The sequence below is a fragment of the Littorina saxatilis genome, linkage group LG9 (assembly GCF_037325665.1).
Source record: "Littorina saxatilis isolate snail1 linkage group LG9, US_GU_Lsax_2.0, whole genome shotgun sequence".
Taxonomy (NCBI): domain Eukaryota; kingdom Metazoa; phylum Mollusca; class Gastropoda; order Littorinimorpha; family Littorinidae; genus Littorina; species Littorina saxatilis.
Window position 1 is genome coordinate 23,748,468 of NC_090253.1, and position 71,175 is coordinate 23,819,642.

A 71,175-nucleotide genomic window follows, 5' to 3' on the forward strand; every position below is an offset into this window, starting at 1 on the left:
TTTTATTGTAATAACAATTTTTATATTTATTAATTTTCAGAGCTTGTTTTTAATCCGAATATAACATATTTATATGTTTTTGGAATCAGAAAATGATGAAGAATAAGATAAACGTAAATTTGGATCGTTTAAAAAACAATTTGTTTTTTTTACAATTTTCAGAGTTTTAATGACCAAAGTCATTAATTATTTTCTAAGCCACCAAGCTGAAATGCAATACCGAAGTCCGGCCTTCGTCGAAAATTGCTGGGCCAAAATTTCCTTGTTTTTTAACTTTGAAAAATGAGGGTGAGACAGTGCCGCCTCAACTTTTACAAAAAGTCGGATATGACGTCATCAAAGGTATTTATCAAAAAAAAGAAAAATATATCCGGGGATATCATTCCCAGGAACTCTCATGTCAAATTTCATAAAGATCGGTCCAGTAGTTTGGTCTGAATCGCTCTACACACACACACAGGCACACACACAGGCACACACACACACACACACACACACACACACATACACATACACCACAACCCTCGTCTCGATTCCCCCCTCTACGTTAAAACATTTAGTCAAAACTTGACTAAATGTAAAAACAAAGGAATAAAATAGCACGCAAGCAAAAATGCTAAATAAGCAACCTATACCACCATCCGGCACATGTGCAAGGCATAATACAGTCTCTCATTGTGTGCTTGCGACCAGTAATAGACGATTTTCGGAAATAACTCCGTCGGGTTTGTAATGGTTGTGAAGGAGTGAATACCCTTGCTTTTCCTCTGACAAATAACTTCACATGTGCTCCTGTCCACGTGTTTCCGACACACCCCTCGCTAGTGATTGGCCCCTCCAATGTTTGTCAGAGGAAAAAGCCAGGGCATTCATTCTTTCATAACCTACTCAAATCCGACAGAGTTATTTTTTGGAATGTGTCTATTAGGCCTAAAAAAAAAATAGGTGTGGTTACGGTAACCCGACCTACCCTATTTTTAGGGGCCGATCCTATAACTTTTTATTACATTTGTCAAAAAAAAAAACAAAAAAAAACCGAGTGCAAAAAACGCAATGAAAGCGAAAGCGCCCGTGTCGCACACTTATTTCCCTGTCAAGTAGGTTTAATTTGTACACATTAGAAAAAAAAGTTAAAAAAAAAAAAGTGATTGCCTACCTACCTACCCTATTTTTTTTGGCTATGTTACCGTAACCACACCTATTTTTTTTTTTTGGCCTTATCATAGTAACTTTATCCTTTCTGTTTGATGTTCCTCCTCCTGCCAACGTTATTCACGTTAAACAGTCGGCTAAATGTCTAAGTGTTTGGCTATCTAGTGTCAAACAGTGGCATAAAATATCTCGACAATGAATGACAGTACAGAGGGAAGGCTGTGCTGGACAGAAAAAATTACAAGATAGAGAGATTCAATTTAGTAACATAACGCTTTCTCGTATTTCTTCGCCTCTATCGGGCGGCAGAAAAACACACAACAGATCCCACCAACAAGAAAGAGAGAAGGATAAATGGCGCTATTCATAACAGTACTAGCTGTGTACACAACGCTATGCTTGGCAAATTCCGTTCTCAACGGCCACCGAGAAGAAAACCGTGCGATGGTATTGTCTCTGCAATCGTCCTTCCAAACAATATATCTTTTGTTCTAATAAGGGTGGTGTTATTTCAGTACTGCTTTTCACCTCCCCCCCCCCCCCCCCCCCTTCCCCCCCTCTGTCGTTCTCTCACTCTATCTTCTCCCCCTCTCTCTCTGTTTTTTCCTCTCTCTCCCCTTTGCACGGTCCCTCTCTCTCCGAGTTGTTACATTACGCTGAGACCTCTTTTTACATTTAGTCAAGTTTTGACTAAATGTTTTAACGTAGAGGGGGGAATCGAAACGAGGGTTGTGGTGTATGTGCGTGTGTGTGTGTGTGTGTGTGTGTGTGTGTGTCTGTGTGTGTGTGTGTGTGTGTAGAGCGATTCAGACTAAACTACTGGACCGATCTTTATGAAATTTGACATGAGAGTTCCTGGGTATGAAATCCCCGAATGTTTTTTTCATTTTTTTGATAAATGTCTTTGATGACGTCATATCCGGCTTTTCGTGAAAGTTGAGGCGGCACTGTCACGCCCTCATTTTTCAACCAAATTGGTTGAAATTTTGGTCAAGTAATCTTCGACGAAGCCCGGGGTTCGGTATTGCATTTCAGCTTGGTGGCTTAAAAATTAATTAATGACTTTGGTCATTAAAAATCGGAAAATTGTAAAAAAAAATAAAAATTTATAAAACGATCCAAATTTACGTTTATCTTATTCTCCATCATTTGCTGATTCCAAAAACATATAAATATGTTATATTCGGATTAAAAACAAGCTCTGAAAATTAAATATATAAAAATTATTATCAAAATTAAATTGTCCAAATCAATTTAAAAACACTTTCATCTTATTCCTTGTCGGTTCCTGATTCCAAAAACATATAGATATGATATGTTTGGATTAAAAACACGCTCAGAAAGTTAAAACAAGTCGCGTAAGGCGAAAATACAATATTTAGTCATTTTTCAGCAAGACCGTATGCTCGTAGCATCGTCAGTCCACCGCTCATGGCAAAGGCAGTGAAATTGACAAGAAGAGCGGGGTAGTAGTTGCGCTAAGAAGGATAGCACGCTTTTCTGTACCTCTCTTTGTTTTAACTTTCTGAGCGTGTTTTTAATCCAAACATATCATATCTATATGTTTTTGGAATCAGGAACCGACAAGGAATAAGATGAAAGTGTTTTTAAATTGATTTGGACAATTTAATTTTGATAATAATTTTTATATATTTAATTTTCAGAGCTTGTTTTTAATCCGAATATAACATATTTATATGTTTTTGGAATCAGCAAATGATGGAGAATAAGATAAACGTAAATTTGGATCGTTTTATAAATTTTTATTTTTTATTTACAATTTTCCGATTTTTAATGACCAAAGTCATTAATTAATTTTTAAGCCACCAAGCTGAAATGCAATACCGAACCCCGGGCTTCGTCGAAGATTACTTGACCAAAATTTCAACCAATTTGGTTGAAAATGAGGGCGTGACAGTGCCGCCTCAACTTTCACGAAAAGCCGGATATGACGTCATCAAAGACATTTATCAAAAAAATGAAAAAAACGTATGGGGATTTCATACCCAGGAACTCTCATGTCAAATTTCATAAAGATCGGTCCAGTAGTTTAGTCTGAATCGCTCTACACACACACACACACGCACACACACACACACACGCACATACACCACGACCCTCGTTTCGATTCCCCCTCGATGTTAAAATATTTAGTCAAAACTTGACTAAATATAAACAAGTCGCGTAAGGCGAAAATACAATATTTAGTCAAGTAGCTGTCGAACTCACAGAATGAAACTGAACGCAACGCAACGCAGCAAGACCGTATACTCGTAGCATCGTCACTCCACCGCCCGTGGCAAATAGCAGTGCCCGTGGAATTGACAAGAAGAGCGGGGTATTCGTTGCGCTAAGAAGGATAGCACGCTTTTCTGTACCTCTCTTCGTTTTAACTTTCTGAGCGTGTTTTTAATCCAAACATATCATATCTATATATTTTTGGAATCAGGAACCGACAAGGAATAAGATGAAAGTATTTTTGAATTGATTTCGAAAAAAAAATTTTGATAATAATTTTTATATATTTAATTTTCAGAGCTTGTTTTTAATCCGAATATAACATATTTATATGTTTTTGGAATCAGCAAATGATGGAGAATAAGATAAACGTAAATTTGGATCGTTTTATAAATTTTTATTTTTTTTTACAATTTTCCGATTTTTAATGACCAAAGTCATTAATTAATTTTTAAGCCACCAAGCTGAAATGCAATACCGAACCCCGGGCTTCGTCGAAGATTACTTGACCAAAATTTCAACCAATTTGGTTGAAAAATGAGGGCGTGACAGTGCCGCCTCAACTTTCACGAAAAGCCGGATATGACGTCATCAAAGACATTTATCAAAAAAATGAAAAAAACATTCGGGGATTTCATACCCAGGAACTCTCATGTCAAATTTCATAAAGATCGGTCCAGTAGTTTAGTCTGAATCGCTCTACACACACACACACACACAGACAGACACACGCACATACACCACGACCCTCGTTTCGATTCCCCCTCGATGTTAAAATATTTAGTCAAAACTTGACTAAATATAAAAAGAGAGGTACAGAAAAGCGTGCTATCCTTCTTAGCGCAACTACTACCCCGCTCTTCTTGTCAATTTCACTGCCTTTGCCGTGAGCGGTGGACTGACGATGCTACGAGTATACGGTCTTGCTGAAAAATGGCAGCTACTTGACTAAATATTGTATTTTCGCCTTTCGCGACTGGTTATATTTAGTCAAGTTTTGTCTAAATATTTTAACATCGAGGGGGAATCGAAACGAGGGTCGTGGTGTATGTGCGTGTGTGTGTGTGTGCGTGTGTGCGTGTGTGCGTGTGTGTGTGTGTGTAGAGCGATTCAGACTAAACTACTGGACCGATCTTTATGAAATTTGACATGAGAGTTCCTGGGTATGAAATCCCCGAATGTTTTTTTCATTTTTTTGATAAATGTCTTTGATGACGTCATATCCGGCTTTTCGTGAAAGTTGAGGCGGCACTGTCACGCCCTCATTTTTCAACCAAATTGGTTGAAATTTTGGTCAAGTAATCTTCGACGAAGCCCGGGGTTCGGTATTGCATTTCAGCTTGGTGGCTTAAAAATTAATTAATGACTTTGGTCATTAAAAATCGGAAAATTGTAAAAAAAAATAAAAATTTATAAAACGATCCAAATTTACGTTTATCCTATTCTCCATCATTTGCTGATTCCAAAAACATATAAATATGTTATATTCGGATTAAAAACAAGCTCTGAAAATTAAATATATAAAAATTATTATCAAAATTAAATTGTCCAAATCAATTTAAAAACACTTTCATCTTATTCCTTGTCGGTTCCTGATTCCAAAAACATATACATATGATATGTTTGGATTAAAAACACGCTCAGAAAGTTAAAACAAAGAGAGGTACAGAAAAGCGTGCTATCCTTCTTAGCGCAACTACTACCCCGCTCTTCTTGTCAATTTCACTGCCTTTGCCATGAGCGGTGGACTGACGATGCTACGAGTATACGGTCTTGCTGAAAAATGGCAGCTACTTGACTAAATATTGTATTTTCGCCTTACGCGACTTGTTACATTTAGTCAAGTTTTGACTAAATGTTTTAACGTAGAGGGGGGAATCGAGACGAGGGTTGTGGTGTATGTGTGTGTGTGTGTGTGTGTGTCTGTCTGTGTGTGTCTGTGTGTGTCTGTCTGTCTGTATGTGTGTGTGTGTAGAGCGATTCAGACCAAACTACTGGATCGATCTTTATGAAATTTGACATGAGAGTCAGTTCCTGGGAATGATATCCCCGGACATTTTTTTATTTTTTTCGATAAATACCTTTGATGACGTCATATCCGGCTTTTTGTAAAAGTTGAGGCGGCACTGTCACACCCTCATTTTTCAATCAAATTGATTGAAATTTTGGCCCAGCAATCTTCGACGAAGGCCGCACTTCAGTATTGCATTTCAGCTTGGTGGCTTAAACATTAATTAATGACTTTGGTCATTAAAAATCTGAAAATTGTTAAAAAAAAATGTGTTTTTAAAACGATCCAAATTTACGTTTATCTTATTCTTCATCATTTTCTGATTCCAAAAACATATAAATATGTTATATTCGGATTAAAAACAAGCTCTGAAAATTAAAAATATAAAAAATTATTATTAAAATAAAATTTCCGAAATCGATTTAAAAACAATTTCATCTTATTCCTTGTGAGTTCCTGATTCCAAAAACATATATATGTGATATGTTTGGATTAAAAACACGCTCAGAAAGTTAAAAACAAGTCGCGTAAGGCAAAAATACAATATTTAGTCAAGTAGCTGCCATTTTTCAGCAAGACCGTATACTCGTAGCATCGTCAGTCCACCGCTCACGGCAAAGGCAGTGAAATTGACAAGAAGAGCGGGGTAGTAGTTGCGCTAAGAAGGATAGCACGCTTTTCTGTACCTCTCTTTTTTTTAACTTTCTGAGCGTGTTTTTAATCCAAACATATCATATCTATATGTTTTTGGAATCAGGAACCGACAAGGAATAAGATGAAAGTGTTTTTAAATTGATTTGGACAATTTAATTTTGATAATAATTTTTATATATTTAATTTTCAGAGCTTGTTTTTAATCCGAATATAACATATTTATATGTTTTTGGAATCAGCAAATGATGGAGAATAAGATAAACGTAAATTTGGATCGTTTTATAAATTTTTATTTTTTTTTACAATTTTCCGATTTTTAATGACCAAAGTCATTAATTAATTTTTAAGCCACCAAGCTGAAATGCAATACCGAACCCCGGGCTTCGTCGAAGATTACTTGACCAAAATTTCAACCAATTTGGTTGAAAAATGAGGGCGTGACAGTGCCGCCTCAACTTTCACGAAAAGCCGGATATGACGTCATCAAAGACATTTATCAAAAAAATGAAAAAAACATTCGGGGATTTCATACCCAGGAACTCTCATGTCAAATTTCATAAAGATCGGTCCAGACACACACAGACAGACACACACACACACACACACACACACACACACACGCACACACACACGCACGCACATACACCACGACCCTCGTCTCGATTCCCCCCTCTACGTTAAAACATTTAGTCAAAACTTGACTAAATGTAAAAAAGGTGGTTTTTTGGGGTATTAATCAGTGACAAAATCTGCTGCCTGAAACTGGTAATGATCATCCTCAGAATGCACCAGATTGCACCATTTTGCATCCTTTTTTTCAAAATTTTCCGGGGGGGGTGGGCATGCCCCCAGACCCCCCTAGCAAGCTAGGCGCTTTGCGCCGTCGACTCGGCGCTTTGCGCCTTCACACCCATATCTTCACAATATACTTTTGGAAACTCCCCCCCCCCCCCCATAAAATGAACTGATCCGCCCCTGATGCCTATCAAAGCTAATTAACTCTAAGTAGGCCTAACAGTTAACCTAAGAGAGAAGGAATACCAAACACAATATGAAACTTCTTCGAAAGGAAACAAACTAGTTATCAGCAAAAAACAAAAAGTGGTCCATATTAGGAGCCCTTCCCCTAACTCACGTCTGGAAGGTCGTCAGGGTTCGTTGACCACGAATGCCTTGGTATTTCATATGGGTCAATGCCATCGATGTCAACTAATTTCTGTGCATATCGCCCTTTAGCCACTGGCATTAATTTTTCCGCGTATTTTTTCGGCTCGCCCACTCCGCTTTGTTTCTCCATGATGTAACGCGCTCTATGGCATACCCACTGCACTGTCACTGATCAGTGTGGCTACCGCTAGTAGGGGAGATCACTCGCGCAGCCTTTCGATCGCGTCGGAGACCATTGACATTGTGTTTCACCACGAACTTACGTTGCGATTGGTGTAATCAGATAGACGGCTTTAGTCTCGGCTAACCCCCACTTGCGCTTTAGTCATCGCATGCTTCTCTTCATCCCAGGGAGACCAAGCCAAATCCAGGCAATGCATACGTCACCTACGTAAAAGAACAGCATGACGTCAGGCTCGACTGGTGGTGATCAGAAAGAAAGATCGCTGCACTGGGTACGAAAAGAGGAGTTGGACATCATTCTCATTCTGTCGGTGTGTTATGTTGTAACGAGTAACTGCAAGCAAAGGCGACACTTACGACGAAGAGAGAGCAAGCGTTTCGTTCCTCAGATCCATCGGCAGTTTCGAGAAAATTCTAAACGTTTGTTTTCGTCTTCACGATGGACACAACGATGGACAATTCGAGTCAATTGAACTTCCCAATGCCTTCATCGTATCTGACAAAACCACCCAACATCAAAGACGTTGCAACGCACGTCCACGATGATTTGTTTAGGTGGAGACTCCGAGCTTACACATTTGTTGCCATGGAGTTTGTAGTCGGTTTGCTAGTCATCATAATCAATGTCTTGATATTATTGGTGATGATTCGCTACCGAAGCTTTCGCACTCACACGAACGCTTACATCGCTAGTCTAGTAGTGGCGGACTTACTCGTGGGTCTATTGGTCCCACCTTTTTCTACCCTTACCCACATTCACTTTCGCGTCGACTTCGTGCCTTGCGTGATCATGGTCAATTTGCCATGCATTTTCATCGACATATCCGTCTTCAACCTCGTCGCCTTGGCCTGCGACAGGTATTTTGCTGTGCAGTATCCCCTTTTCCACAGAAGAATGGTCACCACGAAGCGAACCATGGTCTGTATTGCGGTCAGCTGGCTAATCGGCACTATTCCCAGTCTTACCGGTCTCTTCTTCCTCAAAGACATCGAAGACTACAAAGTGCGCGGGTATTGTTCTTTCGGGAAAGTGAACAAGTTGAACTACAACGTGTACATTTATTTTTTTGGTTTCTTCATCCCGGTCTTCGTGGCCATGTTTATCCTCCATATGCGAATCTTCTTCGCTTTTCGTGCCGCCAACAAACGCCGCGTGCAAGGCATGGAAGGCACACCAATGGCCAACAGTCCCCATATTGTGTCGCGAGCAAGACGCAAGGAGGTTAAGCTATTCAAGAGTCTAGCTCTGATGTTCGCTGTCTTTCTTCTCTGCTTCATGCCCATTCAGATCACCAACGCTGTCACGCACTACCGGCCAGACATCAAACGTTCAAAAGAGATGACGTTGTCTTTTGTAATCCTGCAACACTCCAACTCCTTCATCCACCCGCTAGTGTACGCTATGGGCCAGGTGTCCATCCGTCGTATGATCGGCGTGGGGGTGCCTCCCTGCTTCTTCAGGTTGTGCGAGCTTAAAACCAGTGACAGCATCACCTATTTGGAGCATGGGAAGACCACAGTAACGCATCATCGTGACGAAACAGCCCCTTACAACCATGGAACGATGATGGAGTCATCTTCCCCAGCCAAACACCGTTTTCATCCCAGGCGCCACACTATCCTGTGGAATGACTCGAATTTGGACTCGTCCATGACCGCTGAGTCGGATAGAACCAGTGATGAGGAGCACGGTTCTCAATCTCTTCCAGAGCCCCACGCTTAAACAAGCACAACAGCCATACAGAAGAGGAGGGCCGTTCGACCATTTCTTCGCAATTTCCGCCAAAAATTCAGCAGGCCATGGAAGAGTCATGGTTTTGGAAGAGCAGCGAGAAAAGTCGAGCCAGCGAAAGGGGGACTTTCTCTATGGAGGTCCACCATGCCCGCGGCTGTGAACACAGGTACTTCTTTCGAACACCAGGTTATATGTGTGTTGACAACTGACAGAACCCGTTTAGGTAGGATCAGTTCCAACAGTTTGAGAGCAGACCACTCTGCGGACGGCGAGGGTGCTACTGAGGAGAGGAAAGACAATTCATCATAGTACCGAGTACGGCGAGGGTGTTACTGAGGAGAGGAAAGACAATTCATCATAGTACCGAGTACGGCGAGGGTGTTACTGAGGAGAGGAAAGACAATTCATCATAGTACCGAGTACGGCGAGGGTGTTACTGAGGAGAGGAAAGACAATTCATCATAGTACCGAGTACGGCGAGGGTGTTACTGAGGAGAGGAAAGACAATTCATCATAGTACTGAGTACGGCGAGGGTGTTACTGAGGAGAGGAAAGACAATTCATCATAGTACCGAGTACGGCGAGGGTGTTACTGAGGAGAGGAAAGACAATTCATCATAGTACCGAGTACGGCGAGGGTGTTACTGAGGAGAGGAAAGACAATTCATCATAGTACCGAGTACGGCGAGGGTGTTACTGAGGAGAGGAAAGACAATTCATCATAGTACCGAGTACGGCGAGGGTGTTACTGAGGAGAGGAAAGACAATTCATCATAGTACCGAGTACGGCGAGGGTGTTACTGAGGAGAGGAAAGACAATTCATCATAGTACCGAGTACGGCGATGGTGTTACTGAGGAGAGGAAAGACAATTCATCATAGTACCGAGTACGGCGATGGTGTTACTGAGGAGAGGAAAGACAATTCATCATAGTACCGAGTACGGCGAGGGTGTTACTGAGGAGAGGAAAGACAATTCATCATAGTACCGAGTACGGCGAGGGTGTTACTGAGGAGAGGAAAGACAATTCATCATAGTACCGAGTACGGCGCTGACCAGCCAGCATAGTGCAAAGGATTGTTCCTTGAGAAGTTGCAGCACGCGTTCTTTTCAAGTCGAGTTCGATCATCATGTGCGAACATCTCACCGTGAACTTTGACATGTCATCGGATCATCTGTAACTGTAAGGTTCATCAGCACTTACTGAACGTATTCTGGTTATCTTCGCTGCGTTCCTCGCCGACAGATGCTCCGATATTGGTTGTTGTTTATAAAATGTTAACTATTATAGTATTAATTTGTATGATGATTTGAATTCGATGTTTTAATGTGTATTGGGTTTAAAAGTCCTAATGTAGTATTATAATACAGTATGCCTGTTGTTAGTTGTTTAATTTGTTGCCCCACAGTCTATGTTACATCTTCGTTCTGTTTTAGATTTTTACGCTTTTATGTATATAAGTTCTGTTTTAATCAAATTAATGTCAGACTTTTTATGTGTAACTATGTGTCTATTACTTATCTTACGTGGTTTTTTTCATCTTTTTAAAAACAGTTTTTCTAGATTATCTTATATAACTATAAGTGGTCGTTGTCCATGAATTGTTTTTAATGATTGTATGTTATTTCTTACGAGAAAACTTTTTATATGTAAAATGTTAAATTTTAATGTCTAATGTAAAGCGCCATGAGACTGCCATTTGGCGGTGAACAGCGCTATAAAAGAATGTTTTATTATTAGAAAGATTATTATATTGATCTATATCCGACGTTTTGACTCTTTGAGCCTTTCGCGAAAGCGTTTTGATCTTATCGGCTAGCACTTGAAGATGATTATTCAAAACTAAAACGGTAAGGACCACAGAAACTAAGTGAATCACTGGACCAGATCTTTTACAGGTTTAGTGAGGCGTGGGACCCCGCCATGAGAGGTTTTTTTCTCACTTCTTCTTCCCCCTTTTGTTTTTGCCTAGTACGCAGGGACAAACAGTTTTGGGAGCCAGGAACACTACGACAATGTATCTCCCCAAGTGTTGGGATTCGCGCAAGTTTTAAGCATTGACCGCGCGTGTATATCCTAGGCCCAAAAAACAATAGGTCTGTTTACGGTAACCCGACCGACTCTATTTTTTTCGCGCGACCCTAGACTTTTTGGGGGCATTTGGGGAAAAAAAAAGAAAAAATAAAAATATGGTTTTTTGGACAAAAAAAATAAATAAAAAAAATAAAAATCCCGACCTACCGACCCTATTTTTTTGGCCTATGTTACCGTAAACAGACCTTTTTTTTTTGGCCCTACCAGTCTCATAAACGATAAGGACCCCCCGCAAAAAAATATGTTGGTTTAGACGAAGACCCTTTTTTTTCCCGCCGACCCTAACTTTTTTTTTTTCTCTCAAAATAAAATAACATAAAAATAAAATAAACTGTTGGCACATTTTGCGACGCTCAATACAGTTCAAGAGCTTGAGACAAAATGGTGTTTTCATATTATTGTGAGGTCAACTAAATTTGACAAAATTAAGAGATAAAAAAAATAAAGAACAAAGCCTACCTACCTACCGACCCTATTTCTTTTGGTCACGTGAGCCTAAACCAACATTTTTGGGGGGCCTAACTGCGCTCCGTCGTAGTTCAGCAGATAATGGTGCAGACTCTGTGAGATATGACTGGCGTGCAACACTCTTTGCAAATAGTACTTTTTTGCCTGTCATACCTTGCCAGCACCAATGACAGATTCTGTTGTGTTTTTGACTGACCCGAGTAATCGGTGGGTCTTGTATGGACGGCCGACCGCATGCCCGTCCGTGGACCAAAAAACCTGAACGTTGAGGTTATCTGGGATGTCCTCCAAGATAGACCTTTGAAACTGTGCACACTTTTAGGGTTTGATGATCTTCCGACCTGACCACAGTTTGGTTGACCCTCGTCAAAGTTTGGGGTCACAGTGGGGTCATGTTCTATTCATTGAAACTAAACGTTGAGGTTATCTCGGATTTATTTTTTTCAAAGCTAAAGCTTTGAAGCTTTACAAACTTCTAGGGTTTGATGATCTCCCTACTTGACCCAAATTTGATTGACCGTCGTCAAATGTTGGGGTTACAGCGGGGTCATGTTCTTAAAGACATTCAGTTGAGGTTTTCTTAGATATTTTTTGAGAAAATACATGGGGTTTCTGCCCGATCAGTTCCAACCTCAGGACATACTTTGGAAGTGGTATCAATCTCTGGTTTACGCGTGTTGTAATCATCTTTATCCCATGACCTGCCTCTTTGTCTCTGTTAGCTGAGGAGGTGAATAGGCTCCGTATTAATGGGTTCCAGGAGCATACTACAGTGGAACCCCTCACAACGACCCCCCTCTCTAAGGACTACCCCGCCACAACGACCCCCCTCTCTAAGGACTACCCCGCCACAACGACCCTTTTTTTTTAACCGATGTTTTTCCTTATATGACTAAGTGCCAAAAGGTGCTCACAGAACAGAAGACGACTTTGTTTTACAATAAAAATGTTTCTAAAAACGTGTGTCTGCTGAAAATTGGTGTGTGTGTGTGGATGAATGTGCGAAGAGATAGTGGACATAATTTCGTGTGTCTGACTTGAACGGTTTTGAAGTTATCTTTGTTTAAAGTCAAAAATAACGCCAAAACCGGCCATCTGAAAACGGACATCGTGATACCTCGTGTTTTGAATATGCCACAGAAAAATAACAAGAAGCACAAATGAATTGCATTTAGTTTGATTGAATGCCTGAAACATCGCTTTACAGACGAGACCAAACGTCAAATCTAAATCTCGAGATAATTTTTTTTTTCGATAACCGAATTTTAAGGTGTCGCACGCAAGATGTGTCGTCATCACGGCATACATTTTTCAATCGCAGATATTTACTAAATTTCTTTTTCAAAAACTCTGGAATTGATGTCGACACGTCAAGCGATAACGGTGTATCAAACTGCTGTCTTTGAAGTAATCCAGCAAAGACTGCAGAACTTTTGAACAGCATTTTTGAAAACGATTTGAAAATTTCGTCATATCTTGCGTGCGACAAAATGTTCGGCAATTAACGGTTATTTTCTTTTAAAAACAAAATTTACATGTACAAAGATCTACTTCATCTACGGAACCACGTGACACATTCTGTGTTCAAAATTTGTGAAGAAATCACGAACCACGAATGCGCTATCAAGTGTTGAAATTATGTCGTCAACATCTTTTCAGATCTTGCGTGCGACACCATCTTGCGTTCAACATAAAATGTCACTACCTTATCGAGTTTAATGGGTAAAACTAACTATTTGTTGTCTTAGTTTAATCTTCTTAATTAAAAGCGTAATAAAACCGAACTTCCAAGATGAATTTTAATTGAGATTAGCGAAAGAGCGGGCACGCAAGTCGACCTTAAAGTAAAAGAATGATAACACGAGCGTTTGTCGTGTTGTCTTGCGTGCAACACATTGTCCAAAAAGGAAAATGTATATTTTTCTCAGACGTTTTTTAAGTTGAAACCTTGAAACTTCACACACATTTGGGGTTTAATCGTCCCCATGCATGGTAAAAGTCTTGTTGACCCTTGTCAGATTTCAAGGTCACGGCTGGGTCACATGTGGTTCAGAAAACGGATGAAACATATTTTTTCAGAGATTTTTGAAGCTAGAACCTTCAAACTTCAAACAACGCTTTTGCTTAATGATTGTTCAACATGGAGAATTCAAGGTTGATCCTTGAGAAATGTGAAGGTCATAGCAGGGTCTCGTGTGGGTAAAAAAAAAAGGAAATTGTATTGAACTTCAATTTATATAAAACCAAAGTCTGGTTGATCTGTTTTAAGATTTAAGGTCAAATCTGTTATTAAAGATCAAATCAAATAGAAATTTGTTGATGCTTAAATCTTTGAAACTTCCAAGAGGTTTGAGGTTTGACAACTTCTGGACTTTGAAATCTGGTATGGTTGATCCTGGTAATATTAATTGGTCAAAACATCAAGATCAACAATTATAAAATAAGCACTTTCACCAATGTCAAGTGAGCAATAGCAGCAAACGTGAGTCTTATAAAGATTATCACTTTTTGTGTGACCTCAACTTGACCCCTCTGAATGCTCTCAATCATGGAAATTGACCACACTTTGATTATAACCAAACAACATCAAAACTTTGGAATGTGTGAAGTTTCAAAGGTGTTGCTTAAAAGGCGTTCGTGAAAATGACAATTGTATGTGTCTGACTTCAATGCGACCCCGCTGCGACCTTGACGTTTGATTTTATCAACCAGACTTTCATCATGTGTTAATGACTTCAAACACTATAAAACTAGTTGAAGAAATTGACAATTTTTCAAAAGTTTAAGCCAGATGGCACTGCTGTGACCTTGAAATTTGACAAACATTAACCAGGCGGTCACCTTTTTTAGAAAATATCCTTAAAGGATCTTTAACCTTACTGTGACCTTGGAATTTGATGAGGTTTAATTTAACTTGCGCAGTGTGCCAAGTTTCAAGGCCCTAGCTTCAAAAACATATGAGAAAACCTCACTGAAAAATGTATATGTTTGACCTCAACGCGACCCTGCTGTGACCTTGACTTTTTCAACCAGACTTTAATCGTGTGTGAACATTATACACTAGAACTGTGTGTATTTTCAAAGCTCGTGCTATAAACGCGCTGAATAAATTGAAAATATTCCACATTTGGACCAGATGTGACCCCGCTGTGACCTTGAACTTTGACAAAGATTAACCAGCAGGTCACTTTTAATGAGGTTTTATAAAAATGCTGAAAGTATGTGAAGTATGTAAAGTCTAACTGATCTAATATTAAAACATGTAAGACGTGACAACGACAATTTTCCAGTTTGCAAAGGAAATTTAACCTCGCTGTGACCTTGAAATTCAATGTTGTTTAATGTGATGTGCACCATACATGGAGGTCATTATACTTTGGTTGTGTGCCAAGTTTCAAAGCCCTAGCTTTAAAAACGTGCGAGATAACCTTAATGCTATGACTCAGTGCCGTTTTGAATGATATAACGAACAAAATTATCGTTATTTGTAAAATCATTTGGGTAAATTTATCTTTTCTTTTCGTAATTGGGTTCCAGCATCTGTTGTCTTAACAAAAATCACAATATCAGTCGTGTTTGTCAACTTTTATTTTTTAGCCCCTTTGTCCGCTTTTCGTGCGCACCTTTTGGCACTTAGTCATATAGCTGTCACCAGTGTAGCGACCACCCCGCTCTAACGTCTAAGGACCGACCTAACAGCTTGTGTAACGACTTTGTCAGACAAAGCCAAGACTCAGTCAGCGTAACGCATCACTGACAAACCGGTTATAACCAGTTATAACCGTCCTGCGTAAGCAAAGGCACTAATTAACCGCTGAGAGGTGTGATGGTTGGGTGGGCTGAGTAAACATCACAAACCAATCATCGAGAAAACAAACTCACGTGACCAACACACACCGTTCAATTCAGTCAGAATAGACAGTCTTTGGACAGAAGAGCAGTGGAGATCGACATGACGTCTACAAAGAAAAGAAAATATTTAACTCTCGAAAGTGAATGTTGTGAACAGACACAAAAAGGGAGAAACTGCCATCGCAATTGCAAAAAGTCTTGATGTTGGAAAATCGCAAATTCAAAGAATTATCCAACTCCAAGAAAACATTCTGAAAAAGGTGGGGAAGTGGTGACAAGGCAGTGAACGCACTCACCATGCACTGTCATCATACGAAAGCAACCACTTAAACACAGCACAGAGGCAGGTGTGCAGATGCTTTGTGAGAATAAGCGTTGAAAACCAGTTTGAATAAAAAACCAGCAGATAGAGCCGCATGTCATAATCATTCTTCTTGTCTGGCTTTATTGACTGCATGCCGATCTTGTGGCAGTGACTTTTCACTCTTCAGTCGGACTGTACACAAACCGTGCCCTGATCCTTGGAAATTGTTTGGAAGAGTACACCTCTCTATTTCTCTCCAATGCTCTTCCTGCTGACTTCAGTGACACCGGACACCCCACTGAGTTTAGCCAGCTACCCCCCCCCCCTCTCTCTCTCTCTCTCTCCCCCCAGCCATGTACTGTTTGGTGCTATGGCCAGAGAGGTGTCACCGGCTAACTGTTCACTCAGAGCAAAACTATACTGTTCAAAAAAAGAAACGCATAGCTTGTAATATTTGGTTAATTTAGTTATATGGCTACAAGGATATCCACCAAACTGCAGAAAATGTTTATCTGGTCGTCGACCTTTCGTCCATTGCCACAAGTGAGCTCTGCACGTGACGCATGCGTTATCAGTGGCTACAATGTCAAAATTGCTCATTTGGCATGACCACTCGTCATGCTTCAGTGTAATCTCGTGAAACTCGGGGAATATTGAGCTCTCACCATGTCTTCCAAAACCCATAAAAGCGGATTGTTCGCCACAAAGAAATCAGACGACAATTCAGCGACGAAAGATGGCCCGATTGAGCAGAGAAGACCGCCAAATTGCATTGGGTCGTTTACAAGCAGGCCAAAGTCAAAGTGCAATCGCCAGGCACTTCCACGTGTCCCAGAGCACCATCAGTAGACTGTGGGTCAGGTTTCAAGCCACTGGCTCCGTTGCTGACTTGCCACGAGCGGGAAGACCAAGGGCGACAACTGCTGCTCACGACCGCTTCATACGGCTCCGCCACCTCCGGAATCGTTTCCTGTCGGCCTCATCTTCTGTCCAGGCTCTCCCCGGGCCACACCGATTATCGGACCAGACCGTGCGGAACCGCCTGCATGAAGCTGGTTTGAGAGCTCGCAGACCTCACAGAGGAGCTGTCCTCACCCGCCGCCATCGCCAGAACCGAGTGCAGTGGGGCAACCAGCACCTTCGCTGGACCGTCCGGAATCACTGGAGACACGTGTGGTTCAGCGACGAGTCCTACTTCCTGCTCCAGCGACATGATGGTCGGAGGAGGGTCTACCGGAGAGTAAACGAACGTTACGCGCCCAACTGCGTGGATGAGGCACCCGTTCATGGTGGTGGAGGCGTCATGGTGTGGGGGGCGATCAATACCGCTGGAAGGAGCACCCTGGTGCACGTCCAAGGGCGCATAACTGCCCAGCGATACGTGGAGGAAATTCTGCGCCCACACGCCCTTCCTCTTCTGGCTGACCAGGATGCCATATTCCAGCAGGACAACGCTCGCCCGCACACAGCACGACTCACCACCCAGTTCCTCACCGACCACCATGTCCAGGTGCTTCCCTGGCCATCCATGTCGCCAGACATGAACCCGATAGAACACCTCTGGGATGAATTGGACAGACGTGTGCGCAGGCGAGAAGAAGCGCCGGCAAATCACCGCGATCTATTGCAGGCACTTCAGGAGGAGTGGGACACCATCCCACAGCAAGATATCCGGCATCTGATCCAGTCCATGCCCAGAAGGTGCCGGGCAGTTGTTGCTGCTCAAGGCAGTCACACCCCCTACTGACTTGACAGCCTCGGCACCCAATCGTATTGATTGACTGATTGATTTGAAGATGCAAATGAACTGTGTGTGCATTCAACTGTGTCCATACCAAATTTCAAACAAATAATCTAAATATTGGATTTTCTGTTAATTTTTTCGAAAAATAAAACAAATTTGGCAAGTAGCAACTATGCGTTTCTTTTTTTGAACAGTATAGTTGACTGTGTCTAACTTTTGACAAAGCAACACAACTGAAGGGTTCACAGATTAGGTAACCGACTCACTGGTCAAGGCTGCAGGGAAACAAGAGTATCTTGTCAATGAAAGAGGTTACACACAGATACGCGATGCTGAGAACGGTGGCCGATTTTTCACTCTCTTTCTCGGAGGGCCTTCATCATTGCAGGGACTGCTGTAAAGAAATGCTTGCTCAGAAACTAACTCTTTTTGCATTGAAACATGCACCAGAACTGGTGGACACCATCGACAATGTCAAACATGACATCGAAGCAGTTTGCTTGAAGAAACGGTCGTCAGCAACTCAAACTTCTCTGTTTTCTTTTTTTAAGAAAATCTGAGGTGACTTTCTTTGTGGCCCCGCCCCCTCCCTCTGTAAGGACCCCCCTCCATAAGGACCGATTTTTGTCAACATTTTCAAGGTCGCTAGAGAGGGGTTCCACTGTATTTAATGGTAAACGAGGCACTACGTTTGTCGTTTACCAACTTCGGTTGCAAAAGAAATATTCATATGAGGCTTTGCCAAAACGTGCTGGGGGGGTGCTTGGACATTTGTGACAAACTAAACCCTTTCGGTTGATTATTTTTTTGTGTTTTAAGTGATACATCAGTCTTTGATAAACACATTTGTGTAATAAAAGAATGGTTTGTGCATTTGGGAAATGTGTACTGTTTGATAATATGCCATGATACACCAATTTTGAGAAAAGCCACATGTGCAACAAAACTGACCACAGAAGCCATTAATATCATTTCATACAACTGGTGTTGATTTATTTCTAGTGAACAGACCCTGCAGACGCATTATCAGTCTTTAAAAGTACATTTGGAGCCAAATCTTGAATGCAGTGTCACGTAATGTCGCAAGACACTCAAACATCATAAAAGTCAAAACTGATACTTTCTGCTAAGTAACCACAAGAAGTATAAACCCAAAAATAAAATATAACTCTTCAACAGAAACACTGACACATGTTAAAAATATCCCTAAAAGTTGTTAAAGTTTGCTAAAACTAGTTAAACATGTTGTTGTAGGTGTCACGTGTTACAAAAATGTTGATGGACATGAAAATATTCATAATATTTGAAATAACAACCAGAATGTTATACATACACTAACTTTTCATATACAATCTAAAGATTAGGTTATTTCTGGAATATGAAAACAGAAACAATAGCAAAACATGTTAAAAGCAAGTCATAACAGCATTCTACCTGTCACGTGTTACACTGTGTCAGTGGACATGAAATTATTCAAAATGTTATAAATGACAACTATAATATTAAATAGACCTTTAGGATACATTTATATTTTGAAGATAAGGTAATTATGGAACATCAAAACACCATAAAAAAAAAGTAACATCATGTTCAAAACAGGTCAAATCTGCGTTCTACCTGTCACGTGTTACACGGAGTCAATGGACCTGAAATCAATCAAAATGTCAAAAATAACTACAATATTCAAACAGACATTTAGAATACAGTTTTAACCTAATGACTAGGTACATCTGGAATAAGGTTCTCAATTAAATCGAAAATTTTTAATTAGTTGTACGTAAAATCCTAGCAAAATCCCAATTAAAAAAATGATAATCTTCGATTCTTTTTTTTATGTTGGGAAGGGGGGGGGGGGTGTTAAAACAATCTCATGAAAATATTCCTTACCCCTGCTAACCCAAATGCATTTTTTTGTTTTTGGAATAGCGCCTATTGCACTGATTACGGTTGGTTTTTCGCTTGCAACGAAATAGTGCCCTTTATCTATCTGGTCCACGAGGTCAGCTTCTATCAAGTCACTATCCTCTAAAGCCGAGCGATGATTTCTTTGTTCTGCATCAATAGGTTTGCTATCAGGATCAGAAAGTTTAAACCCATGTTGTATTCCATCTAATATGAATTCTTTATCCCAGTCATGTTTTAACTCAGCTTCCCACTGTTCAGCTTTGCTACTGATGGAATTGACCTGCCCTAGAAATGTACCAGCGAAGGGGTCTTTTGATTCAAATAGTTGGATGGGGCCTACCTGTGTGGTCTGCCTGTCCTAATGTTGTTTGGGCGCTGCTGGAGCCTGAGTTACCTGCGATGGTGGGGCGGACCCCCCCCCCCCCCCTGGTGATGGTCCTTGCTGGGGTGATTCTGTCCGCAGGAAGCGCAGGAGTGCTCAAAATTGCACCGGCTACCAAACGTACAGAATCAGAATCAGAATCAGAATTTATTGTCATTAAAGCACATAGCCTATTGACACATTCAAGATACATAAGTACAGGAAAAAATAGCAATATAAACATAACATACATGTAATACAAAACCAAGTGGAACAGGGTGAACAAAGAGGACCTGAAGATGAGCATAGGTTATTGAGGACAGTCGGAAGACGCATTGCATCTGCGTAGTTGAAAACAATCGTACACATATTTTGCCAATTGCCTTTGGATGTTGCTGTCAGTAAACAGAGAACTGACTCTTATTTCATCACTGCCGGTGGAAGTATTCGGTAATAGCTGTTGCCTGAGATGAGCATACATTGTACATGAATCAAGGAAGTGAAGTTCATCCTCCACCACTCCACAGTTTCTGCATAGTCTTTCCTCCCTTGGTGTTCCCGTGTATCTGCCCTTTTCGATTTCTAAGTCATGGGCACTTATACGTAGTTTGCTCATAGCCTGTCTGTGTTCTTGTGTTAGCAAAAGATAGGGTTGTAGAGAGTAGTCGTGTGACACTCCCTTGTAAAACTGTAGTTTAGAGGAGTTTCCTTCTTTTTTTGTCCTCCAGAGCCTGACAAATTGAGTTTCTACATGTTTTGTTAGCGCGTGTTTCAGTCTTGCCGGGTGTATTGTGCTTTGGTTTTGCCACACGTGTTTGAAGCCTGAGGAAGTCAGGAACTCGCGTACAAATAAGAGCCATTTATTTTCCTCTTTATGTTCTTGTGAGAGAAGGCTTGAGTAAGTTTGCCTAAGAAGCCCATGTTGGTCAGATTCCATGATGTGTAACCAAAATGATATGATCTGTCCCAATATTTTTGTGCTGATCGGAAATCTGCCTAATTCAGCCAGTACTGGGAAATTCATTGATTTTCTGTGTACTCCTAAAAGTTGCTTGCAGAATTTCATGTGTACGTTTTCATGCGGAAGGACAGTCGTTATACATTTTTCAAGGAGATTATTCTCAAGGTTCTGCGTGTCCTTTAAGTTTATATCTTTGCAGTAAGGGAGCCAAATTTCAGAGCCAAAGGTCAGAATAGGTGCAACTAATGTATCAAAGAGTTTCGCCATTACTGGGACACTTATGTTCTTTGTTCGTACTGCTCGTTTGAGCGAGTGCAGAGCTTTGCTCCCTTGTCGGGAGAGATGGTTCTGTGCCATTTTCATGTCTCCGCGTTTATTGAATATGATGCCGAGATATTTGTAGTTGTCTGTAGTATTGATTATGGCATCGCCAATTTTGAAGAAGAGGGGGAGTATGGGTTCGTGCTTGGAGAAAACTATCACCTTTGTTTTTTCGCGATTAATTTGTAATCCCCATTTATTGCGGTATTCATGGAGGCTGTTGAGTTTGTCCTGTAATCCTTTCTTTGTAGTTGAGAGAATAACAATGTCGTCAGCATACATTAGGCATGGCACCGGAACGAGTCCAGCCTCATCCACAGTTGGGGAGTCACAGTCTTTTAAGCTATCAACTATGTCATTAATAAAAATATTAAACAGTGTTGGGCTTAGGGTATTACCTTGGAGAACACCTTTTCTTACTGTGATTTCCCGCGATAGGCCGACTTCTGTCTTTGAGCATACGGTTGCATTATTATACATTTCTTGCACAACTTGCAGTAGTTTGCCTCCTATCCCTATCTCCTGCATCTTATATAGTAATCCTGTGTGCCAGATACTGTCGAATGCCTTAGCGAAGTCAATGAAACAGCCGTACAGTCTGCCATTTGTAGTTCTGAGGGTATCATTGACTAGCTTTTTTAGGATGAACACTTGGTCTTGCGTTCGAGACGATTTTCTGAAGCCGGCTTGCTCTTTAGCTAGCAGGCTGTTGTTCTCGAGGAAGTTTGTTATTCTATTGTTGATGACCTGACAGAAAAAGTTTGCCATTGTGTTGTTAAGAGTAACGCCTCTGTAGTTACTAGTGTTGTGTGGGTCTCCGTTTTTGAATATGGGCACATTCACTACTTTCTTCCATTGTTCGGGATATGTTCCATATTGTATTAACTGGTTGAAGAGCTGTTGTATGATAGGCCTCAATACAGGGAGACTTGTTTTGATCATTTCATTTTTTCATGGAGATTTTTTCAGCTTTATATTTCGAGCAGCCTTTTCTATCTCTGTGGCTGTTATTGGAAAATCTAGTAGGTTTGTTTGATGTGTTTGTTGAGCTATCTTTTCTTTCATGATTGAATCACGGGTACCGTCTATCTCGGTGTTTTGACCGAGCAGCTTCTCAAGGTGGGCAATCCATTTGGCTCCACTCACTTGCGTCTGGTTCCGGTTGTGTGCGGACTCTGAGTCCTTGAGTTGCTTAATTAGTTTCCATACAGAGGAAGGGTCTTTGTCCATTGCTTCATTTAACATTGTGACCAGTGATGTTTTGTAGGTTAGTTTCTTTTTTCGTAGTTGGCTGTTGTACTTTTTTCTCTGTGCAAAATATTTTTCTCTTACACCGCGGTTGAAGGGGTCTCTATTTAGGGCATTTAGAAGTGACCTAACTTCTTTTCTTTGTTTGTCACATTCGTTGTCAAACCATCTTTTGTTACATCTTCGTTTCTTAGTGTTGGCCTTTTTAGTTCGGCAGGTTAGTGATATATCGGCAGCCGATTGGAGAATATTTGTGAGCTCCTCAACACGAGTGTTTATGTCATCAGTATTCTGTGAGCATGTGCTGGTGGTATTGCTTAATTTTTGCTGCAAATTAAAAATAGATGTTTGAACTGGCGCTATGTTCAGTGCAGCTTGAAATCGTTTTGCTGATTCTTCAGTCCATATATATGAAACAGCCGCCGTGACCGGGGGTTTGGGTTTTATGCAGTTTGTTGTTCCTGTGGAGTGTAAGGAGAATGAACCTTCAGCCTTATTTTTTGTACAGACGGGAAGGTATATACATAATTCTAATGGACAGTGGTCAGAATATTTAGATAAGGCATGCACTGTCATGGAATGAACATCTTTCAATAGTGTGTTAGAACATATGAAATAATCGACAACACTCGCTCCAAGCGGTGTAATACAAGTAAAATGTCCCTGTAGATCGCCGATTGTTCTCCCATTGAGAATACACAGATTGTTATCCAGGCAGGCATCCACGAGTTTTCGCCCATTTTTTGGACTAAGGCGTCCATCGATCGGCGAGCATGCACATTATCAATGGTGTAACACTCTGGCAGTGTGTATCTGTTTTCAGATTCAGAGTCATTAGTAATATAGTCCATTAGTAGACCGGTTCTTGCATTGAAGTCCCCACATATAATCACTTGTCCTTTATTAGAATATTCCTGGAGTTCTGCTTCCAGTCTTTCCCAGATTGCGGCACAGTGGTCCCGTCCAAAAGTGGAATACTCTGGAGGTGCGTAAATGCATCCCACATACACAGTCTCTTCTGTTCTGTGACTAATTTTAAACCATGCAGTATCGCTGTTATTTTCGGGTATAAATTTGACATGTTGTTTTATAGCATCCCTCACATATATAGATATTCCTCCAGATGCTTTTTGTGCTCTAGCACGTCTCTTTCTACAGTAATGCACAGGTACAAATCCTGGAATTGAAACATCCCGACAGTTATCTTTATCTAGGTGTGTTTCTTGCATACATATAAAATCATACTTGACTAGTTTATCTATAATTTGCTGTTCCCTCAATTTATTCGTCCTCAAGCCATCTATGGTCTCTCTATATCCTTTGATGTTCCATGATAGGATTCTATAAGCTTGATGGGCACACATTCTGGTACGTTATACACATGTAAGATCGTCGGTGCCCTGCCCTAATAATCGTCTTCTAATAATAAGCCTTCTGACTAAAGTGTCACATTGCCATACTTTCTATGTGTTTACTTGCCGTTAGTACCATCTGTTGTGGTAGTGGCTTCGTTGTTCCCTCTGATGGTGGTGGGCGTGGTCGTCGTCCCAGTTGTGGTGGGCGTAGTTGTTGTGCTGGTAGCGGTGGGCGTAGTTGTCGTCCCGTCGTTGAGGGTGATAGTCATCTCTCCGACTGTTCCCCTTGTGTGGGGGATAATCCCTGTGTCGCCAGTTGTCATGACGACGCGGGGTGTGTGTGGGGCCGTAGTCGTGAATCTGTGCGTCGTGGTAGCTGCGGCGTTGGTTGTCGTCCTGACGACGCGGGGAGTGTGTCGGGTTGTAGTCGTTGGTCTGTGTGTCGTGGTAGCTGCGGCGTTGGTTGTCGTCCTTCCGTCTTCGCCTGGGCTGTTGGTGGTGGTCAGGTTGGCTCGTCCTTGTGTCGTGATGTTTCCTGTCATTACCGTTTGTTGAGCGGCGTGGAGACGGGTAGGGTCGCCTTTCTGCCTTTGTCCAGAACAGGGCGTGCACATGTCGGCCGATGTTCGCTGCTAGCACACTTGTTCCCCGTTGACTAGGGTGGGTGCCGTCTTGTCCCCAGTAACCCTGATTCGTTGATTTCAGGGTGGAGTGGTCAATGAAGGAAACCCTGTCTTCATCGTGTAGCTCTGCAAATACAGCCGCGTTCAGCAGCTTGACCTTGGCGCTCATGTCCCTTTTTGCAGTTGTCGTTTCACTGATGACGACTTTTGTGGTCGGATAGCTTTTCAATAGCTGTTTTGTGGCGTTGATGATCAGGGGAGCAGTGTCTTCTGCGGTGCCAGTTTTTAAGTCGTTGACCCCGACATGCAGCAGCACTGCATCAGGTGTGGTAGCTTTTTGCTTTGTGATGCTCAGCTCACTGCATGTGTATTTTGCTACCTTGGTCACCCGGAGGCCGTACGAGTGGCCCAGTCTCTTTTCGTCCACTCCTTTCAAGACAGAGTCGTGGAACATGACGAGGTAGGGAAGGTTACTGTCAGTGTCCTCTTCTTCGTCGCTTTCGTCATCATCGCTTGTGCTGGAGTCCTGGGAACTGAGAGAGTTATTGTTCTCTCTTCTGGCCTCTCCAAGGTCACCGTGGGAGGGGGAGGGGGAGGGGGAGTTGGAGTGGTTCGGAGAGGGTCCGGTGATGGTGCTGCTGTTGGTGGGGAGGGTGGGTTTCTTGGGTGGGTGGTGGGGGGTGCTTTTCCTTCCCTTATTGGTCTGGGGGCTGCGGTCAGTCATTGATGGCGGTGGGATAAGAGCAGAAGCAGCCTGTGAGTATGAAGGGGGAATGGGGGTGGTGGTGGGGAGGCCAGTCAATGCAACATCTGTTTGGCATGCTGACTGCTGGGTGGGGGTTACAGCATCGACGCTGACATCCTTGCCTGCGTTCCGCCGTGTGGGCTTTACAGCCTTTGCGATAAGCAGCGGCAGGGTTTCAGCTCTCGTCTCCTCGTTGCGTTGTACTTGTTCTGTCATATTACGCACACCCTCCGCAAGATTGTTCATGATTGCCATCATGTCTTGATGGTTAAACTGTACCATCTGATGCAGCGTTGTGTAGTTGTCACTGACATTGTCCGGGGAGTGGTGTGTAGTCTCCGAACTTTGTACAGTCTTTGAGGCGGTGCATTGGGCAGTGTATTCTTCTTCCATCCTTTCATCGATAAATGGTTTTGCACACACAGCACATGTATACTTCCTTGAAGTGTTGGCCAGCACGCACAGTTGGTAGAGTGGAAGTTCTGTGCAGTTCCAGTGAATCTTTCTACTGCATTTGTCACATTTCACTGACTTGCATGTTTTCCTTTCACCACACGGACACTCGGCATCGGTGTTGTCAGTAGTTGTGGTGTTGTTGTCGTCATTAGTGGGAACATCCTCCTTTTCTCGAAAGTTCCCCGTTGCGTCTTGTGGGTTACTGGCATTGTTTCCATTTGTTGCTTCATTCTCAGGGTTTTCCTCCTCGAAAATATCTGGGTATGCGTGGCCAGCTTGATTCATTGCCATCTTGGCTTCAGCTATTGTTTCAAACGATTGATGGCTGGCTCCGGGGAATCCGTTTACTTCACGCGAGGCCTGGTTCCAGGTTTTGTAGATGCCTGGCCTTCTTCCGACGTTGACCGCGTAATATTTCTGAACGTCTTTTTTCCCCGTCATTGTTGATGTGGGCGTATAGAAGTCGATTTGGGCAGAGCGATCCGAATGCACGTGTTACTCGGTCGCCATCTTGGACATCTCAGTAACCTCTGTTCCACTGCAGGCAGATCTCCTTTCCCGACGCCGCAACGGGTCGACGCTTTGTTGTAGCGTTGACCTGGCGCTGTTGCTGCTTCCCGTGTGTTGCCTTCTCACGAAGTGATACCGTAGATAGGTGAGGTATGTCCGAACCCCATCTGAAGCTGGATGCTGCCTGTAGAGCTCGGTATTCCTGATCGTACAGAAGAACAGACGCCCAGGAATAGCGACAGGCCAGTTCGCCCACCTTCACGGTGTAGGCAATGTAGTCCAGGGTATCCTGCTGCTGTAGGTCCCCACGCTGGAGAAGCTCCGCCATAATGCGTCCATTGGCTGCCATCCACATGGCTGGACTAACGCTGTCCAGCTTTGGCTTTTGCGATGGCAGCTTCAGGGACAATCCACCCCCAAGCTGGATTTCGGACTCCAACTCCGATCCCGCGCACGACACGTAGTCCGTAATTTTTAAAAACAGAGCCTATCTCACCTTTCGTCAGGTATATCGCCGGGTCGGTGAAGGTGGTGTCCCTCCTTGTCTGGCCAGACCCGTTGTTTAGTATATCATCCAGCAACAGTTGTTTGCTGGTGTCAGGCCTGGCCAGCGGTCCGTTTGATCTGTCCCCGCGCAGGGAAATCACAGCCGCTGTGAGGAGAAGACGGTCCCCTTTCTTCAGCTTTAGTTCTTTTATGTCCTCTTCATAGACAAGCACAAGCGCCCTTTTTGACTGCAGATTTTCCGTCTGCAGCACATTTAAAACTTCCTCAGAAAGTTCGCCCTCCTCCGCCCATTCACTAAACGAAAACGCCATAATGTTTCACTTTGCTGGGTCCTGCTGCGAGCTTGCTGTTGGGAAACGGACTGAACCCATACGGTTCCTTCCAACCTATATCTCTACCTCTCACCCTCCACTACAGCCCCCCCCCCCCTTTTTTATTCGTTGCTCATTCTCCTATTACCTCAACACCGCCCTCCCCCCTTTTCCTCCCCTCCCCATGTGCTAGACCACTCTGACCACACACCGACATCTGTTATCTCTCACAATTAACTTTCTCACGGTGGCACCACAGCTACGCCCCTCCCCTCCCAACCCCTCACCCCTCCCCACTTCCTGCACACAGCAACATACACTCTTAGTTTAAATTAACTTTCTTCCAGAAACTACACATTAGTTGTACGTAAAATCCTAGCAAAATCCCAATTAAAAAAATAATAATCTTTGATTCTTTTTTTTATGTTGGGGAGGGAGGGGGGGGTGTTAAAACAATCTCATGAAAATATTCCTTACCCCTGCTAACCCAAATGCATTTTTTCAGCTTTGGCTACAATATTTACAAAGACATAAATGTCTCCTCCTAAATCGTTACACGGACATGAACGTATCCTCCTGAATCGTAACACGGACATTAACAGAACCATGTCCGAGATAAGTGATTTCTCCACATTTGGTCACTAAAATCGCGCGGGACAAAAACAGAGGATCGTATTTTTCTTCCATAAAATTTGCCTCCAAAAGTAGCGAGCAGTTATTATAAGCTAATTCAATTCGTTGGGAGAAGAATTATGTGTCAAACGTTACAAAGTGTCCGACGTTACACCTTACCCTGAATAGACAGTACAATATTTTCTCACCTTTACGGTTTGTCGTCTCCATGATTTCAATCGAATCGGTGACCAGAAACGCCATAGAAGCAAAGCTAGTGGTTTCCACACTTTCGTATCAAATACTCGCGAAACTTCTTTGTACAAATTGCACAAATAACAAAATTTGTCAAACGTTACTTTTGGACATTAAGGCTGGAGAACACACCTGAGGCCATATTTCAAAGTGGTTAGGCAGTTTTAAAGGTTTGTTTTTATGTTAGTTCAGTGTTTTGTTTATCAGGAAAAAACAAAATGAATAGAGCTTGTCGCGCAAAATTTTGAGATAACGACTGAAGTTTGAGCATAGGTATGAGATTTTTTCACGCAAACCCTACTGAAGAATTTGTGATATTGTATTGTGAATATGTTGACAAAAAAACAATCGGATGATCACAAACTGAAGAAGAGAAATAGGGAAGCAAAATAGAACATCAAACATAGTGATTTTACAGGTGAATTTGGAGAAAAAAACCCTTGTGTATCCATTTTTGAAGCCCATTTTCATGCATGGAACACAGTCAAACATAAATTATAAGTGTTAAAGTGGTTACAGTGTTCAGAAATAGTGTTAAATAACAAGTTGAGTTATTCCTCTTCACCAATTTTAAAAGAAATACACCTCTTGTCGCGCAAAATTTTGAACTGTGATGCTTTTACTACCCCCACCCCCTACTCATTTTTCAGAAAAGAGTGCATATTATCTTCCAAATAGACAAGCGAGGTAGTCAGATGATCAAAACTTAAGAACAGAAATAGGGAAGCAAAATAGAACATGCAACATAGTGATTTAACTGGTGAATTCAGAAAAAAACCACTTTTTTACTCATTTTATAAGCTTAATTTAAAGCTTCGAAGACAGAAAAATATAAATTAAAAGTGCTAAAGTGGTTACAGTGTTGAGAAATAATGTTAGATACCAAGTTGAGTTATCCCTCTTCATCACAGTTAAAAGAAACGTACCTCTTGTCACGCAAAATCTTGAACTGTGATCCTTTTACTACCCCTACCCCCAACCCATTCTTCAGAAAAGAGTGCATATTATCTTCAAAATAGGAAACCAAGGTAGTCAGATGATCAAAAACTTCAGAACAGAAATAGGGAAGCAAAATAGAACAACCATCAGAGTGATTTAACTGGTGAATTCAGAAAAAAAACACCTTTTTACTCATTTTATAAGCTGAATTTAAAGCTTGGAAGACAGAAAAATATAAATTAAAAGTGCTAAAGTGGTTACAGTGTTTAGAAATAGTGTTAAATACCAAGTTGAGTTATCCCTCTTTATCACAGTAAAAAGAAACACATCTCTTGTCACGCAAAATCTTGAACTGTGATGCTTTTACTACCCCCACCCCCTACCCATTTTTCAGAAAAGAGTGCATATTATCTTCCAAATAGACAAGAGGCGAAGCCATCAAGGCTCACGTAAGAAATCGACAAACAGTAACACAAACTCAATCACTCCGTCACACACACACACACACACACACACACACACACACACACACACACACACACACACACACACACAGTACACACACACACACACACACACACACACAGAAAGAGCATAGGTGAAACTGTGCAAGAAAGCGAGACACTAGATCTAGATCTGTCTGTCTGCATGTAGCCTACTTACAAGGACACGACTGCCAACTAGTCTCGGCGCGCTCAAAATAATAATGACCGAGACTGTCAGTACTTCCTTCGCGTGACGTCTAACCCTCTTACGTCATAATGTGACGTCAATGTAATATGACGTCTTCAAATGTTAGAGTTTCTACCACAGACATACACACGCACAGACGCACGCACGCACGCACGCACGCACGCACGCACGCACGCACAGACAGACAAAGTTACGATCGCATAGGCTACACTTACGTGAGCCAAAAAGCAAAGTAATCAGATGATCAAAAACTTAAGACGATAAATAGGGAAGCAAAATAGACTATCCAACATAGTGATTTAGTTGTTGATTTCAGAAAAAAAACCACTTTTTTTCTCTCATTTTTGAAGCTGAATTAGAAGTTTGGAAGACAGAAAAAATAAATTAAAAGTGCTAAAGTGGTTACAGTGTTCAGAAATAGTGTTAGATACCAAGTTGAGTTATCTCTCTTCATCACAGTTAAAAGAAACACACCTCTTGTCGCGCACAATCTTGAACTGTGATCCTTTTACTACCCCCCCCCCCCCCCCCCACCCATTTGGGGGGTCTGGGCGGCAAAACCTCCCAGAAGCCGAGGAAATGTTGCATTTGTGAGGTCATTTTTTGGTCTTTCCTTGCAACTGGGAATCAAAATTGATGTTGTTCATAATTTGAAATAGTTTAATAATAATAATAATAAGAAGAAGAACATTTATATAGCGCTAAATCAAAAACTTTCGTTAAAAAGGCTTGCTCTAAGCGCTTGACATCTAAACTAAAACGTCATTCACACTCTTTACAATGATGTACAAGAACTTCATGTCACACTCTTTCATTCAGTATAGCACCATTCACACAGTTGTTATTCTGTACAAGACAATAAGTTAGTCTAACATTTAGAATGTTCATAAGATGAAAACAAGAGAAAACCAGACTGATTAAAACAACTGCTTAGTGCTAACAAAGCATGAATCTTAATACATGTTTAACTGTTAAGACCATAAAAAACAAACAAACCTATATGCTAAAATAACTTCGAACTTTTAAGAACTTCTTATAAGATACACAGCACAGCTAGATAAACACCAGAATGATAAAACAAAAGGCAACTCGTTAAAACTATTAAATGCATCAATGTCTAAAACACGAAAGACTCAAATATAAGATACACAATTCTCTCAAATTGTTTATTAAAACTGAAACCGACCTGCTCAGTTTTAGAAGACCAAATAAACTAAGGGAGTTGGGGGAAGAGCTTAAAAAGTCCACATATTTTTTTATTTTTTTTCTCTGAGAGGTACATCAGTTGGCCAGGGGGTGGTGGGGGGGGGGGGTCCGGAACCCAGGACCCCCCCCCCCCCCCCCCCCCCCAGATCCGGCCCTGCCACAGAGGCGTTCGGGGATGGGGGTCTCGCACTCGGGCGAATCACACCACAAAAAACAAAGTATAACGTACACAGATTTTTCTATTGAACCAAAAAGCAAATTAAATCATGAATAAATCAATCAAGCAAAACTTCCACACAATGACACACTCACTCTCGGTTCACACTGCGCTCTGGGCGTGCACACTTTGCAGCACGTATACCGTTCCGACTCCGTTTGTCTTCCTGCAAGTCCGGCACAGGCACACGATTGTCCAAGAATCACAATAATCCTCGTGAATGTCACAGCGGGCATAGTAAGGTTACGTAGAAAAGTCCAAAAGGATGCGTTAATGGTGGTAATCCGGCACACACACAAACACATACACACACACACACACACACACACCATAACACACTGACACACACACACACACTGACACTGACACTGACACACACACACACACACACACACACACACACACACACACACACACACACACACACACACACACTCCGGTTTGGTAAGTTACCTGATAAATAATACATGTAGCCTGTAGATTTAACGGGGAGACTGACCAGACAGGAAGAGCAATACTTCCACATTTCCGATGTTCAGCGATAAACTTGTTTTCTTCGAGAGTTCGATCTTCGTGCGATTCTGGTGCGTTGTCACCAAGAACGTTAAAAAAAAACCACACAGGATATCATCATGATGCCTCTCCACAAAAACCAGGTCTAGAAACTCTTCATCTAAAGTCAGTCAGTATTAACCTCCTCAACACAATCCTCATCTTGTCCCATAGTGATTTCTGCCGCCAAAGAACAGGTAGTTCTCAACTCACAAGACCGATGTGTCATTCCCTTGCGAAATTCAGATCTACCCCAACTATACGTGCATTGATCTGAGCAATAAAATTTAGATGCGATAATCTGCAAACATCTCTTCAACACAATCTGCATCTTGTCCCATCGTGATTTCTGTCGGCAAAGAACATGTGGTTCTCAATTCACAAGACCGATTTGTCATCTTCCAGTGTGAAATTCAGATCTGCCCCAAGTGGCAAGTAGCCTACGTGCAATAAAATGTAGTTCAGCAATAATCTGAAAAAATTATTTTCGCGTGAACGCTGCCACGCTGTCATATCAGTCCGATGTCATTTATCCAGGGCAGGGATGAACACACTTTTTCATCAGCAGTTTGATATGTTTATCCGCAGACTGCTTTCCATTACTTGTCGTCTGTTTTAGATTGACTCGTAGGGTTCTTCAGCCAGGCAAGAAGTGCTTGTTTACTGACACGTTCTCACGCACGACATGTCGTAAATGCAAATTCTAACGATTGTTTTTTATTGCACTGATAGAAAATGTCGATAGTTGTAAACTTCTGCCATTTCCTAATGTTTATTTCATTATTTTGCATACGGATATGGCTAATAAGTGGATAATCTGTTACGACACAACACGCGTTCTAAATCCGGGAAGGGAGGCTACTCCAGCGTACTTTCAGGTGTGTTCTAATACCTTAAACTCCATCGATTTTTTTAGCTGCTAGATACAATAACTTCGCAAATGTTGACTCAAATGCAACACGCTGCTTTTATTTCCTCGAATACGAAACTATCGTTTTCATCCAAAATGGCGGCCATTCAAAGCACCAAGACCGGCGAAAATCGAATCTGTAAACAAGTTGGTCTGCGGACATGAGCCCTTCGAAAAAACCGGGTATTTACTAGGCGAGTTTTTCGGTAAATTCTGGTTCTAATTACGATTGTTGCACATTTTACAAAGAGTTGCATGCTTAGACTGCATGAAATACGCAGATTAAAACCGATGCAGTGATGCAGATCATGAAAAATCGAAAATTCCCCGAGGACACCAAAATGTCCAAACATTTTCGGGGCCGTTTCCGGTGTATGTTTGAAACATTTTATTTGTGTATTTAACATTCACAACAACAACAGGCTTCAAAACATTAAACAAGCATTCATCAAACTCCCTTTTTCAAAGCACAATACATGTAAACATGTTGGGGTAATCCGGTTAATTACACTTGCTTTCCAAACACACATGGGTCCGAAATGGCACCTTTTCGCAAAGCCTCAAATGGAAGGACGATTCGTCGCCTTTCTAAAAACGTACTGATCAGAAACACCTATATAATGTTTAAAATATAAATGTCGAAATGCCATTCAAACTATTAATGTTCACTTGCTCAACTAGGACAACAATGTCACGTTGTATTTTACCAAATAATTACAAAATAAAACTCAAAAACAGAACATATTTGAGACAAAGATAAAAATCAAGGAGGAGAACTCCGCTTGTCGAAGATCCAATCTTACGTTTAAAGTCACGCATACAGCTCATTTCAAGTCATTCTAAGACAATCTCGTTAGTTAAAGTACTGCTGTCAAGTTTCGGCATGTGTTAACTATCCTATGCTGTTGGAGCACTACAATTCCACGAAGCGGTTAATATTCTATCTGAGAGCGTCTCCGACAAGCAACAGTCGGTCAAAGGGTTCAAGACGAGTAACTCTCGTACAAACTAATCGTGGATCAATTTAAGCAGCATAATCATTATTTAACTAAGCGTTTTGACAAGATCGAGAAAACTATAAAAAAAACTGTTGGTATTCTGTTTTAATAATTTGTTGTTGTTCAAATTCAGTAATTTAATTGATGCGGGGAAGGGACATAGCTTTGCGCATGAATATTGTTATGCGGAAGGTCTCGGCTAAAGGCAAAAGCAGGATTGTGTTGAAAAAGTTGATGTTTTTGATAAAAACGTCGTGGTCAAGGGATAAAAAAAATCGACCCTCGGGAAAATATGCAAACTATTCAGAACTCGGGGTGTGTAACCTATATGTTTCTATTTGAATTATTGTAACGTGTCTTTTCAGATGGCAGGAAATAGCGTTTTCGTTGCCTAAAATTAGATCAATTTCTCAATTTGTATGAAGATATTTCCTGGCGCATCCGGTCGATTTCAACCAAACAATGACACAATCCCCACAATCACTTATATAAAAATAAAAATAAATTGACCGTGACATTTCTGCACAGATATACAATTGTACCATTCCCCCATGTTGGAAAAGGGCATCAGAAAAGGTAAAAGTGATCGTACTCTGACAAATATGCATGTTGAGTGTTATGTAAGCACTGTTTTGAAGTATTCATCATCTGCCGTGTCTGAAAATATATTCAAGTGTATCTTCAGGAAGTTTCAATCAGAAAATTCTAGTGAAATAATTTGCATTAGGACGTAATCGTGCGTGCGTATGTAGCCTATGTGTGTGCGTGTATGCGTGTCTCTCCCCTTTATCTGGCTCACACAGAACAAACAAAGCTCCTGTCAAAACAATGAGTTTAAACTGACTCTCTCTTTCCCTCTCTCTCTCTCTCTCTCTCTCTCTCTCTCTCTCTCTCTCTCTCTCTCTCTCTCTCTCTCTCTCTCTCTCTCTCTCTCTCTCTCTCTCTCTCTTTTATTTTAAATATTTTAAAACCATTGTATAGTTTACATAGGCGAGCGCTGAAACTAATTTTACTGAAACAATCCAGTCTTGTATTTGATGATTATAAGAAACTTAAGATTCTCCCACTAAAAGAAAGATTTAAATTAAATGAAGGCGTGCTCCTTCACAAAATACTTTCCGGCCGTGCACCACGAACTTTCGTTGCAAACTTTAAAGTCAAACCAAACCGAAAGTTTAACGTCCCAATTCCAAGGATAGATCTCTTCAAATCAAGCTTAGCCTATTCTGGTAGCGTCCTGTGGAATTCTCTCCCGGAATTTGTGAAAGTCCCAATGAGTCTCAATACTTTCAAAAAACACCTTTCATTGTATTTAATGTTAAATTACGAAAAATCACAGTGATGGAAGACTTCGTTTGGTTATATTTTCATTTGTCCAAAGCATCAGTGTTCATTATATCCACACAAAAACACTCAAAGCTTTAATAACACATTTACTCATGCATGTGTATTCAGCATTGTTTTCACTACGTTACATATACGACGCTTTATATTTGTGTATAATATGTAATGTGTAAATATTCATATGTTGTTGTTTTTCTCTACCTTTTTTTCTACGTTAATATCCGTGTAAATATGTGATTAGATTAGTCCCCTCTCTGGGCGAGGGCTGGTTGAAAAAAAGCTCGTTGTATTGCTTATGCCACAACCCTCGAAAAATAAAATTTGATTTGATTTGATTTGATTTGATTTGATTTTCTCTCTCTCTCTCTCTCTCTCTCTCTCTCTCTCTCTCCATCTCTCTCTCTCTCTCTCTTTCTCTCTCTTTCTCTCGCTCTCTCCAGCTCTCTCTCTCTCTCTCTCTCTCTCTCTCTCTCTCTCTCTCTCTCTCTCTCTCTCTCTCTCTCTCTCTCACTCTCTTTCAAATATCCTGCTGAAGGGTTGGGGATACATGTGTTGGGGATTATCTATTCGAAAATTCGCTCACCTTCAAATGTGGACTCCGTTGCGTCTTCAGCAGAACATGTTAAAACCATGGGTCATATCGTTTCGTGACGTTCAACAACAGGCTTTGAATGAGTTCATCGGCAGTAAACAAACAATTCTCTCATCTCTGCTCGTGGTTGAAACACAACCACAATCCCTGACAAAACAGACTTTCCAGTTTTTGAAAACTATCTGAAGACTTGATGCACTGGTCACACTGGCCGAATCAGCTATATATTTTCTCTGGTGAATCCATGGTTTCCAACTCTATCACAAGGATGAGACAATCGAAATTTATGTTTGCATCCCATTATCTGGAAGTTGCAAGAAGAATCAAGGAATAGGAAAGTTGGCGGTGAACAGACAGATCGACTGACGAACGCCGCTGACAACTTTTTAATTATGCCTGGTCACGGGGTCACATGCGCAGGAAGCATGCGCAACCTGTCTGTCGTCTGCTGCAATCTCATTTAGGAACCTACGCTAATTATGATGACGCGAGCTTCCATTCAAATTAACTTAGGCAACGATGGTTCGATGACGTCATCCAATAGTCACATCACAGAAGGAAATGTACAAATGCTGAACGTAGCCCATTTTAGCTCGACTTATTAGACAGATAGGCTTGAGGAGAATGATAATAACAAAGTTATTAACAGAATGCAGACCTCAATGATCGTGAGAACGCACAATTTGTTGTTTTCTGATGGTTATAACCGGAAGTATCTTTCGATAATGGGGCAGACAACTCCCGTAAACCCCTTCAGGCTTACTTCCCTTCTTTGTTGTCGTTAGTTTAATGGCAGACTAACACTAACACTGGAATTTTGAATGGCCTCGAGTTGTTATAGGCTTTGTTGGTCTGATTTTCCGCTTGTTCTTCTCTGCGGGTGTGAGAAAACTTTCTGGGGGTATGGCTGGTATTAACCCTCCAGCTATCTTGTACAGCATCGTCAGGCGAAGTTGTCTACGCCGGTCAGCAAGTGCTGAGTCTGATGGCAAGTTCAGTCTCTGCAGCATCTCTGTGACGCAACCGGGTTTTCTCCATGGATCTGTAATATTTGCAGGTAAATCTCGCTGCTTTGTGTTGAATCTTCTCGATTTTGTCGGTATCCAGTTTTAAATATATGGGTTTACGGGAGTTGTCTGCCCCATTATCGAAAGATACTTCCGGTTATAACCATCAGAAAACAAGAAGAGCAAACGCTCGATCGAGTCACTTTCGCAGTTCTGAATATTATATGAGGCATCAGATGGACAGGAAGAAATTGCTATTCACAACACAATGAGTCACGTTCACATAAAATTTGAGCCCGGTCACTTTTATAGTTTCCGAGAAAAGCCCAACGTTAAGTTGTGTGTTGCCGAACAGAAAAGGCTAGTTATCTCCCTTGTTTTTCTGATAACGTTCGTAAAAGGCTACAGATGTAAATACTTTGATGTAAAGAATAATCCTACAAAGTTTCAATCACATCCGATGAACTTTGTCAAAGATATAAAATGTCTAATTTTTCCTTTGACGCTGACCTGTGACCTTGAAAAAGGTCAAAGGTCAACGAAACCATCGTTAAAGTGTAGAGGTCATTGGAGGTCACGACTAAACAAAATATGAGCCCGATCGCTTTGATAGTTTCCGAGAAAAGTCCAACGTTAAGGTGGTGTCTACGGACGGCCGGCCGGACAGACTAACACTGACCGATTACATAGAGTCACTTTTTCTCAAGTGACTCAACAATAAATTGTGCGTTCTCACGATCATTGAGGTCTGCATTCTGTTAATAACTTTGTTATTATCATTCTCCTCAAGCCTATCTGTCTAATAAGTCGAGCTAAAATGGGCTACGTTCAGCATTTGTACATTTCCTTCTGTGATGTGACTATTGGATGACGTCATCGAACCATCGTTGCCTAAGTTAATTTGAATGGAAGCTCGCGTCATCATAATTAGCGTAGGTTCCTAAATGCTGCAATCTCGGTTTCTGATAACTTCACTACTTCCGTTCGGTCTAGAGCTTTTACCTTGTAATAGTAGTAGTCCTGAGAGCGCACAGGCCCCGCCCACTTTGATCCCGACCCGCTCGTGACGAGTGCCTGTGTTTAGAACCAAAGATGTGTAAGGATATCTATGGATAGAACAGAGAAATTGATGTTACGTCAAAATCATGACGCAATTATAAGTTAGTACGTCACATGACAGCAAATGTCTGTGAACATGGTTCTTGTGGTCATTTTTGAAATGTGTGCAAACAAACGCAAATGTTGATCGACTTCAGAGACAGTCTACGATGATGTCTACCCAAACTAGAAGAAATTAGAAACGCTGTTTCGATACCAGTGTCATCATCAGAAAGACCAAACAACTTTGGTTTGCCTGTCCCAGGTACTTCCGCAAGAAAATGGCGAACGTTGTGAATGGGACTCAAGCCATCAGAGAACCTTGGATCTGGCAACCATACCAAATAATGTTTCTAGCAACGGAATGCGTGGTGAGCTTTTTAACTGTAGTCACCAACGGTCTGGTCCTTGCGGCAGTTGTCCATAACCCCGCCCTGCGTAAGCCAGGCAACTGGTTCGTTGTGAACCTCGCCGTGGCTGATTTATTCGTGGGGGTATTAACTCCTCCACTAGTCATAATTTCTGAAACGAGTGTCATCAAAAATTTCTACCTTTGCATTTTAAACAATAGTGTGATAGGGGCCATCGTCATCAATTCCTTCACGAGCCTGGCTTGTTTGGTGTATGATCGTTTCTCCCTCGTTCGCAATGCCTTTCACACCAGCACGACTGAGTCCGTCATGGCAAAACTGGGTCTATCGTGGGTGGTGTCGCTCGCTTTCGGAATGGTTCCTCTGATGGGATGGCACAACGATCGCAGTGAATATCGCCAGTGCCGATACAGAGAAGTCATTCCCCTCGAATACAACGTCTACCTCCAGATGTTCGGATTCTTCATCCCCTTTCTCCTGGCCATGCTGATCGTGCACACACTTGTGTTCAGGGAATTCCGCAAGTCCAACAGATTGATGGCTTACAAGTCCCACGAAACGAGGAGGCTGGTACGTTACCTTACGAAAAGGGAGAAAAGACTATTCGAGAGCTTGGTTTTGATATTCATCCTGTTTACGGTCTGCTGGTTGCCCCATTACATCGTCACCTGTATTCATCTGTTCTGCCCAGAAACTATGGTCAACTTCTACATGGAATTTTTCTTCGTCACTCTGACGCATACCAACTCGGTGGTCAACCCAGTGGTGTATGCTCTGGGACAGAGCGAGTTCAGACACGCGCTACACAAGCTGTTTCCTTTCCTGTTCACTGCGGACAAATATTACCAAGGCACCAGCTCTCACATGCGACAGATACCCTCTTGCGTTACCAGCACAAGGCTTCCAACAACTGTGACACATTTCAGAACAAGCAGCTGCAACAAATTGTCGTTTACTGATTCGCTTTCCACCAGGAGCCTTAAAGCCAAAGGCAAGGCTTCGGAAGTGACAATTATTGTTCACGAAACACAGGCCGGTTGGCGAGGCAAAGCAGACAAGGAGCTGACTCAATTGCAATTAGCAAGTGAACCGTCTAGGTTTTTTGGATGCAATACCGAGTTACCCGGTCCGGAAAAAAATGGTCCACTTAGCATTGCTTCCGTAAAGTCTGGTGGAACTAAATCGGATGACGTACGAACCATCGAAAGCACAACAAATAATGATCCTCACGCCAGCCCACTGTCAGAAATGTACATGTCAACGACAATTAAATGTACACCGTCGGACGAATTGACACAAGAGGATAAACATGTTGATCAGACTGAACCAAATGATACACCTGCCTCGGTAACACAAGATGACACACCGACTCATCAAACTGAACTAAATGATACACTTCTCTCGGTACCTGGACCATGTGACATTTCCCACAGCGTTTAGCCTGGGGGAAAAGGACAATAGGATTAGAACAATTGTCCCCCTCAACCAAATTCCGATGGGACGTAGTCGAAGGCAAGAAGCGCCTAAGAGGCCTGTACGCGTTTTGTCAGATGCAAAATGGTGCCATCTGAGATTTAACCGCTATATCGTGTTATCTCTGTGTGTGTGTGTGTGTGTGTGTGTGTGTGTGTGTGTGTGTGTGTGTGTGTGTGTGTGTGTTTGTGTGTGTGTGTGTGTGTGTGTGTGTGTGTGTGTGTAATCCGATGTAAAGTGTACATTTGGTACGTAATCTCAGTGCGCCCTTTGTCACGCACTAAAGGGATTTGTGATGGGACATTTTCAGAACCAATGCGCCAATGGTGCAGGGCGCACTAGTAAATGAAACCCTGCTTCCACTCAAGTTAAAACAACCGCTGAGTCAACAGACCTCTAAATAAAACAAGACAATGAGCACGCCAACCTAACCTAGCAAGATGATGAGTAATGCGATGGAGAAATCAAACCGAATGACGATTTATCAGTAAACTCGGTCAAAGCAGTAGCTGAATCAACCATCCCAGCTGAACGATACCCTGATGTTCACAAAATCACACAAACGCGCTCTCTCTCTCTCTCTCTCTCTCTCTCTCTCTCTCTCTCTCTCTCTCTCTCTCTCTCTCTCTCTCTCTCTCTCTCTCTCTCTCTCTCTCTCTCTCTCTCTTTGTGTCATTAACTAAGCATCAACGCCTGTGTCTTCAAATAACAGTATTATGATTGTGTACATGTATGTAGACTCACAATTAAGTCACGCATAAGCGGGAACGTAAATAAAACTTCGCTGAATTTCCACTCTTCTCTTTTACCAATCATGAAGTTTGTGAATGTGTGTGTCAGGAGGAATGTTGGATCTGAGAAGCCGAAATCACGAACTAGAAATTCATGGAAGAGGTCCGGAGAGGTTTTGATCTCCCCCCCCCTCACACACACACACACACAAATACTGCTTGGTAATGCTAGCGCAGAAGGACTGGTGCCGAACACAGTGACACAAGATCCAGCGAAACAATTAAGGAAAACGTGTGTGCGTGTGCCTCCTTCAACAATGTTTTGAAATATCATCCTGGAAAATATTTCGACAAAAAATCCCAACTTCACTCTTAACGTTCGTGATCACAACGTGTTACAAGAAAAATTGGTTGATTCAGATCAACATGGCAGAAGCAGTGTTTTCATTTATAAAAGACTAGATGAATACCCGCTTCGCCGGGTAGCCGGCTTCGCCGGGAAGAAGTACTTAGAGCCGTACGCCGGCTTCGCCGGGTCCGAACAATGGACCCGCCAAGCTTAGGTCCCTCCCAGATTCGTGGAATGGGAACAGCACGAAAATGATTCAGTGGCCATAATGCCATTCCTGACCATATCGAGTCCCATCCTTGTCGACGAATGTAACCGTGTTAATCACCTTTGGAAGCGAACTCCACTCAAACAGGATTGAGCAATTTAGAGCTTATCTCTTAGCCCTTTTGAACTGTTATGGCTTCTCAAAGGAAGGCCAGTACATACAAATACACAAAAGCCGCCAGACCACATCACAAACAGAACTGAACAAGCCATAGGTGTTGCCCACATAGAGAGAGACACACACACACACACACACACACACACACACACACACACACACACACACACACACACACACAAACACAGAGAAGCCGTATATATAGAGAGATAGATGACAGTGTATTTTTCGCGTGGCTATAAATTGATTCGACCTTTGCACTTTTACAGTGAGGATAATTTACGGGTCCAATTTACGTTCTGGACACTGCGGTGACCTTCTAAAAATAGAAACAGAACGCCGGGAATATCCGAAGATGCCCCCTCATACTATAGTGCACCATACGGGCTGGGTGGCCGAGTGGTAACGCACTTGCGCTCGGAATCGAGAGGTTGCGTGTTCGACCCTGGGTCAGGCCGCTATTTTCTCCCCCCTTTCCTAACCTAGGTGGTAGGTTCAAGTGCTAGTCTTTCGGATGAGACGAAAAACCGAGGTCCCTTCGTGTACACTACATTGGGGGTGCACGTTAAAGATCCCACGATTGACAAAAGGGTCTTTCCTGGCAAAATTGTATAGGCATAGCTAAAAATGCCCACCAAATACCCGTGTGACTTGGAATAATAGGCCGAGAAAAGTATGATATGCGCCGAAATGGCTGCGATCTGCTGGCCGATGTGAATGCGTGATGTATTGTGTAAAAAAATTCCATCTCACACGGCATAAATAAATCCCTGCGCTTAGAACTGTACCCACGGAATACGCGCGATATAAGCGTCATATTGATTGATACGAAGGAAGGGAGGTAAACGCTGAAAACATAGAGAAGATAAGGAAGAGTTACTGGGAATGGTGAAATGAACAGAAAAACCAAAATCGGTTCAGCGCTGCGCGCTGAGAGCACGTGTTGAAATATCTCATCGATGATATTGTGTCCGGGGTGTAGCTGAATACGGTGTCCAAATTTGAAAAAGATCCACCGAGAACTTTTGGCTTTGGTGTGTCGGTATGGGGGCCCGGGTAGCTGAGGTGGAACCAAAATCGGTTCAGCGCTGCGCGCTGAGAGCACGTGTTGAACTATCGACCAGGTTGTGTCCTGTCCCGGGTGTACCTGAATATGCCCACCAAATTTGAAGCAGATCCATCGAGAACTTTGGCCGTGCATCGCGCGCGCGCACACACACACACACACACACACACACACACACACACACACACACACACACACACACACACACACACACACACACAGACAGACAGACACAAGTCGTATATATATATAGAAAGCGGTATTGTACATGTTGTATGTGTTGCAGAGTATCTGAAAATACGTAGGTATAAAAACATGTGAAGAAGAGTGATAAGTCCGTGTTTGTTTGTTTGTTTAACGCCCAGTCCACCACGAAGGGTGATATCAGGGCGGTACTGCTTTGACAGTTAACGTGCGCCACACACAAGACAGAAGTCGCAGCACAGGCTTCATGTCTCACCCAGTCACATTATTCTGACACCGGACCAACCAGTCCTAGCACTAACCCCATAATACCAGACGCCAGACGGAGCAGCCACTAGATTGCCAATTTTAAAGTCTTAGGTATGACCCGGCCGGGGTTCGAACCCACGACACCCCGCTCACTGGGCGGACGCCTTACCACTAGGCCACCGTGTTGCGGTATAAGTCCATGTTGTGAATATAGTCAAGTGGATAAATTGACTACTTATGTATCACTGACACTGGTTTTGCTGCTACAGCAGTCCCTCTCATGAACGGACACCCTTGGGCCATTGCAAACCTGTCCGTACATTGCAGGTGGCCGGTCACGGGAGGGATGTCCCCCATCACACACACTCAAACACACTGACGGACTGGGTGAATCTTTGCTACTCGTGATCGAGCTCTACTTGTACCAAAACAATAACGTCAAACTACTACAACTTGCAGTGCACGTATTTTTCTAGAAAAAGGCGTGTCCCCTGTTTTGAGCGAACACTGTTTTTGTGGTGCACTACCTCTGGGTTTTTTTAAAAATCGAAAAAAATACACAGCGGCCATAATTCCTCTTTATTTCAATGAATGTCAACTTCAAAAAGATTGTTTTGAAGTGCAGATTAAAAAAATCAATGCATGAAGAATTTGAAAAACAGTTGGTTATACCATAGACCAAATAGCCTGGACCGCCAACTCGTCACGTGACCCTTCGAGGTTACGACTCTCTCGATTTTCAGGGGCGCGTCACGTCCGGTTTGAAAGGCCAGCGATTCGAAGACAGTGAAAAGAAAGCACGCTCCAGTTATTTGTGACAATGGGAGGTGACAATGAACTGGATTTTTCCAAACTCCAAACTAAACTTAACAAAACTCATCGAAAAACATGTTCCATATGCACTTTTGCTGAGTTTATTTTAGCATTTTCAGAACTTACCTCGGCAACTTCATCCATGTTTACAATCGACACCGGATATGACGTCCCCCTGATTTCTGAAAGGTGTAGGTTCCTAAACGCGAGAGGCGCTACCTCGTAATAGAGAGAAAGAGCGGAGAGAGAGCTAGTTGGTGGTCCAGGATTAATGGTCTATGGTTATACCCACTCTTGGGATCCTCTAAAACTTTTCTTATGAGATCCAAGCAGACTTACAAATTCCAAAGAAGGGTTCCCGGGACCCTCTATGCGGGGCGTACGTGGGGCGTACGTGGGGAGTCCTGTTTCTTGTCATCCTTGAACAGCAAGTTGTTTGGTTGCTTCATATATTCTCGATTAATGCATCCGTGGCGTGTCGTTCAATATAAGTGACACGCTGCTGTTTAATAACAAAACAAAACAAAGAGGAGAGAGAGAGGGGGGAGGGGGGGGGGAAGGCGGGATATGATTACCTCGAAAGGAAAAATAATTGTCTAAAGCTGTAGAAGCATAACCCATGAAACGTATGTCAGACTTCATATCCTTGAATGAAAAAGGAGAAACCCGTCTGGCAATAATACCCAAGCCATCTTGTTTACGACTCCCACTAACAAATAAACAAGCAAACAAACAAACAAACAAAACTTACCTGTTGTCTTCCCTCACTAAAAATGAGTCTTTGTTTCCTGTTGTTACAACTTACATATATTGTATTTATGAAAATACATTTATAAGTGTGTTGGCCGATCACCTGATTATAACGTTTTAAGCACGAAACGTCTGTTTTGAGTTTTCTTGTGTGGCACATTTGAACATTTTAAGAAACATAGAACACATATTTTGAACAAGTTTCACATAATTTCAGTTCTTCGAAATGACAGTGTGTATTGAAAATTGGACGAAGACATTCTAATCAGAATTGTTGCTCTTCAGTAAGATTTTAAGCAATGATGGTTTTGCACCAGAAAAGCCACAGTGTTGCACTCATTCAGAAAATGAACCATGGGTATTTAACAAATAAGTCGAATTAGGGGTATTTAAATGCTCATTGTCGGTTTGAGCTTCAAAACAAAATCACGAACGTCATACAATGCGTCCGAACTGAAACAGTTTGATGAAAGTGGTACGAACTGACTCCTGTTTTCGTCAAAATTAGTACGAACGTAAAACAAACCTTCTCCTCCTATGTAAAAGTTGCCAAGTTGCGCCTATTCGGAATTGTCCATTTTTTAATTGGTACCTAATGTTTTTGTGAGGTCGATTTTTGAGGTACCCGTACTTAGGCGGCGGTCACGTGACACCTATGACAGAAATCTTAGATCCAAAAAGTGTGCCAGATAGCCTTTAATGGCACAGGAAATTTGAATGAAATGACACGGGAATTGATGTTTTGGTTGGGGTACGAAAATAAGTGTAGTAAAATGTTTTGCAGAGTTTATACATAAATAAATCCAAAAACAAGAGGCGAAGCCCTCAAGGCTCACGTAAGAAATCGACAAACAGTAACACAAACTCAATCACTCCGTCACACATACACACACACAGACACAGACACAGACACATACACACACACACACACACACACACACACACACACACACACACACACACACACACACACACACACACACACACACAGTGAAGCATAGGTGAAACTATGCAAGAAAGCGAGACCCTGGATCTGCCAAGAAGTCTCGGCCCGCTCACAATAACAATGACCGAGACTTTCAGTAATTCCTTTGCGTGACGTCTAACCCTCTTACGTCATAATGTGACGTCTTCAAATAGTTTCTATCACACACGTCGAACACTTTTGACCGAGACTGACGTAATCCATAGACTCGGAAATGTTAAAGTTTCTACCACAGACATACACACATACATACATACATACATACATACATACATACGCACGCACAGACAGACAAAGTTTATCATCGCATAGGCTACACTTACGTGAGCCAACAAAGAGACTGCCAACGTTCCAAAATTCAGAATCAAAAAACAAGAAAGGTAGGTTGTTGGAACGTTTGTTATTGACAAAACAATGCATTCACGACGAGTGGGCGTAAACTGATTCTATCAAGATAAGTTTAGTATGATTATTTGTTTGTCTGTTCACTTAAAAGACCGTTGGGTTGAAATATATGTGAATGTATTGTTTTGTCAATTAATAACAAACGTTTCAACAACCTACCTTTCTTGTTTTTTTATTCAGAGTTTATATATGCAAGAAAATATAATAATCTCCTCAAAAGATTTTAGGAATGTTTTATATTATATTTCTGCCTGTCTGTCTGTGTTGTCTGGCTGTCTGTCTCTGTCTTCGTGTCTCTTTTTGTGATAGGTGCATTGTGTTGGCATGCTTCACCACTCCAGCATGAAAATACATCGATTAACAGTTCTACGGCCATTTTGGAACTCGCGCATGCGCAGATCGTCTTGTCGAGAGTTTTTTCCAATTATTATTATTCTGGTTGATTTGAACGCGTAGATTCAGTCTGCAGAAAGTGCCATTTTGTAGTCTTCCAGCCCTGAAGTTGCTTTTGAGTGTCCAAAGAAAGAGTGTAAAGGTTCTTTGGATTGCATCGTGCATACAAACACGCGATTTTCCTTTTTTTGCCTTTGATTTGAACGTATGCGTGGATCGTTTTTGCGAGTGATGTAAACGCCGGAACTGTTTATACATATCCAAACTATTGCTCGCCGAAAACCATTTAGGAACCTACGCTAAACAAGATGGCGTCAGCTTATTCAAAGTTAGCTTATAGGCAACGAAGGATTTGGGGCGTCATCAAATAGTCATATTACAGAAGGAAATGTACAGCTGGTGAACGTAGCGCATTTTGGCTTGATTTTCATAGACGGAGAGATTTCAAGAGAATAATGATAACTAATTCCGGACCCGAAATTAGACCGTAATGGTCGTAATTACGCAGAATTTAGTGTTTTCTGTTGTTTGCAACCGGATGACGACATCGCTCATGGGTAGACAACTCCCGCAACTTCACCAGAGTGAAGTCCCTTATTTTGTATTGTTTGTTGCATGTCCGTTTGTACGACGTGAAGCAGGCAGCCATCTGCGATAAGATTCATTATTGCGACCGGTTAGGTTTTTAGGTACGCGAACTAATCACAGAAGTGCAGGATTGAGTTTGTTCTCTTGCGTCTTCTTTCGGTGATCACGTCGTTCAATCGGGCATGTAACTAATGACAACAAAAAGGGCTTCACTCTGGTGAAGGGTTCACGGGAGTTGCCTGCCCCATGAACGATAGCGACTTCCGGTTATAAACATCAGAAAACAATACATTTTTCGTAATTACCCCTTACACTAGAGCAAGTCTGTAACGCATGTTACATAGCCACTGGTGAATTAACAGAGAGAAAAATAAAGAACAAGTCGCGTAAGGCGAAATTACTACATTTAGTCAAGCTGTGGAACTCCCAGAATGAAACTGAACGCACTGCATTTTTTCACACTGACCGTAGTCCGCCGCTAGTGCAAAAGGCAGTGAAAGTGACGAGCCTGTTCAGCGCGGTAGCAGTTGCGCTGTGCTGCATAGCACGCTTTTCTGTACCTCTCTTCGTTTTAACTTTCTGAGCGTGTTTTTAATCCAAACATATCATATCTATATGTTTTTGGAATCAGTAACCGACAAGGAATAAGATGAAATTGTTTTTAAAACGATTTCGGAAATTTAATTTTAATCGTAATTTTTATATTTCTAATTTTCAGAGCTTGTTTTTAATCCAAATATAACATATTTATATGTTTTTGGAATCAGAACATGATGAAGAATAGAATAAAAGTAATTTTGGATCGTTTTATCAAAAAATAATTCTAATTACAATTTTTAATGACCAACGTCATTCATTAATTTTTAAGCCTCCATGCTGAAATGCAATAGCGAAGTCCGGCCTTTGTCGAAGATTGCTTGGCCAAAATGTCAATCCATTTGATTGAAAAATGAGGGTGTGACAGTGCCGCCTCAACTTTTACAAAAAGGCCGGATATGACGTCATAAAAGACATTTATCGAAAAAATGAAAAAAAATCTGGGGATATCATACCCAGAAAGTCTCATGTAAAATGTCATAAAGATCGGTCCAGTAGTTTAGTCTGAATCGCTCTACACACACACACGCACACACACACACACACACACACACACACACACACACACACACACACACACACACACACACACACACACACACACACACAGACACACACACACACACACACACACACACACACATATATACACCACGACCCTCGTCTCGATTCCCCCTGTATGTTAAAACATTTAGTCAAAACTTGACTAAATGTAACAAGTCGCGTAAGGCGAAAATACAATATTTAGTCAAGTAGCTGCCATTTTTCAGTAGCCAGTTGGTCGCTATCAGCGTGGGTTCGATCCCCACGTTCGGCGAGAGATTTATTTCTCGGAGTCAACTTTGTGCAGACTCTCTTCGGTGTCCGAACACCCCCGTGTGCACACATGCGCACGAAAAAGATCCCACGTTCACAGCGAAAGTCTCAGGGCTTGGAAAACACGAAGACACGCATGCATCATCTCTCGTCTCCGATTATCATGATCGTATTTCGATACTTTGACGAGACAAACCCAATGCTGGTGTGTCGAAGAAGACAGCCACAGAGGGTTTGTTCGAATCAAAGTATCACACCATATCTTCAACGTATTACCAATACCTGTCCCAATATAGACCAGTTGGTCTAAGAGGACGTTAAATCCTAATAGTCAAGTCATTTTTCAGCAAGACCGTATACTCGTAGCATCGTCAGTCCACCGCTCATGGCAAAGGCAGTGAAATTGACAAGAAGAGCGGGGTAGCAGTTGCGCTAAGAAGGATAGCACGCTTTTCTGTACCTCTCTTTGTTTTAACTTTCTGAGCGTGTTTTTAATCCAAACATATCATATCTATATGTTTTTGGAATCAGGAACCGACAAGGAATAAGATGAAAGTGTTTTTAAATTGATTTGGACAATTTAATTTTGATAATAATTTTTATATATTTAATTTTCAGAGCTTGTTTTTAATCCGAATATAACATATTTATATGTTTTTGGAATCAGCAAATGATGGAGAATAAGATAAACTTAAATTTGGATCGTTTTATAAATTTTTATTTTTTTTTACAATTTTCAGATTTTTAATGACCAAAGTCATTAATTAATTTTTAAGCCACCAAGCTGAAATGCAATACCGAACCCCGGGCTTTGTCGAAGATTACTTGACCAAAATTTCAACCAATTTGGTTGAAAAATGAGGGCGTGACAGTGCCGCCTCAACTTTCACGAAAAGCCGGATATGACGTCATCAAAGACATTTATCAAAAAAATGAAAAAAACGTTCGGGTATTTCATACCCAGGAACTCTCATGTCAAATTTCATAAAGATCGGTCCAGTAGTTTAGTCTGAATCGCTCTACACACACACACACAGACAGACACACACACACACACACACACACACACACACACACACACACACACACACACACACACACACACACACACACACACCACGACCCTCGTCTCGATTCCCCCCTCTACGTTAAATTATTTAGTCAAAACTTGACTAAATATAAAAACGGTCATATAGGTTTTCGCATCCATGGGAGGTAATCGAACCGACCAAACAGACTGAGCTAGTAGCGCGATGTATGTCGTGACAACCAGGTGACAGTATACGTAAAGTAGCGCGACATATGTCGCAACAACCAGCCTAACGGTGCAGTTTATACCGGACAGGGGTCAGGGGTGAGATTTCCGCGGACACAACTTACGAATTCCGCTGGAGTAATCTATTTTTCCGCGTCCCATTTAATCACAGTATCTATAACTTGTTGACTGAATGATATGGAGAGAAGTGAAGATGTACCAGAACACTGGAGAGTTAAATTGTGCTGACTGAAAACTCCTGATAACTAATAGTCATTATGTGCTTCAATGCATTGAATCATACTATTGCCAGGGGGGGGGGGGGGGGGGGGGGGGGGAGGGGGGGTTGAGGAGAATGTATTTTTTTTACCTTATCCAAACAAGTTGCATTTCAGTCTCAGAATGCACCAGATTGTACAGATTTTAACCTAATTTCAATAATTCGATTTTTTAGATTCAGGAAGTAATAAAGAGTACAATGACAACACGTGTGTGTCCGTAATTGCAGACATTACATTAAACAATTTGTTAATTAGTTTGAAAAGCTGAAATGCAATCTTATAATCCGGACTGAGTAAAAGAATAATGTATCAATGTTTCAATAAATTCAATTGAAAAGTGCAGTCGCGACACTGCCATCGCTACGATAGAACCACCAAGAAATCGTATTTTCAGCAAACTGCACTTTTCAAATCTTAATGATCGTGATTAATTTTGGCAGATAAAATATTCAATAAAAAAAGGCCACGAATTCTTACAAATTGAGGTGCAGTTCGAGGCCGAATCTTAGAATCAAAAAACAAGAAAGGTAGGTTGTTGGAACGTTTGTTTTTGACAAAACATTACATTCACAGATATTTCGACCCATTCTTTCTTTCTTTATTTGGTGTTTAACGTCGTTTTCAACCACGAAGGTTATATCGCGACGGGGAAAGGGGGGAGATGGGATAGAGCCACTTGTCAATTGTTTCTTGTTCACAAAAGCACTAATCAAAAATTTGCTCCAGGGGCTTGCAACTTGCTACAATGTATTACCTTACTGGGAGAATGCAAGTTTCCAGTACAAAGAACTTAACATTTCTTACATACTGCTTGACTAAAATCTTTACAAAAATTGACTATATTCTATACAAGAAACACTTAACAAGGTTAAAAAGAGAAACAGAATCCGTTAGTCGCCTCTTACGACATACTGGGGAGCATCGGGTAAATTCTTCCCCCTAACCCGCGGGGGGTTATTTCGACCCAACGGTCTTTTAAGTGAACAGACAAACAAATATTCACACAAAACTTATCTTGATAGTTCTATCAGTTTACGTCCACTCGTCTGGAAGCCGAGCGAATGAATGATTGTATGATGAAATGAATGACGTAGAAAGGCCATTAATTAAAAAACTGTAATCGTAGGCCAGTTTTTAACACCAAAAACGACGCAAAAGACACGTTCGAACTGCGTATATATATATGCACAAGGTGAAAGCGTTATATTTTGTCTCCCTGTTTCAGGGACTTCTAATATTCCGCGAGAGTGACCTTTTCTTAGCATGGTCATGCCAAAAAACACCACAACGTTGTTAACCTTCGCCGGTCGTCGTGGGTCCGTGTGGACCCAAAAGGGTGTTTAATTGCAAATTTCTCTTAAACCAGTTGGACATTTTTAATGAGCTTTTAAGAATGCCTCAGACACCTAAAAAGATCTTATGTCCTAAAAGATAATTAAATTTCAGCGAGAAGTAATTAAAAAAACAAAGGTCAAATTTAGACTACACACGGAAGACATCGTGGGGCCGTGCCGGACCCATTTTCTCAAACATAAAGAACTTACATAAAAACTAGGGAGAGAAGTCACAAACCTTCAGGCATTGGCTCTAAACATAATTTTCTACGATCTGTTTAATGTTGGAGTTAATAAGCAAGTCGCGTGGAGCGAAATTAATACATAACAAGAAGGGTATTCACGTTTTTCCTTTTTTGAGAAGCTTTATTCCGCACGGTAATAATGAAATTAATCATTTAATTTAATTACTTCTCGCGGAAATTTAACCACGGCGTCTACGGAAGAGGATGCACGTTTTTGCTTCTTTAGAAAGCATGGGTCTACGGAAAGGTATGCATATTTTTCCTTCTTTGAGAAGCATGGGTCCGCACGGCCCCACGATGTCTTCCGTGTGTAGTCGATAACCCGGTCGGGCGAAGGTTAAAATGTAAATTGCCTTTACCTGCCCAGCAAAGTTACAAGTCTGTATGATGATGTCCTTGGAACTGGGATCGGCTGGTCATTTCCGTGGCTCACTGCCGAACACCTGCTTTATTGCGTCCAGAGACTCCTGTCTTTGATTGTAGCAATGTTTGACATGTTTCTCTAACTGTCTGCAACGAACAGATTAGTAGTGAGAGTAAAATTACAGGTAGCTCAAAAACACACCAGCACATACAAGCATTGTACGCTTGTGCCATTCTCTCTCTCTCTCTCTCTCTCTCTCTCTCTCTCTCTCTCTCTCTCTCTCTCTCTCTCTCTCTCTCTCTCTCTCTCTCTCTCTCTCTCTCTCTCTCTCTTTCTCTCTCGGTCAAGGTCGTGACTGTGCTTTTGTCTGCGATACGCCTGAGACCTGGTTTTTCGAAATTATCTCGCAATCTACACATATTTTGCAATGTAGATAAGAACATAATAAGTACGTCAAAAGTATACCTAATTTAATTATTTATATTTACTATAATCTTTACTTTCCTCTGGTTAATTATTTCTTCATAAAGACCACTTAAAGTGAATCAAATGTTTCCCTCTTTCCAGGCCTCTACAGACCTGCAGGTCATTTGTTTCCACCTGTGCCGTACTACCTTATTTGTGCATCTCGTGCTGACACAATACATGTCACACAAACACCGAAACTATCCAAGGGTTTGCACACCTGAACTGGTAAGATGTTGTCCGAGGTGAAAAAGATTATTGTGAATGTGCAGAAGAAGCTGAAAAGGGGAGCCTGTATATCACTGGAATAACGTTGCAAAAAGAGCTTGCCACGCATTTGGAATTTCAAGAACCACCTAATTTAAAACAGTGACCGATAACAACAAAGGAAATGGATTGCCGTCGAACAAGGAGCAAAACAATAACAAACAAGCACTCTCTCTCTCTCTCTCTCTCTCTCTCTCTCTCTCTCTCTCTCTCTCTCTCTCTCTCTCTCTCTCTCTCTCTCTCTCTCTCTCTCTCTCTCTCTCTCTCTCTCTCTCTCTCTCTCTCTCTCTCTCTCTCTCTCTCTCTCTCACACGCTGGCTGGAACAAAATAGATAGAACACTGTATCTATGACGTAGGAATGCTTTCAGCTTTAAAGACAACCCCTTTAACAACAATTGTTCAAGTTCAAGTTTTATTAGTCCATAACCAATGGGGGCATTTTGAACAATAAATACAATCAATACAATCATGATATATGCTAATATAGCAAATAAAAAAATTAAAAAAATTATGAAAAACTGTTACAAATTTTAATAAAGTCCAAAATATTCTTTAGCAATTTCTTTTTCTTAGTAGCAAACAACTTTTTAAATTTAAGTGCATTAGGTTTTTTTCCAATATTGCGGTGGTAACAACTCAGCTCTTTCTTCTTTGAAAAAATCACAGACAAATAAATAATGGAATTCATCACCTATGTCTTGTGATACACATTTGGTGCAAGTTCTTTCTGACCTCGGGATGTTAAGATAACGTTCTTTCTGTACAGGCAATTTGTTGTTTAATGTTCTAAACTTCATCATTAAAACACAAATGCTGATATGGCAGGTGCATGACATAGTCTTCACATGCAAAAATATCTTTAAACATTCGATACATGTAATTCCAAAACATATTTTCTATTCCAATTTCTGTAAACCATTTATGGATATACTGGTCATACAAGTTTATTTTTACTTTCTTTTTACATTTAGTCAAGTTTTGACTAAATGTTTTAACATAGAGGGGGAATCGAGACGAGGGTCGTGCATGGTGTATGTGTGCGTGTGTGTGTGTAGAGCGATTCAGACCAAACTACTGGACCGATCTTTATGAAATTTGGCATGAGAGTTTCTGGGAATGATATCCCCGGATTTTTTTGATTTTTTTCGATAAATACCTTTGATGACGTCATATCCGGCTTTTTGTAAAAGTTGAGGCGGCACTGTCACACCCTCATTTTTCAATCAAATTGATTGAAATTTTGGCCAAGCAATCTTCGACGAAGGCCGGACTTCGGTATTGCATTTCAGCTTGGTGGCTTAAAAATTAATTTATGACTTTGGTCATTAAAAATCTGAAAATTGTAAAAACAAATGTTTTTATAAAACGTTCCAAATTTACGTTCGTATTATTCTTCATCATTTTCTGATTCCAAAAACATATAAATATGTTATATTTGGATTAAAAACAAGCTCTAAAAATTAAAAATATAAAAATTATGATCAAAATTAAATTTTCGAAATCAATTTAAAAACACTTTCATCTTTTTCCTTGTCGGTTCCCGATTCCAAAAACATATAGATATGATATGTTTGAATTAAAAACACGCTCAGAAAGTTAAAACGAAGAGAGGTACAGAAAAGCGTGCTATCCTTCTCAGCGCAACTACTACCCCGCTCTTCTTGTCAATTTCACTGCCTTTGCCACGAGCGGTGGACTGACGATGCTATGAGTATACGGTCTTGCTGAAAAAATGCATTGCGTTCAGTTTCATTCTGTGAGTTCGACAGCTTGACTAAATGTTGTATTTTCGCCTAACGCGACTTGTTAAACCATGCGCTTGAGTATTGAACATTTTCTTGAAAAGTCCAAAGGCCAGAGAGACCAATTTCATTTAAGTTTTTTTCAATAAAACATAAATAATTAGATTCAATCATCTTGTTGATATACAATTTATAAGTAAAGCAATACACAATACTTGAACATTTATTTTTATGAATAGGACTATTCAGTTTATACCAATAGCAAACCATTCTACATTTCATATTAACATCTAGTGGACATCTTCTAAGTTCACCAAATATCATAGCATTTGGAGTTGATTTTTTTTAGTTTGAAAACAATTTGATAAAAACGCAATTGAAGTTTAGTAGCAAGTTCATAGGAACCAAAACCCCATACTTCACATCCGTATAGTAAAATCTGTTCGATGCGGAAAAAAACCGACACAAATCATGTATCCGCACCGATATTCGATGATTATTTTCCCGTGGGTAGCTTCCCTTTGCTGCACAATATTTACATATGTTTTAGACCAATGAGCGCTGGTATGCATATTCGGTGCGGATACATGATTTGTCCCCAAGTGGATTAGCGGCTCGCAAACGAAGATTCTTCCAAATGATGGTTAAAAACAACCTGCAGCAGACGGAAGCTGAAAACAAAAGGCACATAATAGTTCAAACAACCATTCATTTATTTGATCTTACACAGACTGTAGGAAGATGCAAACCGCCTTGAACAATATTTTTTCCCCAGGAAGCGACTCCAAGAACACAGAAGACTCGAAGGTGAGTGACATACCTTGTAGTCTTTCTGTGATAGTAGTAGTCCAGTGGACGATACCTTCCGCCTGTGCTCTGACATGGACAGCCCTCACAGTAACGAACCGAATGAGCCACACGAAAAAAGCGAAGAGCAGGTCAGGTCGCTTGCCAGTGGTCTGAACGTCGATCTCGACTGACTGAAAGAGCATGTGGGACAAGTGACCAGGCAAGCAGTGCAGAGTAAGGAGGGTCACCATGGGGGGGGGGGGGGGGTCTGTGCGCGTGCACGTTGAGGCCAAAAGTGCCATGCACGGTGATCCACGGTGCACGTTACGAAAAAGCTCCATGCACGGTGCACGCTGGACCTCTGTGCACGGTGCACGCTACGAGAATTTCCCCATTCCCATGCACGTTACGTCCAAAAAGCCCATTCCCGGTGCACGACGGGGTAAAGCATCGCCCCCCTCAGTAAGCTCAGAAACCCTAGAACAAGAAATAACATTTTTCGCAAAGTTGTTTTGGGCAAGGATGATGATAGGGAAAACTTAGTTTGTGAAAGTGATGACATCGTTCTGGCATATAACTTTCAAAGGAGAACACGTACATTCTTCCTGAAACACTATACAAAACAACCGAAGAGCAGAAAACAGATTAGGCCAAAAAAAAATAGGTCTGTTTACGGTAACATAGGCCCAAAAAATAGGGTCGGTAGGTCGGGATTTTTTTTTCCCTAAAAAACCATATTTTTACATTATTTTGCAAAAAAAACAAGATTTTTTTTCCCAAATGCCAAAAAAAGGTCTAGGGTCGCACAAAAAAAAATAGGGTCGGTCGGGTTACCGTAAACAGACTATTTTTGGGGGGGGGCCTTACCTGCGTGATGAGACGGGGACCAATGTGAAGCAAGCGGTACGTCTAGAAACTGACCTCTGTGGCATCGCTCAACTCATACGCCTTCTCTTCGGATGATCAAGCTATGCTGGGAACCTGATTCTATAGGATACTTCCAGTCCAGATGTGAAAGGTGAACTTTTTTCGGTATTCATTCGCGAAAAAAACATTGAACTGTGATGTCAAAGACTTGTATAATGTCTCTGAAACCTCGACATGGGTTTTTTTCTCTCAGTTTTTCGATTCGTTCGTGACCCCTGCAATTAACGCCTCCAATTTTGCAGAACCTGCTCTTGTTAGCATAACAAGTCATTTTAGATACCTTTGCGGTCACGGAATGAACTGTTTGGATGCATTTCGTTTGCATGCGTTCTATAACGCAAGCCCTCGATTTGTGTGGAAAGGGGGCAACTCTATCGTGTAAGTGATGTCCCTTGGTTGCCCTACGTATGTCTTCTCTCGCCATTTTCGTCGATCAAACGACCAAATTAATTAATTATGCTTAAGTTTGAAGCTCAATCCGTCAATTCATTTCACGACGAATGTTCTTTGGCTTGATTACAGGGACGTGAATCTAAAATAAGTTAAATATATATTTGTTTTTAAAGTGCACTCGATTCTGGAAACATATTGGTGTATGCCTGTCGCTAAAAAGTTGTCATCGGTTCGAGCAGGGATAAACACACTTTTCCATCAGTTTGTTATGTGCATCTTAAAGGCTGCCCTTTTCGTAGCGTTCATTAATTAATTCCTATTGTTTACATGTGCCAATAATGTTATAAAACTGTACCTAAGGGGATATAATAACGATTGGCTGTAGCTTTCGAACACAGAAAAAATTATTTCAGTATTGCAAAGTGGTGTTGATAGTGTCGAATGTAAACAGAACAGTCTCAAAGTGAAAGTGGATGTTTTCCGGAAATTGCGAAGTTAACAAGAAAACAGAAAAGCGCGCTTTCCTGCTTAGCACAATACGCTACCGCGCTAATCTGGCGTGTCAATATCACTACGTTTTGCACGTGGAAGGTGAGCGATTTCCTTCACGCGGGGATTGACGAAGCTGTACTGTCTGTGTTGACGGTCTAAAAATAGCAAAAGACCTGGAGAACTGTTGCTAAACATACCAATAAACTTTATACAGAATTAATTATTTCTCGTAATTGGTAAGGACTTCAAACCTAAAACTTTGCAGGAAGCTTAATTTAAACATCCCCGCAACGATGGGAAAAGCCCTGGAAGTAATTAACATTATTAAATAGGACTATGTCAGCCTTTAAGTCTGTTTTCAATTACTTCTCATCTGTTAGGCTTAAAGTAGGGGTCTTTCCGTCAGTACCAAGCAGGGCCGGACCCAGGGGGGGGATTCCAGGGGTTCCGGAACCCCACCCCTGGAAAAAGCATGTACCTTGCTTTGACTTTTACTAGTTTTAGCACCAAAACAATGCTGCTCTTAACCCTAGCCCCTCAAAACAAGGCCCAGAATGGACCAGATTGCACAGATTTTAACCGTTTTTCAAAAATTTTCCGGGGGAGCATGCTCCCGGACCCCCCCTAGTTCGCGCGCCTGCCGCGCAGGCGCGCGCTTGTGGCTTCGCCACTTCGCTGATTTGCCCCCCCAAAAAAGGAGGAACCCCCCCCCCCCCCCCCCCTTACAACTCATTTGGTCCGGCCCTGCCAAGTGCTTGTTTACAAGTCGGGTGGACCGACACGAGATCAACCACGAAATGTCGTAAATGCAAATTCCAAAGATTATTTTTAATTTAATTATCAACAAACTATGATTTTTGTCCCTAATGTTTGTTTTATTATTTGGCATATGGATAACGAAACACAAAGCGTTCTAGATCCACAAAGGGAGACTACTCTACCGAGGTCTCAGATGTAGTCTACGTTCCTAAAAAGTCGAATATGACGTCAACGTACATTTCATCCACAAAAACGTTGACTTTATGTAAAAATATGTTGACAATCTAAAGAATTCTGTACTCAAGCATGCAAGGACAGCACAATAATACAAATTTTCGCTTATAAAAGCTTCATCAGGAAACAGACAAAAACAAAGGACAATAAAAAGCAAAAGCAACACTGACGGAACGAAGAGGGGGGCGATGCTTTACCACGTGCACCGGGAATGGGCTTTTTGGACGTAACGTGCATGGGAATGTGGAAATTCTCGTAGCGTGCACCGTGCACAGAGGTCCGGCGTGCACCGTGCATGGAGCTTTTTCGTAACGTGCACCGTGGATCACCGTGCATGGCACTTTTGGCCTCAACGTGCACGTGAACAGACCCCCCCCCCCCCCCCCCCCCCATGGTGACCCTCAACGAACAAGGACAAGGTTGGACAAGAAGATGGAGGGAAACACCGCAATATGTGACAACAAGAACAAAATTAAAGACAGAGAAGGATAGAACAACAAGAGGCGAAGCCTTCAAGGTTCCCCTAAGAAATCGACAAACAGTAACACAAAACTCATTCACTCCGTCACACATACACACACACAGTAAGCATAGGTGACACGGTGCAAGAGTGGGAGACACTAGATCTAGATCTATCTGTCTGTCTGTAGCCTACTTACGGGGACACGACTGCCAGATCGACACTGCGCTTTTGACAGCGCTTCCTCGCGCACACACTGGAAACACGCTGTGCAGATCATCCTGTAGGACATCTCCTTTGGTATCTTCTTTATCTATTTTTCTGGGGCTACGAAACCGAACAATGTGAAATCGTCTTCCCCGAATCGGCGAACTGCAGCTGGGTGAGATCTATACCACAATCCTTCACGCGATCTGACTTAACCTTGACCACTGACCTGGTCTACATACCACACACGACACAAACCAGTCACCTGTTTTTACCCCCCCCCCCCCACCCCCCCCCAAAAAAAAAAAAAACACACACCACCCGTTTTCTTTGGATACACACTTTAACTACATACGTCCCGACGAAATGTTGATCATTGCTTCAATACTTTGAAGCTGTTGCTTGGATAATAACCAGGTAAAATTAGTATTTCGGTGTTCAGTCAAATGTTAAAGTTTCTATCACACACATACACACATACACACGCACAGACAGACAAAAGTTAGCATCGCATAGGCTACACTTACGTGAGCCAACAAAAACGGTCGTGAAAATTGACGAAGAAATAGCTAAATGTTATTTGGATTTAGTAGTCTCGGCCAGTTCCGATGGATCCTGATAACCGAGACCTCATGAAGTGAACATCACCGTCATGAAGCTGCCCGATATATTTTGACGTCATTGGTAATGTTGCACAGTTAAAATGGATCTCGACAATTCATCAGACAGGATTCGCTCAAGTAAGCTTCCTCATGCTACTAACTCCGAAGCCAGAGTAGTGTTGCCAACGTTTAAATGGATCTTGGCAATTCATCAGACTGGGAGACTCGCCCCAATGCTCATGCTACTCCAATCCCAGAATTATTGGAAAGAAACGGATGGGAATTGGGTGACACTATCTACTCACTTTCCCAGATCGTGCTTGGCATACTGACCGTTCTGGTCAATTCCCTTGTGCCATTAGCTTTATGGCGTCACAAACAATTACGATCGCGGACCAATTATTACATCTGCAACTTAGCTGTAGCTGGCATCCTTGAGGGCCTTTGCGTTCCCACTCTCTCTACCGTTTCTCATGCAGGACTGCCGAAAAGCTTCCACGGATGTGTTTTCATGAACAGTATTTTGACAGTCTTCGCAAATGTCACGGTACTCAGCCTTGTATGTGTAGCGTTTGACCGTTTCTTGTCCATCAACAGTCCATTGTACCATTACTGTTCGTCAACGCCCATCTCTGTTGCCATACTGACAGCTGCCGCCTGGGTTGTGGGAACTCTGAATGGGCTTATTCCTCTCATGGGCTGGCATAAAGATCCTCAGGGCTTTACAACATGCTCCTTCCGTAGGGTCATTCCGCTGACCTACAGCGTGTACGTCAATTTTTTTGGTTTCCTGGTTCCAATCCTCTTCCTCGTGATGGTTTTCCATATAAAGATGTTTTTTTCTTTTCAAGCACACAACAGGAAGAGTAACCTGAAATACGGAACTGGCTTGTCAAGAAAAAAATCACGTCGTCTGCTTGCGCGGCAGAGGGAGATCAAATTGACAAAAATTCTGTCTCTCATCTTCGTCTTGTTTGCTGTCTGCTATTTTCCTCTGCAAATCATCAGCTGCATTCGGATGTGGTCTCCGGACACTTACGTAAGCTTTGACCTGATTAAGTTTACCGTTTTTCTCTCGCAAGTCAACCCTCTCATCAACCCCGTAATATATGCGTTCAACCAACCGGGATTCAGGAACGTTCTAATGGGCAGCCTTCCTGCCTGTTGCTTCTGCCTTATGAAAATGTCCAAGTCGAGAGCGTCATTGGGGGGTAAGAGAGCGAACAACGAAGACGAGCCTGGCACATCATCCAACTCAATAGGACTCTACACAGCGTTTGCATCGTCCAACATCACTCAAAACGTTGACAAGAAAACGCAGAACGGTGAATGTTTAAAGCAGGGACCCAACTCTGACTTGGCAGAAAAGGAATTGGTCCAGACAGGTAAAAACCCTTCATTGCCTGCAATCTACGGAACAGCCCATACCAGTACAAATCTATCTAAAGCTGTAGTTCGTAAAACAGCCTCGTTGTTTGACGTTCTACAGCTGCCATTTGAAGACGGCGCAAGGATTGAGTGCTTCAGCAAAGACAACGGAAAGGAGGACACTTCGATGTCTTCAATATCTTCCAGTCTGAAAGAAGTGTCGGTCTATAACATGGACGAAAACAGCAAACTTAGTTCTTCTGTTAACAGCGAGGCACCCATCGCGGCAAAGGAAGGGCAACAATAAAACCTAGTTGGTGTAAGGCGTACGTATGGCAGGTGCTGTTACTGCACTCTCGCTCAATGTCAATAGGAAGCGACCATTACAATTGTTCTTTGTCCGGGGGTCCTATAGCTAAAACCAAAAGATGTGAAACCTGAAAGTTAATCTGTCCTAACCTCAGTTATGATCGGCTGTGAGCTTAGGCCTGAAAGTGGCGAGTAATTTACTCGCCATGGCGAGTAGAAACATGTAAATGGCAAGTACAAATGTAAATCTACTCACCAAATGCGAGTAAAGTTGCCGAAACAAATGGTTGGTTTGGCGAGTAAAAATACACAAATTTGCTCTCTGGCTAGTAAATTATGAGAAGTACTAGCCAAAAGCTAGTGCCCCATTCCGTGGACTTTCAGCGCTGAGCTACCTGCAGCACATCCACACATATCTATTACTTGTATCTCCTTGTCCTGAGAGCAATCAATACTACCAAAATCGTCATCTTCGTTACTGTCCGGACGTGCTGTTAAAGATTTTTTTTTAACAAAATATAGACAAGCTTTTCCTGATCACATTCACGATTATTCTAAATGACACGACCACCAATGCTGTTGTTGCAGGCACTTTTGTGCAAGAGTAAGTCTTTGTGTGACCACACCATGGCTACACGTAAAACAGTAACTTTGCTTTTCTTGTTTACACTTTTTTTTCTTTTTTTATTCTTCTTTTTTTTTTCTTTTTTTTTTTGGGGGGGGGGGGGGGGGGCAGTAATATACAGTGGGATCCCTCTTTTTAAGACCTAAAAAAAATCTGATAAAATCGTGTCTAAAAAAAGGGGGGGTCAGTTAACTGGAGTTTATGTATAAAACATCTGAGAAAATTTGATCTTGAATGGGCGGAAGTTCTAATCGGGGGATGAGGGTCTGTACATCCTTCCTTATGTTATAACTAAATAATATACCTGGATGATGTGATGTTGTTTGGATCTGGATTCATTTCCTTTCGCTGCCAATCAAAACTTGCGTATATGTGCATTCCTGACTGCCAGGGAATATTGGAGTTCGGGGTGTAATAATTCACAACAAATTCTAGCTCCAAACTGGCAGGAGCCTGTAGGTAGGTAAGTAAAACCTATGTTATTTTTAAAGGAAATTGAACCAAGAATCTGTTTTTAGTGTCTAATCATGGAAATAATAGTTTGGCTTATAATGATGTTTAAATATGAACTCTTGAAAAATCAGTCCGGCGCATCTTCCGGTGCCTGTGGATCAAACACAGGTGGCTGTTTTGCTTGCTCCAAAAAAGGATTATAATTAGTGTCATTTACCTGTTTCCTACGAATCGTCCGAAAGAAGATCTCCCCCTTTCCCTGTCACTGTCAGTATCAATAATCATTTGCACCGCCTGTAGCGTCAGTCCGGCTTTGTTTTTTCCTACTAGGGCCCGGTCGACTGTCACCGTTAGCCATTTGGACCAGTCGAGATTGCTCTCCCCTACCCTGTCGCCAAGGCCGAAAATAGCCTTCAGACGCAAAACCGCGTCACCATTTATGTTTATTCATGAGAATGAGGTATCCATCCAAGCCATTGGCTGCTATTTGTGTGTCAGCAGTGACGTTGCATTTCTGGAAAATTCCTGAACGGAGAAGACGGGTAAACCCGTCCTAAGGCGCTGCGGCTGCACAAGCGCATGACGGGTATACCCGTCCTAAGGCAGTCAAGGGTTTTTTAACATATATTGATTCCATGCGCCTATGAGCCCGCGCGTTCTAATCTTGACTATTATGAGTGGACTATTTGCGCTTCGATACTGATTTTGAAAGAGAGAGAGAAAATGTAAGTTTTACGCCCTCACGGCAAAGCCATTAGGGGCACGTTACACGGGAAAACCCTGCTTTGTATAAATAAAAAAATGCGGGGGGGGGGGGGGGGGATGTAGACAGCTGGCTGCCGGTTGCTAGAGGAGACCTGAAATGGGCTAGGGACCGGGTTGGGTCGTCTTGGGTCAGTGCTGAAATGGTTACTTTATTGGCTGTTGGCCGAACGGACACCCGGGCTTCATATTTTTGCATGCATGTATTCGTGTTTCCAAGGCCTGAGGCTTTCGCTGTGACCCTGGGATCTTTATCGTGCGCATGCGTGCACACGGGGGTGTTCAGAAACCGAGGAGAGTCTGCACAAAGTTGACTCTGGGACACACATCCCGCGCCGAACTTGGGGGTTGAACCCACGCTGATAGTAACAACCGGTTTTAAACCCAGCGCCTCTACCGACTGGGCAAACTCCCCCCCCCCCCCCCCCCCCCCAATTTGTTAGGGTCAAGAAATTCCATGGAGGGCGGGGGGTATGGAGTAACACATAGTGTTTTGCTCAGAACATTCCCACCCAAGCAGAGCCGCGCTGGGGGTACGCATTACCGTGAAGCTGGCAGTCAGTGCTACCAAATGTCGTCTGTGTCTACCACTCGGTGGTGACTTAATGTGGGTCTAGTCTTCTGTAGGGTAAGATTGTTGGGGGAAAGGGGGCGTGGGGTGGGGGAGGGGGGGTAAGAAGGGAGGGAGTCTTCTGTATTGTTGGGGGAAAGGGGGCGTGGGGTGGGGGGGGGGGTAAGAAGGGAGGGAGTCTTCTGTATTGTTGGGGAAAGGGGGCGTGGGGTGGGGGAGGGGGGGTAAGAAGGGAGGGAGTCTTCTGTATTGTTGGGGGAAAGGGGGCGTGGGGTGGGGGGGGGGGTAAGAAGGGAGGGAGTCTTCTGTATTGTTGGGGGAAAGGGGGCGTGGGGTGGGGGAGGGGGGGTAAGAAGGGAGGGAGTCTTCTGTAGGGTAAGATTGTTGGGGGAAAGGGGGGGGGGGGGGGGGTAAGAAGGGAGGGAGTCTTCTGTAGGGTAAGATTGTTGGGGGAAAGGGGGTGGGGGAGGGGGGGTAAGAAGGGAGGGAGTCTTCTGTATTGTTCGTTAGGGTCAAGAAATTCCATGGAGGGCGGGGGGTATGGAGTAACACATAGTGTTTTGCTCAGAACAATTCCCACCCAAGCAGAGCCGCGCTAGGGGTACGCATTAACGTGAAGCTGGCAGTCAGTGCTACCAAATGTCGTCTGTGTCTACCACTCGGTGGTGACTTAATGTGGGTCTAGTCTTCTGTAGGGTAAGATTGTTGGGGGAAAGGGGGCGTGGGGTGGGGGAGGGGGGGTAAAAAGGGAGGGAGTCTTCTGTATTGTTGGGGGAAAGGGGGCGGGGAGGGGGGGGGGGTAAGAAGGGAGGGAGTCTTCTGTAGGGTAAGATTGTTGGGGGAAAGGGGGCGTGGGGTGGGGGAGGGGAGGTAAGAAGGGAGGGAGTCTTCTGTATTGTTCGGGAAAGGGGGCGGGGGTGGGGGGGGGGGTAAGAAGGGAGGGAGTCTTCTGTAGGGTAAGATTGTTGGGGGAAAGGGGGCGTGGGGTGGGGGGGGGGGGGGTAAGAAGGGAGGGAGTCTTCTGTAGGGTAAGATTGTTGGGAGAAAGGGGCGTGGGGTGGGGGAGGGGGGGTAAGAAGGGAGGGAGTCTTCTGTATTCTTGGGGGAAAGGGGCGTAGGGTGGGGGAGGGGGGGTAAGAAGGGAGGAAGTCTTCTGTAGGGTAAGATTGTTGGGGGAAAGGGGGCGTGGGGTGGGGGAGGGGGGTAAGAAGGGAGGGAGTCTTCTGTATTGTTCGGGGGAAGGGGGCGTGGGGTGGGGGGGGGGGGGGTAAGAAGGGAGGGAGTCTTCTGTAGGGTAGGATTGTTGGGGGAAAGGGGGCGTGGGGTGGGGGAGGGGGGGGGGTAAGAAAGGAGAGGGAGTCTTCTGTAGGGTAGGATTGTTGGGGGAAAGGGGGCGGGGGTGGGGGGGGGGGGTAAGAAGGGAGGGAGTCTTCTATCCGATGGGGAGGGGGGAAGGTCTTAAAGGGAGTACGTCTTATTTTGGGGGAGAGGGGTGGAGCACCTAACTGGAGAAAGAGGAGTATAATGTGATTTTACCTCATTCGATTCCTTGATTACTGGTCCGTTCACCGATCTGTCAACCTAAAAGAATGAAATTGAACACATTGTTTCTTTGCTGAGATTGGTAGGTCCTGGGCTGTCCGAAACGTTTTGACCAAGATCACAAAAATTAATCTCGGGGGAGGGGGGGGGGGGGGTTGACTGTGATCCTTATTTCCACAAAATATTTTTCTGCATTATAGTGCTTACTTTCAAAACAAACATATCTACATATTTTTTGATTCAGGAAGTAATAAAGAGTACAACGACATCACGTTTGTGTCTGTAATTGAAATGTTAATGTGAGGTAGACATTGCATCATAAAACGTATGAATTAGTTTTAAAATCTGAAAGCTGAAATGTTACCTCATAGTCCAGACCGAGTAAAAGAATAGTTGACGCAAGTTGCAATACATTTGTTGAAATTTTGGTCACAAAAGTTTCGACCAAGCCCGGGCTATGGAATTACATTTATACTTCGAAGCTTAAAAATTAGTTAATGAGTTTGGTCATTACAAATCTCAAATTATAAATATAATTAAAGTTTTACTAATCGACCCAAAAAAGATTTCATCTTCTTCTTTATCATTTCCTGATTCCATAAACATATCGATATATTAGACGGGCACAATGGCTTTGTGGTAAGACGCCGGCCTCCAAAGCGGAAGGTCGTGGGTTCGAATCCCGGCCGCGCCTGGTGGGTTAAGGTGGAGATATTTCCGATCTCCCAGGACCGGCACGGTTGGCCTAGTGGTAAGGCGTCCGCCCCGTGATCGGGAGGTCGTGGGTTCGAACCCCGGCCGGGTCATACCTAAGACTTTAAAATTGGCAATCTAGTGGCTGCTCCGCCTGGCGTCTGGCATTATGGGGTTAGTGCTAGGACTGGTTGGTCCGGTGTCAGAATAATGTGACTGGGTGAGACATGAAGCCTGTGCTGCGACTTCTGTCTTGTGTGTGGCGCACGTTAAATGTCAAAGCAGCACCGCCCTGATATGGCCCTTCGTGGTCGGCTGGGCGTTAAGCAAACAAACAAAGAAAGATCTCCCAGGTCAACTTATGTGCAGACCTGCTAGTGCCTTATCCCCCTTCGTGTGTACACGCAAGCACAAGACCAAGTGCGCACGAAAAAGATCCTGAAATCCATGTCAAAGTTCGATGGGTTATAGAAACACGAACATACCCAGCATGCTTCCTCCGAAAGCCAAAATGGCGGGGTAAAAACGGTCATACATGTAAAAATAGTTAGTTAGTTAGTTGTTGCTTTTCGGGTCCAGCGGACCATAATAGGCCAAATCAGGACCCCCATGTAAAAAATCCACTCGTGCAAAAACACGAACGCAGAAGAAGAAGAAGAATATATTATGTTCGGATTAAAAATCAGCTCAGAAAGTTTAAAAAGAATACAGAAGCGCTCTACGCTACTGCGTTATAGTGGCATGTCACTTCAGCTGATCAGCGGGCCGCTACTACGTTTTTCACGGGAATTAGTGTGTCAGCGCTTTTAGTCTCGGTCGTGGGATATCCGCAAAGCCTTGTCTTCCTGAAATTCAGTGCGTTCAGTATCATTCTGGGAGTTGGACAGATTGACTAAATGTATTAATTTCGCTTCACGCGACTTGTTCTTTTTAAACGTGTTTAAAACTGCAATTAAACCATGAAACAGATCGCTGTGTTTAATCATGAGGCTGATGGATTGCAATCGATTCTGGATGTTACCTGATTCGGTATTTTCGCCGAGCACACAAATATTGCACTAAGGCGCACTACGTCACACCCCGATACAAACAAGCCGACACTGAAAGGCCGCGCACAAGTTTCATTAAAATTGCCTTTTCACTCCCAACGTCCAATCGAAAGCAATTTCGTTCGTGTGACTAGACGGTAATTTGCACAAGATTCGGTTAAAGAAAGTGCGCCAGCGGTTTTTACACCCCAGTAGTCTGTCTCTAGACTTGATTCTTAAAGCTGTTGTCCGAATTTCAAGTTCATTATTTTATCATTGATATTAATATTATCATTTGTTTCCTGAAATATTTACCAGTTAATGTCCCAACTAGGTTTGCATGTTTGGGAGGATCGAATTAGAGACTTTTATTTCCTCGAGTTAAAATCACAGAACTTGAATCGAAATGTCGATAGATACCAAGAAAGCACGCTTATAACAGAAGAACGAACAACATTCATATGTCAAGTTTTATAACGATCTGCACAGTAGTTTTGTAGAAATAGAGAATACTACATGGCTTGCTGTGTCGTACCAGATTTACACGAGTTGTTTTTTTAAATATTGAACTGCGAGCGAAAGCGAGCTGTTCACTATTTGAAAAAGCAACGAGTGTAAATCTGGTACGGAACAGCAAGCCATGTAGTATTCTGTTTATCCTACATACTGTACTTACGTGTATTTTACTGAAAATGTCCTGCATTCGAGGCAGCTAAATTGAAGACGCTTGTTTTAGAACCTCGATCTCTTCTAAAGCCTCGTGCAATCTATTACGTCAAAGCAAAGAAACGTCACTCTGAAAGTGTGGCGTGACGTGTTAGTTCTAAAGATTCATCGAGGGTAATTAGCGAGCGCAATTTGTGTTTCTATAATGACGTTTGTCTCGGTGACTTTGGCATCATAAGCAGTGGAAAAACAGGTCCCTGCCAGACTTGCTTGACATGACCTCATTTACATGATATACACACGTGTGATTTGAACGATTATTATCTCACGGGTGTCTCTCTCACGTATGTATGATAAATCGCTGTACACGCACACACACACACACACACACAGACACACAAACACACACACACTGACACACACTAACACACTAACACACACACTAACACACACACACACACACACTAACACACACACACACACACCATCGCCTCCCACACAATTCCCAAACTATTATAACACTTTTTGTGAAACTGTATTGAGGGGGGCGATGCTTTACCACGTGCACCGGGAATGGGCTTTTTGAACGTAACGTGCATGGGAATGGGGAAATTCTCGTAGCGTGCACCGTGCACAGAGGTCCGGCGTGCACCGTGCATGGAGCTTTTTCGTAACGTGCACCGTGGATCACCGTGCATGGCACTTTTGGCCTCTACGTGCACGTGCACAGACCCCCCCCCCCCCCCCCCCCATGGTGACCCTCTGTATTGGAAGCGGCATATGGCTGCCAGAATGGCGGGGTAAAACGGTCATACACGTAAAATCCCACACGCGGAAAAACATGAGTGAACGAATAAGTAGAAGAAGAAGAAGACTATAACTACAAAAAAGCCGATTTGATATACAGGATAAATAGTAGGGGCCCCTAATATGGACCACTTTTTGTTTATTGCTGATAACTAGCTTGTTTTCGTGCAAAGAAGTTTCATTTTGTGTTTGGTAGTCCTTCTTTCTTAGGTGAACCGTTAGGTCTAATTAGAGTAAAATAGCTTTAATACACATTCAGCAAAAATTAAACACAGAAAAAATCAAAAAGGGTCCATATTAGGAGCCTGGGCGCCTAATATGGACCAGTGAAGCGGCCTTCACGAATCACTGTAAAAAGCCCCCTATATTTCAAAATAACATGATACAAATTAGTGTACAAGTCAGCCTAATTAAAATATGCTCTAGACTTATCTGTTTCGGGTTGATGAGAGCATTATTTGAAGCACACCAGGAAACTAAAGAAGCTTATCAAAAACAGAGTGAAAATAAGTTAAATTATCAACTTCCACGAAAAGAAGACTTTTCGTTGCATTTTTATTAAATCTCGAGGGCTAGTTATAGGTTATTACCAGCAAGCTTCTTAATGAATTAATGAAAATAGCCTTTAGCTTTTATTTTCTTCGATTTGTTGAAGGTGGTCCATATTAGGGGACTCGCACATATACTTTTGAGATTTTGCTATTATTTTTTGTTTGCAGTAGAAACTCGGGGTCAACACTGCTAAAATGTAACAAATACGGTTTTAGCTGTCATATATAGCCATTTCTGTTTGATAAAAGCTTTGGCTGTAGACAGAAACGAGTCCGTTTTAGGCGGCAAATTTTAGAGTGAACGCTGCCAAAAGTGAAAAAAGAGAAAAAGCCTAACGGTTTTGAGATTTGTGTTTCTGCAACTGTTTTGACATGTGCAAGTTTTCCAAAGAGGGTGAATACAGCGAATAAAACTTTTTTGAGCGCTCTAGCTCCGTTAGTTGGTGGTGGTCCATATTAGGAGCCGGTCCATATTAGGAGCCCTTCCCCTACTAATCACACGTGATACTAACTTAGTAACTATCAGCAAACCCGAAGGTCAAGAAATTCTACTCCGAGTGACAATTAAGGGTTGCACGATGTTCTGTGAATCCTACATGCTCATAAACTCCGCGTGTGTGTGTGTGTGTGTGAAATTGAAGACGAAGAAGGAAATACCAAAATGTGACGAAGAAATAGCTAAAAGTTGTAATTTGGATTTAGTAGTTTCGGCCATAGTTCCGATGGATCCTGATAACCGAGACTTCATGACGTGAGCATCATCGTCATAAAGCCGCATAGTCAATATGTCGCACATTTGAAATGGATTTCGACAATTCATCAGACTGGATTCGCTCAAGTATTCATGCTACTCCAAAGCCAGAGTAGTGTTGCCAAAGTTTAAATGGATCTTGGCAATTCATCAGACTGGGAGACTCGCTCAAATGCTCATGCAACTTCAAACCCAGAGTTATTGGAAAGAAACGGATGGGAATTGGGTGACACTATTTACTCACTTTCCGAGATCGTGCTTGGCATACTGACCGTTCTGGTCAATTCCCTTGTGCCATTAGCTTTATGGCGTCACAAACAATTACGCTTGCGGACCAATTATTACAACTGCAACTTAGCTGTAGCTGACATCCTTGAGGGCCTTTGTGTTCCCACTCTCGCTACCGTTTCTCATGCAGGACTGCCGAAAAGCTTCCAGGGATGTGTTTTTATGAACTGTCTTTTGACAGTCTTATCGAATGTCACGGTACTCAGCCTTGTATGTATAGCGTTTGACCGTTTCTTGTCCATCAACAGTCCATTGTACCATTACTATTCGTCAACGTCCATCTCTGTTGCCATCCTGATAGCTGCCGCCTGGGTTGTGGGAACTCTGAATGGGCTTATTCCTCTCATGGGCTGGCATAAAGATCCTCAGGGCTTTACAACCTGCTCCTACCGTAGGGTCATTCCGCTGACCTACAGCGTGTACGTCAATTTTTTTGGTTTCCTGGTTCCAATCCTCTTCCTCGTGATGGTTTTCCATATAAAGATGCTTTTTTCTTTTCAAGCACACAACAGGAAGAGTAACCTGAAATACGGAACTGGCTTGTCAAGAAAAAAATCACGTCGTCTGCTTGCGCGGCAGAGGGAGATCAAATTGACAAAAAATCTGTCTCTCATCTTCGTCTTGTTTGCTGTCTGCTATTTTCCTCTGCAAATCATCAGCTGCATTCGGATGTGGTCTCCGGACACTCACGTCAGCTTTGACCTGATTAAGTTTACCGTCTTTCTATCGCACGTCAACCCTCTCATCAACCCCGTAATATATACGTTCAACCAACCGGGATTCAGGAACGTTCTACATAACAGCCTTCCAGCCCATTGCTCCTGCCGTATGAAATCGTCCACGCCGAGAGCATCGTCCACGCCGAGAGCATCGTCCACGCCGAGACCATCGTCCACGCCGAGACCATCGTCCACGCCGAGACCATCGCCCATCCGCATTCACAACTTCGACGAGGGTAAGAGATCAGTGAACAATGAGGACGGGCTTTTCACAACAGCCAGCTCAATAGGAATCTACACAGCATTTGCATCGTCCATCAGCATTCACAACTTGGACGAGCACACGCAGAACGGTGAATGTTTAAAGCAGGGACCCAACTCTGACTTGGCAGAAAAGGAATTGGTCCAGACAGGTAAAACCCCTTCATTGCCTGCAGTCAGCGGAACAGCCCAGACCGGTAAAAATCCATCTAAAGATGTAGTTCGTAAAACATCCTCGTTGGTCGACGCTCCAAAGCTACCATTTGAAGTCGGCCCAAGGACTGAGTGCTTCAGCATAGACAACGGAAAGGAGGACACTTCGATGTCTTCCAGTCTGACGAAAACAACAAACTTAGTTCTTCTGTTAACAGCGAACCACCTGTCGCAGCAAAGGAAGGGCAACAATAAAACCTAGTTTGTGTAAGGCGTAAGTATGGCAGGTGCTGTTGCTGCACTCTCTCTTATGTCAATAAGAAGCGACCATGTGTGTGTGTGTGTGTGTGTGTGTGTGTGTGTGTGTGTGTGTGTGTGTGTGTGTGTGTGTGTGTGTGTGTGTGTGTTAAATACAAGTAGATGTGTACATTTATATTGTCTTCATGTTTAGCCCTTTTAAAAGCTGGTAACCATTTGCAAGTTAATTTCTCAAAAGCAGAGATGTCAGTCCATTAAAAAAAGAAAGATTGATTCTATCAAATAAACTCATCTAAAACGCCCTCTCAGCTTAGAAACCAGACACTTTGTTTCAAGTTGAAGGCAGAATGACCTTTTAGAGACATAGACACAGTAGATAGACAAGTAGGTATAGGCAGACAGAGTAGAGAGACAGACAGACAGACAGACAGAGAGAGAGAGACAGACAGACATACAGATAGACAAGTAGGTAGGCAGACAGTGGAGAGAGAGAGATAGACAGACATACAGATAGACAAGTATAGGCAGACAAAGAGAGAGACAGAGGATAGAGAGGGAGAGACATAGTAGATAGACAAGCAGGTATGGGCAGACAGTGGAGAGAGAGAGAGAGAGAGAGAGAGAGAGAGAGAGAGAGAGAGAGAGAGAGAGAGAGAGAGGCATACAGATAGACAAGTAGGTAGGCAGACAGAGACAGAGGAGAGAGAGAGTGTGAGAGAGAGACAGAGACAGAAAGCTCTGAGTCAAATCGTTCACACGAAAAGGAATGTGCCTTTAATACATTGACAGCACTGGACTGAGCTTTTCTTTGCCACTGTAATAATAATCATAACAAATCGGTCCGTTTGGCTTAGAATCCGCATACTATGGGTTATTCTCCAGAGCTGTGTACCCGTGGAAACCATGTATGTAACGAGAGTGATTTTTCCTTACTTAACAGAGATTATGAACATTCAGATTGATACATGTTGTTTCCAAATAAATATATAATTACCCTCGGCCTGCTGAGAAGGAATGAGAAATACAGAGGGGGCCGGGTAGCTCAGTTG

At 42.4% G+C, this 71,175-nt stretch overlaps 4 protein-coding genes across 4 annotated transcripts; all 4 read left to right on the plus strand.

Moving 5' to 3' along the window:
* Positions 1-7,621: 7,621 nt before the first annotated feature.
* Positions 7,622-12,666, plus strand: LOC138975652 (adenosine receptor A1-like). Its single transcript, XM_070348385.1, has one exon. It carries the CDS (start codon positions 7,845-7,847, stop codon positions 9,126-9,128), a length of 1,284 nt encoding a protein of 427 aa, XP_070204486.1. The 5' UTR covers positions 7,622-7,844; the 3' UTR covers positions 9,129-12,666.
* A 25,003-nt stretch (positions 12,667-37,669) lies between these two features.
* Positions 37,670-40,031, plus strand: LOC138977139 (adenosine receptor A1-like). Its single transcript, XM_070350049.1, has 2 exons — positions 37,670-38,585; positions 40,014-40,031. The coding sequence occupies exons 1-2, from the start codon at positions 37,677-37,679 to the stop codon at positions 40,029-40,031; spliced, it is 927 nt and encodes a 308-aa protein (XP_070206150.1). The 5' UTR covers positions 37,670-37,676.
* Positions 40,032-58,422: 18,391 nt separating this feature from the next.
* Positions 58,423-60,627, plus strand: LOC138977393 (adenosine receptor A2b-like). Its single transcript, XM_070350285.1, has one exon. It carries the CDS (start codon positions 58,515-58,517, stop codon positions 59,994-59,996), a length of 1,482 nt encoding a protein of 493 aa, XP_070206386.1. The 5' UTR covers positions 58,423-58,514; the 3' UTR covers positions 59,997-60,627.
* A 7,860-nt stretch (positions 60,628-68,487) lies between these two features.
* On the plus strand, positions 68,488-70,130 carry LOC138977140 (adenosine receptor A2b-like). Its single transcript, XM_070350050.1, has one exon. The coding sequence runs from the start codon at positions 68,580-68,582 to the stop codon at positions 70,128-70,130; it is 1,551 nt and encodes a 516-aa protein (XP_070206151.1). The 5' UTR covers positions 68,488-68,579.
* Positions 70,131-71,175: the final 1,045 nt, after the last annotated feature.

What these genes read in the sequence shown, in the direction of transcription:
- LOC138975652 (XM_070348385.1), top strand. Translation starts at nt 7,845, where the DNA reads ATGGACACAACGATGGACAATTCGAGTCAATTGAACTTCCCAATGCCT.
- LOC138977139 (XM_070350049.1), top strand. Translation starts at nt 37,677, where the DNA reads ATGTTTCTAGCAACGGAATGCGTGGTGAGCTTTTTAACTGTAGTCACC.
- LOC138977393 (XM_070350285.1), top strand. Translation starts at nt 58,515, where the DNA reads ATGGATCTTGGCAATTCATCAGACTGGGAGACTCGCCCCAATGCTCAT.
- LOC138977140 (XM_070350050.1), top strand. Translation starts at nt 68,580, where the DNA reads ATGGATCTTGGCAATTCATCAGACTGGGAGACTCGCTCAAATGCTCAT.